At 37.1% G+C, this 60,948-nt stretch overlaps 5 protein-coding genes across 6 annotated transcripts; 1 reads left to right on the forward strand and 4 right to left on the reverse strand.

Annotated features, from left to right (window-relative positions):
- Window positions 17,579–24,597, reverse strand: LOC18787938 (ankyrin repeat-containing protein ITN1). Of its 2 annotated transcripts, XM_020556623.1 has the most exons (7): window positions 24,543–24,597; window positions 23,976–24,470; window positions 23,750–23,893; window positions 23,373–23,465; window positions 19,367–19,414; window positions 18,837–19,258; window positions 17,579–18,326 (listed from the first exon to the last, which is right to left on the reverse strand). In XM_020556623.1, the coding sequence occupies exons 1-7, from the start codon at window positions 24,589–24,591 to the stop codon at window positions 17,718–17,720; spliced, it is 1,860 nt and encodes a 619-aa protein (XP_020412212.1). In that variant the 5' UTR covers window positions 24,592–24,597; the 3' UTR covers window positions 17,579–17,717. The 2 variants fall into 2 exon arrangements, with proteins under 2 accessions (XP_020412212.1, XP_007221395.2); XM_007221333.2 differs by lacking the exon at window positions 19,367–19,414 and having other exon boundaries at window positions 18,837–18,945; window positions 23,378–23,465.
- LOC18787915 lies at window positions 32,448–39,573 on the reverse strand. The gene is made up of 7 exons (XM_007221332.2): window positions 39,066–39,573; window positions 38,514–38,996; window positions 38,284–38,427; window positions 34,543–34,635; window positions 34,025–34,072; window positions 33,492–33,913; window positions 32,448–33,203 (listed from the first exon to the last, which is right to left on the reverse strand). The coding sequence occupies exons 1-7, from the start codon at window positions 39,370–39,372 to the stop codon at window positions 32,595–32,597; spliced, it is 2,106 nt and encodes a 701-aa protein (XP_007221394.2). The 5' UTR covers window positions 39,373–39,573; the 3' UTR covers window positions 32,448–32,594.
- LOC18787929 (ankyrin repeat-containing protein ITN1) lies at window positions 43,137–44,644 on the reverse strand. Its single transcript, XM_007221337.2, has 2 exons — window positions 44,315–44,644; window positions 43,137–43,745 (listed from the first exon to the last, which is right to left on the reverse strand). Exons 1-2 carry the CDS (start codon window positions 44,642–44,644, stop codon window positions 43,137–43,139), a joined length of 939 nt encoding a protein of 312 aa, XP_007221399.2.
- Window positions 48,219–50,937, reverse strand: LOC18787934. The gene is made up of 5 exons (XM_020557287.1): window positions 50,568–50,937; window positions 49,876–50,316; window positions 49,599–49,748; window positions 49,415–49,504; window positions 48,219–48,397 (listed from the first exon to the last, which is right to left on the reverse strand). The coding sequence occupies exons 1-5, from the start codon at window positions 50,935–50,937 to the stop codon at window positions 48,219–48,221; spliced, it is 1,230 nt and encodes a 409-aa protein (XP_020412876.1).
- LOC109947343 (protein FAR1-RELATED SEQUENCE 5-like) lies at window positions 57,725–59,817 on the forward strand. Its single transcript, XM_020557288.1, has 3 exons — window positions 57,725–57,758; window positions 58,204–59,653; window positions 59,747–59,817. Exons 2-3 carry the CDS (start codon window positions 58,240–58,242, stop codon window positions 59,815–59,817), a joined length of 1,485 nt encoding a protein of 494 aa, XP_020412877.1. The 5' UTR covers window positions 57,725–57,758; window positions 58,204–58,239.

The raw sequence follows: 60,948 nt of genomic DNA on the forward strand, positions 1-60,948 counted from the left end.
ACATGGGGGTGTTTTTAAAACAAAGGAAAACGGTTGTGTTGGTTAACAGGTAAAAGCAAGGGGAAAAATTGACGCACCTCCTTCACGACACTCCTTCCCCTTCTTCTTCTTCCAAATACCTCACCTACCCTTCTCTCTAGTTCATTTTCTTTCTGTTTGGCTCAATTCTAACATAGTATCATGTTTGATTTCTCTTATTCACATGCTTAAATCTTGAGAACCTCTTCTTAGAAATCCCAAATTTATTTGATTTCTTCTATTTTCCCAAATCTGATTCACCTTTGATTCATTAAACTTCAATTATTATTTATTATGGCTTGTACTAAATCTCTAGTTGCTGCCCTTCTACTAAATCCAAATGGAGCAGATGCACACAAAGTTGCAGTCATGAACTGATGAAAACTTCCTTCTCCTCCGAAATATGTGAAAAATGGAGAAGCTGGGATGGGTTTGATTGATTTTTGGGTTTAATTGATTTTTCATGTTTGGGTTTGATGGAGCTGTGTTTGATTCTTGATGTCTTGGTTTGATTGATTTTTGATGTTTGTGTTTCTTTTAGACGGGAAGAGAGAGAGAGAGAGAGAGAGAGAGAGAGAGAGAGAGAGAGAGAGAGGGAGGGAGGGAGGGAGGGAGGGAGCTGAGGGAATGGGGGAGGGGGAGAGGTGTCGGGAAGGGAAGGAGGGGATGGGTTAGCTTTTTTTTTTTTTTTTTGCGTCATGGTATGTGCAATTGCATGGGCTTTTTACAATTATCCAATTAGTATGAGTAATTACATGTAAGTTCATAGGTATGTTTTGAAATTTTATATGCAATTGTCTAAACAATTGAAACATCGACAAAGGCGTAGTCTTTTTGAAATTCCTTCCACTATTTGGAAATTGCATGGTTGTCAATACAAATGCTAACGACACAAATTACGTTCAATTACACATTACTCATATCGCAATTGAATTTGTAACTTACATTCTAAAGTCGAATAAGTATAAGAAATCGCTATTACACTTTATAACTGAGACCCTAAAGCCTAATAAGCATATAATTTAAATTAATTAAAAAAACCCCTTAAATATCAACATACCATCCATAAGTATCACTAATAATCTTATCGCTCAAAATAAGTGACCGATTAACTGGTTCTCCATTTTTCTTCGCAAAAAAAACTGGTTCTCTTTTTTATTTGTTACATATACTATATACTCATTAAAATATTATATTTGACTAAAATAAATTAAAATATTATACAATAATGTATAGATACCCATAGAAAAGAATAATTAGACTATCTATATTATATTTAGACCAAAAAAATAAAATGGATATAACTAATGTAGGGTTTAACATTGCAATTGAGAGCCATACTGTAAATCTAAGCTATTTACTCGAGACCTGAATCCAATTTATTCATCTCACAGAGGTAAGGCCAAGGATTAAAATATCAGCCATGCAAATAATATCGGGCCTCCAATTTACGGATATTTTGGGGGATATATTGTTATCGTCTTAGGTATCGAAAAAAGAAGAAGACAGATATAGGCATTGAAACACATAATTTTAGTATAAAACTTTCATAAATGTTATGTACATTATCAATGAATGTATTGAACAAATAAAACTCAAAATTTACTAATAATAAGATATACGTATGATGAAATATAAGTGGTATGTAATGCGTGTTAATGAAAAGTTTGAAAATAAAATGTTGATTAGAATGAATAAACTATGCATAAATCCATAGTTTGTTTTAACATTGGATTACAATTTAGATAAGTGTCCATCTACATAAATGAAGAGCTCCAATGAGGTTCAAACAATGAGGAACAACCATCTAGATTCATACAATAGTCATACCAAGTCACGTAACCCGAGCAGTTTGTAAGCCATGTTAGAACATAGTGCACATAGGTCTCTCTTGAGCTCCCTACTATCTTCCCATATATGAGATAATTAAGATTAACCCAACTAGTAAGAAAGGGCGGCCCTGAAATAGTGCAAGTGGCCCCAATGCACAGGGCCCTTGATTTTTGAGGACCCCCTAAATTTTTTTATTTTACATAATTTATATTAATATTATAACAACTGTATATATACTCCAACGTGCAACAAATTGACACAAAAATTTATTTAGTGGAGTTGGTTTTTAGTGCATATCCCTTGGTACAAGGCTTACGTGAAAAATTTTAAGAACAAAATTTTAAATAGTTTTAAAAAAGAAGCACGTGAAAAATATAAAGGGAAAAATCCAATTAAATTAACAATAGTATATATCACACCCATACGCTTTTTCTTTAAAAAATAATAATAATAATTTCTTCGACTCAAAACAAAACAAAACAACATAAAAAATAAAAAATCATGGCTTCTTCTTTCTCAAGAACTCTTATTTTTTCTTACCGAACATACCAACATTTAACTTTATCAAATGAACGCAACATACTCAACGAACGCAACCCTTGCGTTCGCGTGAAAAAATAGTGCGTTTGTTTGAAAAAGAAAGTTAGTGGGGTTCATTTTCCTGAGGAACGGGCAACTTTACTCTACGAACGCACTCCTTGCGTTCGCATGAATAAATATCCCGTTTGTTTGAAAAAGTAAGTTTATTTGGCCCATTTTTCCAGGAAACAGGCAACTTTACTCAACGAACCTGAACAAATAGCCCCTTTTTTGAAAAAGTAAGTTAGTTGAGCCCATTTTTCCGAGGAATGGGCAACTTTACTCAACCAACGCAACCTCTGCGTTTACATGAACAAATAGCCCGTTTGTTTGAAAAATTAAGTTAGTTTGGCCTATTTTTTTGGGAAACGGGCAACTTTACTTAACAAACGCAACCCTTGCATTCGCGTAAATAAATAGCCCGTTTGTTTGAAAAAGTAAGTTAGTTGGACCCTTTTTTCAGGGAACAGACAACTTTACTCGACGAATGCAACCCATTGTGTTCGCGTGAACAAAAAGCCTGTTTGTTTGAAAAAGTAAGTTAGTTGGGCCAATTTTTTCGGAGAACAAACAACTTTACTCAACGAACGCAACCCCTGCGTTTACATGAACAAATAGCCCGTTTGTTTGAAAAAGTAAGTTAGTTTGGCCATTTTTTCGGGGAACGGGGAACTTTACTCAACGAACGCAACCCCTGCATTCGCGTGAACAAATAGCCTGTTTTCTTGAAAAAGTAAGTTAGTTGGGCCCATTTTTCAGGAGAACGGACAACTTTACTCAACGAACGCAACCCATTGCTTCGCGTGAACAAATAGCCCGTTTGTTTGAAAAAGTAAGTTAGTTGGGCCCATTTTTCCGGGGAACGAGCAACTTTACTCAACGAATGCAACCCCTGCATTTATGTAAACAAATAGCCCGTTTGTTTGAAAAAGTAAGTTAGTTTGGCCCATTTTTCCGGGGAACGGGCAACTTTACTCAACGAGCATAATCCCTGCGTTCGCATGAACAAATAGCCCGTTTGTTTGAAAAAGTAAGTTAGTTGGGCCCATTTTTCAAGGGAACGGACAACTTTACTCAACAAACGCAACCCCTGCGTTCGCATGAACAAATAGCTCATTTGTTTGAAAAAGTAAGTTAGTTTGGCCCATTTTTTTGGGGAACGGGCAACTTTACTCAATGAACGCAACCCCTGCGTTTACGTGAACAAATAGCCCGTTTGTTTGAAAAAGTAAGTTAGTTTGGCCCCTTTTTTAGAAGAACGAGCAACTTTACTCAATGAACGCAACCCCTGCGTTTACGTGAGCAAATAGCCCGTTTGTTTGAAAAAGTAAGCTGGTTGGGTATATTTTTTCGGCGAACAGAAAAATTTCCATAACGAACGCACCTGTTGTGTTGGTGTGAAAAAATACCCCGTTTGTTTGAAAAAATAAGGTGGTTAGGGCATGTTTTCGGCGAACGGGTAACTTTTCTCCAGGAACGCATGTATTGCGTTCGTTTGAACAAATATCCTGTTGGTTTAAAAAAGTAACTATGTTGGCCTTCTTGTTCGGTGGAACGTCGAGTATTTTTGAACGAAAGCAAACCCTTACGTTCGTTTGAACAAACTCCCCGTTTGTTTGAAAAGGTAAGTTGGTTGGGCCCATTTTACGGGGAACGGATAACTTTACTGAACGAACGCAACTCTTGCGTTCACTAGAACAAACACCTCATAAGTTTGAAAAAGTAAGTTGGTTGGATATATTTTTTCGGCGAATAGAAAACTTTCCTCAACGAATGCACCTGTTGCGTTGGTGTTCGCCCGTTTTCGTGTTTACTCCTGAGGTGGAAGGGCGAAGTTCCCCACTGGCTTGGAGACCATTTGTTGGTCGACAAGTCAGCTTTCTTTGGTGTGTGAGCGTGCCACTACTAGCAATGTAAATCCTAGCAGACTTCTTTTTAGAGTGGATAACTTGCGCCCCAAGTTACTGACTTCTAAAAACAAACGATTGTGAATTTGGGTGAGGAATATCTCCCAAGTAAGTTCTTTTCTTGCTTCAGACTGGTGAGGACTTTCATAATTTATCTCAGTATCAAATGGTTGTTCTGGCCAGAAATATTTGATAGAAGTTGGGCTTTTTTTTAGGCAGAACTGCCTTTTACAAAATAATAAATATGCATATCGACGCTAGGAAGGTTAAAAGACGGCCGGAACTCCGCTTCTGCTTGGATGGGAGGACTTTCATAATTTATCTCAGTATCAAATGGCTGTTCTGGCCAGAAAAATTTGATAGAAGTTGGGTTTTTTTTAGGTAGAACTGCCTTTTACAAAACAATAAATATTCATATCGACGCTAGGAAGGTTAAAAGACGGCCGGAACTCCGTTTCTGCTTGGATGGAAGGCTCTGGCTTGGGCTGGACTGGACACACCTGGGTCGGTCCGTACTGCTTCGTGATTTCAGATGCTAGGCTGAGCTATAAATCGATACCAAAGTTTGATTTTGGCAGAGCTTTATGTTTGCTTCACGCTTCGTGATGCTTTTGAGTGGGCAGAATTGCAGCTTCTTCAGTTTGAAGGGGCAGAAGTGGCTATTCTTGGCTTTTGCTGAACCAAATTTGTAACGAGAGAGATCTCGTTTTAGAAGACTTATTTTCTAAGTTTGAACTTTAGAATTCTGATCTAAAGCTGGTTTCTCTTGGAATCCAAGTGAGCTTTTGGTTGTTTTCTTGTTGTTTGTTTTTTTTGATTGATTGATGAATTGAGTGTCTTTCTTTTGATTGATGAATTGAGTGTTTTTTTATTTTTTTATTGATGAATTGAGTGTCCTTTCCTTCCTTGCCTACTTCTGCTTTTATAAGAGACCCTCTTGGGGAGGTGGTTTTCTTTTTAATTTTAATAATGGGCGGTAAAAAGATCTCCTATAATGTAACGTAAAAGGGATTTTTATCAATCATGGCAGATAGGCTCTCAGTAGTCACCTCCTAAAGCAGTCCCTTCCCTGGTTTCCTGGGTGGCAGCTTTCTATTTCAACCAACGCCACCGTCTGTGTGGGCTTTTTATGGCGGTTGGTTTTTCTTTTGTATTTTCTGAACAGCTCCCTGTTTCCCGTTCTAATTTAGAAAGCGTGACCCGTGAATTCCTCGGAAGATGGTGTATTGCTCTGGAGCAAAATCTCCGACTATAGATGGGTTTTGATCTTCTGCTGGCAGTGTTTCAGAGATGTCCCTCTCATATTTTAACTTAGTTGAAATTGCTGACTTTTCAAAGCTGAGGCAATCACGTGGGTGTGTTTTTAATTCCCTTGGGTTTGCAACCAACAAAATTTATGGGCTGATCCTTGAAGCCCAAATGACAGTTTGGTCTTTCTTGGGCTGGGGGCTTTGTTTTCGACATCCTGGCGTGAAGCCCAATCTATCTAGATCCTAATTTTGTTATCCTCAAGTTTTTTGGGCTGGGTAGGTAATTTCACCATAGGCCTGTCTTTTGAACTTTTGCGTGCCAAATTTAGGCCCAAACAGTTGGTGTGAAAAAATACCCCGTTTGTTTGAAAAAGTAAGGTGGTTGGGGCATGTTTTCGACGAACGGGTAACTTTTCTCAAGTAACGCACATATTGCGTTCGTGTGAATAAATACCATGTTGGTTTGAACAAGTAGGATTGTTGGCCCTCTTTTTCAGCGGAACGTCGAGTATTTCTGAACGAAAGCAAACACTTGCCTTCGATTGAACAAACTACCCGTTTGTTTGCAAAAGTAAGTTGGTTGGGCCCATTTTTCGGGGAACGGGTAACTTTACTGAACGAACGCAACCCTTGCGGTCACTAGAACAAACACCGCATTTGTTTGAAAAAGTAAGGTGGTTGGGGATATTTTATCGGCGAACGGGTAACATTTCTCAACAAACGCAATCCTTTCGTTTGTGTGAACAAAACTCTCGTTTGTTTGAAAACTTTAGTTGACTGTGTTAATTTTTCCGGGTAACCCTTGTGTTAACATTTTAAGCCCTCCATTCTATTATAAAGGGGCATTTGAGTGACTGCCTCTTTGACTCTATCCATTACAAATGCATGGCTTCCTCTTCAAACCAACCTCACGTTGTCAAAAACTCAAAACAGCAAGGTTGGGATCCAAATGATCCCAAAGTTCATGTTACGACTAACTTCTGTAACCATGTTCCGCATGATTTGCGTCCATGTGGACTTTGCAAGGATCTTTTAATATGTTCGGCTTATTGTTCCTTACCGTTTCTCATACTTTGTATTTCGATTCATTTCGCCCTTCGATTTATAGTTCAAAAAATAGGTCTAATTATGCATGTACAAAAGAATATGATCCATTTTTCCTTTTTAGGGGTTTGCGCACAGTCACTCTTGCATTGCATCATCGTCATGCAATTGCATGTGTGAAATGCAAATGCAAACTGGCTGTGTGCAAACTAAACATACCTTAAAAACACAAACCTAATTAATGTATAGCGCAAAGACAAAGAAAACCAAGCAAATACTTTATTATGACCATATGTCTGTTATTCAATATTAGGGTTAATCACATTGTGTTTTACAAAATTCGGGATCTTTTGGAAAATCATTTGTGCTACATAACAATGTCCATTACTACGTAATTTCGATAATAGGCCCATTTTTCTGATGAACGAGCAACTTTACTCAACCAACGCAATCCTTGCATTCACATGAACAAATAGCCTGTTTGTTTGAAAAAGTAAATTAGTTGGGTCTATTTTTCCGAGGAACATGCAACTTTACTCAATGAACGCAACCTCTGCGTTTGCATGAACAAATAGTCCGTTTGTTTACAAAAGTAAGTTAGTTTGGCCCATTTTTCTGAGGAACGATGAATGGGCAACTTTACTCAATGAACGCAATCCCTTTGTTCGCATGAACAAATAGCCCATTTGTTTGAAAAAGTAAGTTAGTTGGGTCCAATTTTCCGGGAAACGACCAACTTTATTCAACGAATGCACCCCCTGCGTTCAAGTGAAAAAATAGCGCGTTTGTTTGATAAAATATTTTAGTTAGTCCAATTTCTCGGGAAACGGCGAGCTTTACTCACTGAGCACTCCCCTTGCGTCTTCGAAGTAAAAGACCTTTTTTTTTTTTAATAAATCAAGGAATTCGTTGGGTAATTTGGTCAATGAACAACATTATTTACCCGACGAACTAGTCGCTTAGCATTGTTTAGGTAGGTTTGTTGAGCATAAATTACTGAATATAACTTTCATGATTTACTACTAATTTAACCCAATGAAGTATTGAGAATAAAATTGAACTTTGTTGATTATCTCCAATTATTCCTATATTGTTAATTTAAAAAAAATTCAATAAAATCAAACATATGATTGTTGTTACAAATATAAATTTAAAAGCTTTCAACAAAAATTATTACTTAATGGTCGATTGATCGAGTCACATTGAATTGACGAAAAAGAAAATTGGAATTTTTCGATTATGATCAATTCCCAATTGATAATATATGACCACGAAGTGAAGTGGAAATATGAGAAGTCTTCTTAAATCCAATCTCATTGCTTAGCCCACATAGGAATCATATTCCAAGGATTGTTGTGCTATTATGATTGTAGACTAAATAACATAGATGAAAACAACGATTTTGCCCATAAATGATGGTGAAATATCCAAAAATATCACATGTTTGGCTTTAAGGCATATATTTAATATCCTTTCATATTATTTTATTTTACATAATTCAATTATGTTTAACGTATGAAATGATCAATGTGCCCTCATATATAATGACAGATTGGACGAAATGTTAGGGAATTAAACGGCAGGGGAGACATTGGCGATAAAGAAAATTCATATCCGTAATATTATAAAAAAAAATGTCATGCGATAAATTGAAAATTGGATACAAGTTCAAGGACTAAATCAACAATTTAACCATGTTAATGGTTTTTGTGGGCATATATCGCATATTTGATAGCACGTGTGCAATTCTCAATTTACAGTATCCATATGCATATGCCTGTATGCAATCTCGTAGCATCTATGTGCAATCTCATTTTACAATATGCAATTGCATATATATACACGCAATTTCGTAACGTCTATTTGCAATTATTAGTTTACAATATGCAATTGCATTCCACCCTTCTTTTGGTTTTTAACTTTTTTTGTTCATATACTTGTATGCAATCTCGTAGCATATATGTGCAATTCTCATTTTACAATATGCAATTGCATATATATATATATATGCAATTTCGTAACATCTGTTTGCAATTCTTAGTTTACAATATGCAATTGCATTCCGCCCTTCTTTTGATTTTTAACTTCTTTCGTTTTTACTAGAAGGCTCACTGGCTCACACTCTTATAACGTATGCAAAGATCACCAAATTTCCTCTTTTTGGCTAGAGGGCCTCTTTTTTGTGTGTGTTCATTTGCATGACAATACGGATAATCTGCTACTACCTAAAAGCTATAGAAAATTATATGTGATATCATCTATTCCAAGACTACATGTCACATAAATAAGAAATAAGATCTCAAAAAAGAAACATAAACAAAGAAAACACTTCACCTAAAATATTTTGTAATACATTTAGCTCAATTTATAACTTGTAGAGTACACAAATGTTTGCCCCTAAATATTAGGCTCTCAGAAGAAGGTGAGAATCTCACCAAGTATGCATGAAAAGTCCAAGTGAGCATACCCTTTTCTGCAAATGAGAGGGAGAGGTAGAGAGAGATTATTCAAACACTGTGATGGTATCTCAAAACACATATTTCAGTGTAACAAAAATGCACTTGTCTTAACTGCTCTTTTCCTGAATCCTTAGCTAGAGCAACCAATATATAGCAGTTACGGCAATCACAACAACCAATATCAATCATGAACATCACATTTAAACCATACACTTACAGATTTAGCAATACAATCTTTGAAATGGTAATGGCAACCCAAGACACTTCACCTATAAAAAAAACAAAACAAAAATCATGTCTTCTTCTTTCTCATGAACTCTTATTTTTGCTTACTGAACATACCAACATTTAAATTTATCAAATGAACGCAACATACTCAACGAACGAAACCTCAATTGTTACTAGATTGTTAATGGGTAAATAACTCAATGACATAGCATTCAAGTCAAACGTTTCTTTAAACATCACACTATCGCTAATTGCATACAGGGGGTCAAAAATTGCATAAACTGTATGCAATTGCACAAACACTATATGCAATTGCACATAAGAAATAATATAGCCAAAACCAAAACCAGTTATGAGGTTTCTCAGTTAAAGAACTCATCTTTCTCTTTTGATGCCAACCTTAGTTCTCCATTAACAAGCCCGAAAACTCCAATTGGATTCATCATGACCAGAGTTCTTGAGTAATAAAACAAATCTCAAATTGAAAAAAAAAAAAAAAAAGTAGGAAGAAAATTCAAGAATCCAAGACTTTAAAGAAAATCAACAACCTGATTGTTCAAAATTTCATACCTTATTTTGAAGCACAAATCCATAACCTCATACATGGAAGAAAACAAATCCTCCATAAAACGAAAATTACATGGGTTTGATGGAGAAAGGATCACAGTGGGTCTGATGCTGTTGCCACACCCCGGGATCTGCTCCGCCGTAGCACGATATTGTCCGCTTTGGGCCCCCCTCTCTGCCATCACGGTTTTGTTTCTGGGAACTCACGAGCAACTTCCTAGTGGGTCACCCATCATGGGATTGCTCTAGCCCCTAACTCGCTTAACTTCGGAGTTCCTACAACTCCGAAGCCAGTGAGCTCCCAAAAAGCCTCGTGCTAGATGGATGCCGGTGTGCACATATAAGGCACATCACCCCCTCTCCGTTGGTTGATGTGAGATCTTATAATCCGCCCCCCTTAAGGCTCCGATGTCCTCGTCGGCACACTCGCACCACACGACAGAGTGGCTCTGATACCAAATTGTCACACCCCAGGATTGGCTCCGTCGTAGGACGATATTATTCGCTTTGGGCCCCCCTCTCTACCATCATGGTTTTGTTTCTGGGAACTCACAAGCAATTCCCAGTGGGTCACCCATCCTGGGATTGCTCTAGCCCCTAACTCGCTTAACTTCGGAGTTCCTACAACTCCGAAGCCAGTGAGCTCCCAAAAAGCCTCGTGCTAGATGGATGCCGGTGTGCACATATAAGGCACATCACCCCCTCTCCGTTGGTTGATGTGAGATCTTATAATCCACCCCCCTTAAGGCCCCGATGTCCTTGTCGGCACACTCGCACCACACGACAGAGTGGCTCTGATACCAAATTGTCACACCCCAGGAATGGCTCCTCTGTAGCACGATATTGTCCACTTTGGGCCCCCCTCTCTGCCCGCACGGTTTTGTTTCTGGAAACTCACGAGCAACTTTCTAGTGGGTCACCCATTCTGGGATTGCTCTAGCCCCCAACTCGCTTAACTTCGCAGTTCCTACGACTCCGAAGCCAGTGAGCTCCCAAAAGGCCTCGTGCTAGACGGATGCGGGTGTGCACATATAAGGCACATCACCCCCTCTCCGTTGGTTGATGTGGGATCTTACAGCTGTGATGAAATTAAGAGAAAATATTAAAATATTAAAATATTAAAAATTATTAAAAGAGGGAAAAAAAAAATCACCAAGATTCAGTCCAAGGTATTGAATTTTTTCTCCCATCAAAGGCTCTGCAACACAGACATCCTCACTCCAGATTCAATACTAAGTCGTTGAATTTCTACCCAAATAAAGGCCTTTCACACCACCCTCGTCGAACTCGACTGAATCACCCTACTGTCTCCTCTCCGATGGTTCTTGCATCGCGGCATCGGCAAAGAGGAGATGCTCAGATTCCGACTTGGGGACAAAGATGAGGATTGAATTTGAGTGTGTGTGTGTGTGAGAGAGAGAGAGAGAGAGAGAGAGATATTACAAAGATGAAGCAGCTCCCAGTGCACGCAACGTATTCCTCGCGTTCGTCAAAGCTTTTTCGTTTGTTTTCTCAGTCACGTGTATTTCACATGCTCTTTAATAAGAAAGGAGTGAACAAGTCATCAGGTCATTCAATCTCAACCCTTAATTTTTAAAATGAAATATGAACCCTTAGATGATTGGCTGTACCGATACAATTGAGGCACCACAGAATTTTTGATAACTTATAGGTACCCAACCCAGTTAACAGTAAACAACAAATGGGCTTGTCGAATATAGGTCCCTACAATTTCTATTTTCTAGACATATACCCATCATTCTTTAAATCTATGTGTAAAACTCAATTTCAAACTTAAATGACCAGTAGGATGTAAGAGGTCGTAGTATTCCTATGTTTTTATATCCTTGCCATCAGACTTCATATTTTATTTATAATTTATTCCAAGCATTTCATTAAGTGTCATAATTGTAATTAAACTCCCTATTAATATCAATCACCCCATTTCTTTTGTTTGCCATTCCTTCTAACATATAACCATTAAAATTGCAAATTAAAAAAAGATGTAAATTACATATCCAATAATGTACATATGAAAAATATAAATATAAATATATATGTATAAAAATATAGGTATATTATTTACCAAAAAAAATTAACAAAAATAGGTCAATTACTTTGTAATTGAAATTTTCTTACATTTTTCATAAATTAAAAATAGGTACATAATAATTTATAGAAAATAGGGACGTTCTATAATTGAAATTTATGCACATTTTTTATAAATTAAAAATAGGTACATTACTTAGAAGAAAAAAATAAGTTCATTATACTAGGTAAATTGTTTTACTAGGTATACATTATTAGAGAAAAAAGGTACATTATTTAGAGGAAAAAAATAGGTTCTTTATACCAGGTAAATTGTTTAGGGGAAAAAATAGGTACATTATTTTGAGAGAAAAAATAGGCTCATTTAAAAAAAAATTTGTTTTCATAAATAATAAATGATCAAATTATTTTTTTATAAAACAAGTAATAAAGAAAAAAAAATAGGTACATTATTTTGAGAGAAAAAATAGGCTCATTTAAAAAAAAATTGTTTTCATAAATAAAAAGATGATCAAATTATTTTTTATAAAACACGTAATAAGAGAAAAAAAAAAGGTACAATATTTGGAGAAAAAATAGGTTCATTAAAAAACAAATTTTAAAAACAAAACAATAAATAGATTATCAAATTATTTTTCAACATAATTATTAGAATGTACACTATTATTCATAAAACTATAATAAAAAAGAATACTAGTCGTATAATTCATAAAAAGAAAACAACATTAATTTCTAAATTTAATATTGAATTTAAATTATTAATACTTTAAATAGATTACTAGTCGTAATTCATAGAAGGAAAACACCATTAATTCAAAAATAGATTACTAGTCGTAAAATAGATTACTAATACTTTAATGTGAAATTTAATATTTAATTTCAAATAAGTTTCTAAATTAGTTCCTACATCCATTACAATTATTTGGAGATATTTCCAAATTCAACGGATGTCATTAGTTACACCCCCCATAACACATTAACTTATAAATAGGGGTAGTTTTGGAATCCGAAAAATACAATAAATCAGATTTTAAGTTATATTAGGTAACTTGCTTAGTTGGATCCTGGTCATTGGGTATTATTTGAAAAAATTGGGTATTTTACATAGAATATTAAAGAAAAGAGTTGTAGGTGATTTAAAATGAATTTTATGGGTCTAACCTCAATTACTAAAAACAAATTTATATATTTGTGCTAGTTCCATACACGCTCCACACTCTCTTTCACTACTACATTTTACACTTTGCGCGACGAAGTTAATTTCGTCGCGCAAAATAAATTGTGGTCGCACAAATTTCAGCGCCACAAAAACTTCGTCGCGCAGAATCCGTCGCGCAAAGATCGTGAAGAAAGCCTTTGCGCGACGAAGTTTTTTCATTGGTCGCGCAAAGTCACTTTGCGCGACGAAAAAATATTGGTCGCGCAAAGTAACTTTGCGCGACGAACACAAAGTGACTTTGCGCGACGAAAAATATTGGTAGCGCAAAGTTTTGCGCGACGAAATACATTGGTCGCGCAAAGTTTTGCGCGACGAAATACATTGGTCGCGCAACTGTTTGTGCGACGAAATACATTGGTCGCGCAAAGTCTTAAAAAAATTCCCGCGTCAAATTTTTGGTACCCGCCCAAATTTTTAGAGTTTTACGCGACAAATAGTAACGTCGCGCAAATATTTGTGCGATAAAATATTTTTTGTTTTCAATTTTTTTAATTTGAAATAAACTAATTTAATAGTTTGAGCTACCAAATATTTTTTTCTTTAGTATGAATTTATTTATATGAATTTTTTCAAATTTTTACTTTTTAAATTTAATTTAATTGTATGATTTCTTTTTAAAATTACTTTAATTTAAATTGATATTAATTTTTTCAAATTTTTACTTTTTAAATTTAATTTAATTGTAAGATTTTTCTTAATTACTTTAATTTAAATTGACATATTCAAAATAAAATTACATATGAAAAATAGTGATCAAATTATCCAATAAATATAAATATATATTCAAAATGTACATATAAATTAACAAAGTACAATAATAAAATCTTAATACAAGCGTATTGTGGTGGTAGTGGCGGAGGATATGTTTTGATAGCTTCCTAATCCTCAACTTTAGCCGTCAAAGTCTCGATGATTCCCTACAAAAAAACAAATATAGTCAAATAACAACAACAACAACAACAAAAAGAATGCACAATCTCCCCTAAAATTGTTATACCACAAATCCAACCCAAACTCCAATCTCTCCCCTTTACTCAACCCCAAACCCCACACAAACTCAAAACTAACTCCAAAAACACATATTAATGAAAAAAATTTAAAATTTGGAGAGAATATACCTTTTGGCAAGATTGAGAGTGAGTGAGAATGAGAGGGAGAAGTGAGTGTGAGAGAATTAGAAAAGATAGTGATAGAGAGATGAGAGAGTGAGAGATAGTGAAAAGATAGATGAGAGAGTGAGTGAGAGTGAGAGATAGTGAAGATAGAGATGAGAGATTAAGTGAGAGGAGTTAGTGTGAGAGAAAGGGTGGGATTTGGGGAAAGGGAAAGAGAGAGGAGAGGTAAGAGTAGAGAAAGAAATTGAGAAAATGGTGGAGGAGTTATTTCAGTTTTAAAAATCGTATCACTTTGCGCGACGAAAATATGGTTGGTCGCGCAAAGTTTTGCGCGACGAAACGTATTGGTCTCGCAAAGTTTTGGGCGACGAAAACTTTGCGCGACGAAAATATGGTTGGTCGCGCAAAGTTTTGCGCGACGAAACGTATTGGTCTCGCAAAGTTTTGCGCGACGAATAGAGGAATATTGGTCGCGCAAAGTCTAAAAAAATTATTTTTTTTAAAAAAAATTCCCGCATCCCATTTTTGGTACCCGCCAAAATTTTTAAATTTTTGCCCGACGAAAAATACTTATTGGTCGCGCAAAGTCTAAAACAATTATATATAAAAAATTCCCGCGTCCCATTTTTGGTACCCGCCCAAATTTTTGCGCGACGAACAATATATATTGGTCGCTCAAAGTTTTGCGCGACGAAACATATTGGTCTCGCAAACTTTTGCGCGACGAATATAGGAGTATTGGTCGCGCAAAGTCTAAAAAAAATTTTTTTAAAAAAAAAAAATTCCCGCATCCCATTTTTGGTACCCGCCAAAATTTTTAAATTTTTGCGCGACGAAAAATACATATTGGTCGCGCAAAGTCTAAAACAATTATATAAAAAAATTCCCGCGTCCCATTTTTGATACCCGCCCAAAATTTTTGCGCGACGAAAAATATATATTGGTCGCGCAAAGTTTTGAGCGACAAAAAATATTGGTCGCGCAAAGTCTAAAGTTTTTTTTTTAATTTTAAAAACCCGCGTCCCATTTTTGGTACTCGCCCAAATTTTTTGAGTTTTGCACGATGAACTGTTGGTCGCGCAAACTTTTGAGAGACGAAAAATTGGTTCGTAGCACAGTATTTATAAAAATAATTGTTATGAATAATAAAAAATAAAAAAAATTATTTTATGATTTAAATATATATATATACACACACCATTCAACGATCCAACCATAAGACTTGTTTGTATATACTTCAAGATCGTATACCCCAAAAATCGCAAAAAACAAACATTCAGAGATCTAGTAACGGGACAAAACTTTTCGATAGTTATAAATGAAAAATCACGATTTAACGGTTATTTTAACTCCGATTTTGATGATTTTTTTACAGCTACACTCCTTGACCCTATATGAATACAATGATTGAATTTGATCTTCAATTTAAAACATTTGCACTAGTGGATACCACAAAATCTTATGTTATATTTAACGAAAATATAAATAAACTCTTAATTGTTAGTGAATATATTATTTTGATGGCATATGCATTCTACGAAACTAGTTTCAACGATCCAACCGTCAAACTTGTTTTTTTATACTTCGAGATCATATACGCCAAAAATTGGAAAAAATAAATATTCAAAGATCAAGCAACGGGACAAAACTTTTCGACGGTTATAAATGAAAAATCATGATTTAACGGTTATTTTAACTCCGATTTTGATGATTTTTTACAGCTACACTCCTTGACCCTATGTGAATACAATGACTGAATTTGATCTTCAATTTAAAATATTTACACTAGTGGATACCACAAAATTTTATGTTATATTTAACGAAAATATAAATAAACTCTTAATTGTTAGTGAATATGTTGTTTTGATGGCATACACATTCTACGAAACTAGTTTCAACGATCCAACCTTCAAACTTGTTTGTTTATACTTCGAGATCATATATGCCAAAAATCGGAAAAAATAAACATTCATTGATCAAGTAATGGGACAAAATTTTTTGACGGTTATAAATGAAAAATCATGATTTAATGGTTATTTTAACTCCGATTTTGATGATTTTTTATAGCTACACTCCTTGACCCTATATGAATACAATGACTGAATTTGATCTTCAATTTAAAATATTTACACTAGTGGATACCACAAAATCTTATGTTATACTTACGAAAGTATAAATAAACTCCTAATTGTTAGTGAATATATTGTTAGTGAACAAAAAAAAACTAGTTTCAACGATCCAACTGTCAAACTTGTTTGTTTATACTTCGAGATCATATACGCCAAAAATCGGAAAAAATAAACATTCAGAGATCAAGTAAGGGGACAAAACTTTTCGATGGTTGTAATGAAAAATCACGATTTAATGGTTATTTTAACTCCGATTTTGATGATTTTTTACTGCTACACTCCTTGACCCGATATGAATACAATGAACTAATTCGATCGTCAATTTAAAATATATATTTTCTAACAAAAACCCAATCCGAACAACAATAATATATTTTTCTAATAAAAATCCGATCCGATCTAAAATAATAAGTTTAAAGCTACTTAATAAATATATATACCGTTTAATTTCTTAAGTGTTATGCATACAAAATAAAAAACAAAAATAAATTGGTTTAGGTGACAAAATGTTTGGATTACGTCATGCAAAGATTTTAAAAAATAATTTTTTTATTCTATTTATTTTTGTAAGGACTTTGCGCGACGAAGTTTACTTTTCGTCGCGCAAAGTCACTTTGAGCGACGAATTATTTTTCGTCGCGCAAAATTCGTCGCGCAAGACTTTGAGCGACGATGTATTGTCGTCGTGCAAAAGTTTGTCGCGCGAAGTGACTTTGCGCGACGAATTATTTTTCGTCGCGCAAAATTTGGTCGCGCAAGACTTTGAGCGACGAAGTTTCAAGTTTCGTCGCGCAAAGTAACTTTGTGCGACGAATAATTTTTCGTCGCGCAAAGTTTGGTCGCGCAAGGGGTTTTTTTACTAGTGTTTGCTTGGCACAATTATTAAAGATTCCCCATAGATAATCTTCTAGTTCTGAGATCCAGCCAAGCATTATTTTACTATTGCTACGGTACAGAGGTTTTACCATGGTGGTGCCTTTGACTTGATCTGTTCGTTGCTCGATCTAAATTTGTATGTAACGGGCAGAGCCCAAAACAAAGTCAAACAACTTCAAGACTTATCCCAAATTCTTTTCCCACACGCTTATCTTCACCGAGAATCACAACATATTATCAGGGATATGGGGAGAGAAGCAAGAGCTTATCCAATAATTATATCTTCACAAGAACAAATAAAATGGATACTGAACTTTCAGTTTTATTATAGGATGCCAGACACACACAAGCTTCTTAGAAGTTACAACTTACAGGTACCATCAAGAAGTTAAAAGTCCATGATTTCACTTTCCTATCAAATATTCCTCTTCCATGTAGAAGAATTTATGCCCTTGATTTCACTTTCTTGTCAAATATTCCTCCTCCATAAGTAGAAATGTACATCTCAACTAGAAGAGGAAATTGCATCCAAATAAATAAGGTGACTGGAACACTAGCAAGGAAAATCATTGGAATAACAATCCACGACTGTTCATGGATCATAATGAAAAGGGCAGAAGAAAAGGCAACCATCATGGTGGCAATAGAGATGAATAAGGTGGAAAGGCCTATTATCATCTTTGTTGGTAAGGATTTGAGGAAATCATCTTCCGCATAACGTGATGTGAGGATTCCTAAAAACATCAACACCGAAGTTGTAGATGAAAAGAGCGATACAGCATCTGAAACTATAAAAGCCATAAATAAATTTTTATGCAAGAATATTGGGAAGCCTGTTTCTTCGTTGTTTCCACCAGGAACTGTGAATGCTGCAGCAAACATGATGGTAATAATGAGAGCACCTACAACTGTACAAGAAGTTGCACTTTCTTTCATCCATCTTTCTCCCTCCTTCACCAATTCCTTGTGGCTTTTTGTAAACAGCTCACGCGGCGTCATACTGTCGTTATTAATAGATTCTTTAATCCGGGGTAATGCAATAGTCTCGACCTCCTACATTTTTGTTGAACAAAAATATTCATATGAGTAAAAGATTATTACTCTATTTTTCCAATAATTAGAGAGCAGAGCTAACAAGAAGACTAGCATGCTGACCATAAAGTAACTTGAACAAGACATCTTAGAGCTACTAAATATTGGAATGAATATTTTGGTATTCCAATTTTTCTTTTCATTCTGCATTTGAAGTTTCTATTAAAGGTTATAGTTTAACTCGTGCTATTTTGCTCTAGTTTTCAATATTGGAATGAATAAACGACTAAATGTAACAATTTATTTTCATCTATGTTACAATTTGTAGAAGTTGAAAAAGTATAAATTGACTCCGATTTTCTTTAATTTGAAAGCAGACCATGCCGACTAATAAATTACTATAGAGTGCGCCCACGGCCGATTCCCACAATTTACAAACAAAAAAGGGTCTTTAGAAGGGCATATATTTAGGAAAGCTGATTCATAAGAGAGAAAAAAATTGACTCTGAATTATATAGAAAATGTTCTGACCTTAAACCATTGCACTTCTCTCTGCATTTGCAAAGCTGCACCTGAGATATTATCGAGCTTTGCCAATGGGGATAGAATCCCAGCCACATGTAGCGCGCAATTTTTAGACCTGTCTGCAAAATTTCCAATCACTGTTCTTTTTCTTTTATCCAGTTTATAAATAAGGCTATAAATTTTTTCTTGGCGACATTCAATTGCAAACTGAAAGAGGGTCCTTCCTATTTCATTATTGATCCACATGATATCTGGTCTTGCTTGCAATACACTGTCAGTAAACTCAAACATCCCTCGGTTGATAGATCGAAAAATTGCTCTACGTATGTAATATTGGCCAGGTGAATGTTTTATCACTTCACACATGTGATGAAGGAGTTCAAGTGATTGAATGTGGGCCTGTTTTATTTCGCGTATGCGATTGATTCCTAGGTTGGCATTGAAAAAAACATGTCATACCACTAATTCATGAAAAAATTTATTGCTAAAACAATTAATGGAGAACAAAGGAAAGATGAAAAAAAGAAGTAGCATACCCAAAAGTTCAAGGAGATTTGATTTCAAACCTTTCAAGAAACCTACCACTGCAATGGAAATTCAAAATCTAAATATAAGATGGTGAAAGCTGTATGTATCTCTGTTAATTAGATGATGACAAAATGTGTAGAAGCAATTAACTCACTTGAAAAGTTTCATAAAATGGGTGCAAGGAATATTTAGAAACATATGGATGCGAACATGTACAGTGGGCTGGGCTGAATAACCTCTAATCCCACCGGGTGTTGCATCCGGAAAAACAAGCGGGCCACATGACGCAAAGTATGTTACCATTTTTATTTTCAGTTAGTATGAGGAACTAAACTCTAAGCCCTGGCTTTGAGGTTGAAGCATTAACATAATTTTCAAATTTTCAAATTTTCAAATTACTCCGTTTCATGCTATTATGGTTCTTGTCATGCCCATGCTCTCTTCAATGTTAATGGATTCATTTATGTTTAATCGAAGTAAACGCCATGCCAAAAATTGGTATGGTTAAGGGTAGGGAGGCCCTAACAGATGTCATTAATAAGAGCAGTATTAATAAGGGTGATTCCACTGTATGGTATAAATGGGCTGAGAGTTTCTCTTAGACCTCCTGTGTCCCTGAAAGCCTTAATGTCGGAGTTGGAAATTTCAATGATGCTAGACAAGATACTATCCTCCCTGAACATATTGGCTGACGAAGTGTGTATGGAGGATGATTGATGATGGGCTTGTCCCTGGCGTTTTTCCCCTTCCCCTAAATTTTAATGTTGCCCAAGTTTTTTATTTGGAATGTGAGAGGTTCTGGTGTTGACCAATTTTCTGGTACAATTAACTATTTGAAGAAATCGCATCATTTTGACTTCTTTGCAGTTTTAGAGCCCATAATTACTAGGGTCAGGGCGGCAAAGGTAATTGCGAAACTTCATTTTAAAGGAAAGAAGTTGTGGAGGCCAGTGGGTTCTTTGGAGGAATCTGGTTTCTCTAGAATGAATCTAAGACCAGGGTGCAGCCCATGAAGCAAGCTACTATATTGTTTTCTTAGGTGGGTCACTCAGGCTTTTCTATTGACAGTTGTGTATAGGAAACCCTTGCCCTAGGAAAAGAGATTGTTTGTGGAGGCATCTAATTGATGATGGTGCTGCCCATACTTTACCAAGGCCCATTATTGGAGATTTTAATGAGATTGTTTTGCTCAGATGAGAGGAAATGTGGAAGTGATCGATGGAAACTATGTAGTCTTCCTCATTGGATTCAGGCTCATAAACTTGTGGACCGTGGATTTATTTGCAGCCCTTTCACCTCGATTGATAAAAGGATAATGGTAAAACTATTTGGAGAAGGATTGCTAGAGGAATTTCAATACTTCTTGGAGGATTCCCTTTTTTGAGATTTTTATCAACCATCTTCCGAGAATAAAATCTGACTAGAGCCCCCTACTACTAAATCTGTTGTGAAATTGGCTCACCATTGATGCAAGAGGAAGAAGGGAATTAAGGGATTGCATGAGATGAGTAGTAAGGACTGAGAAGAAATCGCAAGACGGAGGAGCTGTGTTCAGGCAACCGGTCTTTTTGGCCATGCGACCAAGAGCTCAAGTCATGATTTCTACTCTAAGCGACCGGTCGACACGTGAACAGTGTCGCGCACTGGTTTGGCGGCGCTGGCGTGTTTTGATGTGGTTTCCTATTATTTTTGGGTTTTCTAGCCTAATTTAATAGGGTTTTAGATTCCTATTCCTAGTTAACTTGTAGCCCAAGTTCTATGAATTTTAGGGCTGGGTTAATTAGGAGAAGAGAGGAGAAAATTCAAGAGTGAGAATTTTCGAGAGAGACATAAGAGAATTCAAGAGGGCGAATTCTTGGGTGTTTTCAAGGGCATCAAATGATTTGGGCCAAGGGTAAGAGAAAAGAGAGCTATGGTTCTTGTGAAAGATAAGGGGGTTCTTGATTGTAACCAAAGTTGTTCTTACATACTAGTGAATTTTTTGGGTGTATCACCAAGAGGACATAGGCACGAGGACGAATATCTATAAATCTTTGTGTTCTTGTGTATCTCTCTTTGTGGTATGTGTGCTTATTATAAAGGGGTTTGTATGCATGTCGTCCCATAGTGCTTTATTATAAAGGGGTTTGTATGCATGTCGTCGCATAGTTCATTAATGACAAGGTCTTGGAGTGTTTTCGCACAACTCAACACCAATCATTGTACGGAGTCCACTAACTGTCCAAACTATACACTGATATTGTCCCCACCTTAACCACTAAGGAGAGTGGAGGCGAACTGGACCACTAGGTGTGTGGTTTTTAACTTAATAGGCCTCCATAAAATTAGGAGTGGACCACCTATATTTAAACTGTAGATTATTATTATATTCTCCGATGTGGGACTTACACATCATGGCTTCTATCGAGCCACCTACACCAACAATCTCCTAGCAACCCGCCTATTCACAACACCCGCACTTTTCAAGAGTAAGCCCCCCCAGGACTCCACCTCTTATGAGAAGGATTTTCTTGGGCTTCACTAGGAGTCCTTGCTCCACCTATGCCTAGGATTTTCTTGACCCTTGCTAGGAGCCCCCTAGTTAGTCACCACTATGATTTCCTTGAGCCTTTGCCTTTGCCCCACTAGCCCTTGCTCTACTAGCCTACTCACCTTTCTCCACCAGTCCAAGCATTTTTACTTAAGTCGCCTTCTTAAACATGCCAATGGCTCCACCTTGAACCAAGTGCATCTCAGTCGAACTAGGCACTCATACCAATTTTTGTACCAACAAGCTCAAAAGGAGTTTACTATCTGTCCAAATCATGCACCAATATTGTACCCACCTTAACCACCTGGGAGAGCAAAGGCCTATTTGAACTGTAGATTATTGTCGTATATTCTCCGATGTGGAACTTACACATCATGACTTACATCAAGCCACCCACACCAACAAAGTCCGGTAGTTTGCATATTTCAGATTTGCCGCTATGTGGCTTATGCATGAATGGTTGGGTTTGATGATTTTTTGAAGAATTCTTGGTCACTTGATAATAGGGGTTTATTAAAAAAAAAAAAATTCAAAATCTCACCCCCTATTTTCAGAATTTGGACCCATGAGATTTTTGGAGCATTATTCCAAAAGAAAAAACAAGCTTTGACTAGATTGGATGGTATTCAGAGCGTTGTGAAGAAGGCATAGCCTTTATCATTGGATTCCAGAAAACAAGATCACTAATGAATCAAATGATATTTTGGCTCAGGAGGAACTTTATTGCAAACAAAATTCTAGACATTTGTGGCCAAAGGAAGGTGATTAAAAAACAAAGTTTTCCCTTATCTACAATAGGTAGAAGAAGAATAAATAAACTAGAAGGGTTGGAGAATGATTCTAGTTGATGGATTGATTCCAAGGAGGAAATGAAGAAAATTGCTATTCAGTGGAAGAAATGTGGTGTGCCTGGACTCCTGGGAGTCGACTAGGATCGTGTTGATCCATATGACTTTTGGTAGAGGTTCCTTGGTAAAGTTGACCAATTTTTCTGATACAATTAACGATTTTGAAGAAATTGCATCATTTTGACTTCTTTGCAGTTTTAGAGCTTGCAAAACTTCATTTTCAAAGGAAAGAGTTTTAGACGTACCTCGTGTCTTGTGCGTGGCCACATATAGGGGCCTTGGTGGCTAGGGTTTCAGAAGAATAATTCCTCACATGGAAAGGAATTATTTTTCCCTAATTTAGAGAGATTGAACCAATTAGAGATTTGATTAGAATCAAATCCCTAATTATTGTAAGAATCCCCAATTTAATGAATTAATCCCCAAATTGATAGGATTAATTATTTAATCTAGGATCTTCAAATATTTGCTTCCACACAACCTAAATATCATAATTCTTGTCTCGACACATATTAGTACAAATTGGTTTCCTTCCATTGCCTTCACAACTATGCAATGACAGATTCTTATTTGCTCATGAACATTAGTTATTCTTTAGTATTCTTAATGCAACAACAAACCATAATCACAACATACCTGACCAAGTGATCTTCATTCGATTACATTCGTCATTTCCTTCATTTTGAACACTTACACGAATATCACTAATGGCATGCTCTATGCGTATACCTTTCAAAAAATGACAGTAATTAACCTCAATCAATATATTTTGAATTACTATTTCTATTACAATTATGGATATCTCGTCATAAATGATTTGCATATATACGTTTTGTGTTCTGAACTTTTTCCATGTCCCGTCATGTTCCCATGTTAATATTCTGTCACATGTCCTCTTAGATAACAGAGTGAAAATACCTTTAACTCTTAATTAAAAATAGAATATTACAGTCAATGTAACATCGCAAATATATAATTGTAATTGTAAGAGGAAAGAGAATGTGGATACTAACAATTATAGATCCATCGTTGCCAAAATTTGAGGCGTGTTCCACTCAGGAATGCAGAAGGCATAAATCCTTCCATCGGGAATGCCCCATCATGGCCCTTGGTTAAGACCAATTGTGGGCAATGCTGAATTAATTCCAGAGCAATACCTGTAGTAGAGAAAAACAAGTTTTTATAATTAAGGAAAAAAAGGAGTAATCAATTTCATTGTTATAAGATTAAAACTCTTACCAAATTTCATGCCAATAATAAAGCTGCGAAGAATTGTAGAGCCGTATGGTCCTTTTTCTGGCATTAGATCTTGGAGGGGAGTGGCGGAGTAAAGATAATGAACGACATCCCATTGTTCTTGGAAAGAAGCCAAGAGAATTGGAGTCATATTGTCGGTCCCATTGGGAATACTAAGTATTTTCTTGCTTTTTCTAACCATGCATTCAACCATTTTGAGATTTGCTCTTTTTGCAGCATAAGCTAGAGCTGTCCAACCCCATTTATCTGTTAGTTCCAAGTCTTCCTCTGACATCAACTGCACCAACTCTTCCACAATATGCTCGTGCTCTAGTTCTGCTGCATAGTGAAGAGCTATCTTGTTTGCAGATGTAAGTCTTGCTCTTATTGCATTGGGATGTAGTGTAAGAAACTCCTTTGCTTTATTCCAATCCCCAGTGCACACAGCATCGAACAACGGCTTACACTGATTGTAGTCATACACTCTGTCGTCATGTCCTGCCCAAAGTTTTGGATAATTAATTATTTCAAATCATATTAATACATTTTCTTGTTTTAACAACTATATACCTGGATTGGATGATGAGTTTGCATCGGCAGGAACAACAGGTTTCACCATTCTTACTATATACCTGAATATTGCTATTTTTGTTGTTTTTATATTTAGGTCTCAGATAAAAGTTTACAACTCAGAAGAGTAAAGGATCTCATCTTAAAGTAGCATTCGGGGTTGAGTGCATTGGTGTATTAAGAATCAGGCCTTTTCTTTTCAAGCATTCTTTACATTGGTGTGTTGGGGGTTACATTCCTTCTTTTTATTTTAAATATATATATATATATATATATATATCTTGAAGTACCACGTCAGTATACCAATATTCCATCTATTACTTATATACCCAAAAAAAAAATAAAAAATTAAAAGAGAAAAAGAAAATAATTCATGAAAACTTTTAAAATTAATGCACCCTTGTGTTTTGAATAATCACTATGCTAAATTTCACTTTCCGCAAAACTACATAGGCATCGGCAAATTGGAAAACCGATGCTATTAGTAATTTAGCCATTGATTTTATAATTAATAAGACTAAAAGGGTATAAAGGCATCATCACAAATTTTAGGTGCTACCTAATGATGCCGTTGATTATATTTTAGCATCGATGGTAAAATTTACTGATGCGCAAAATGTTTTTCAAGAATTTTATTTCAAGCCTAACAATTAACAACCGACGCCAAAAGCAAGTCAACCCCGCTACAGTGATTTTTTTAAAACAAAACAATTTATCTCGTTCTGGCATCCTTGTCTTTCTCTCTCGCGACTTACATCCCTCTCTCTTCTCTCTCGTGACTCTCATCCCTCAATCTCTGCCGATATCCTCTATGTCCTCCATCCATCTCTGCCACCATCTTCTCTTCCCTCAATCTCTATCAATATCTCCTAAACCTTAGAACCAACAAAACCAAAATCAGTGACAGCAAGCACGCACACGCTCAGTTCAACCAACACACTCAGACGAAATCACCTCTAAGCCGCTCAGTTCAACCCACACATGCTCACTCAGACAAAATCACCGAAAGCAGTTGATTTCATCAATCAGTCAAAGCCCCAAATTTGGGTAATTTGTTAATGGGCCTCCACCAAGACTGGCATGGCCATACCAAGCTGGATAGAGGGGAGGAGCCCTTCCCAACCAAGAACATGAGGCTCCAATTCAGCCAGAAGGCCCTGCACCAGTTTAGGCCCCCCAAAATGAGCCAGAACCTCCACCTATTCCACAATTTGTGGCCCCACGTGATCAGCCCTTGGCACTTCTACCTGGGGCACTAGCTGTGTTGCCCTACAGATTCAAAAGGATGGACCCCAATCCATTCCCTCCACTAGCAAGAGGCAGGATAGGCGGAGGAGGAAGTAACCCCTTTGCCAACAATGACAGAAACAAACCCGGGCAAACTGGAGGAATCATCCAGACTTCGAAAAAGAGGAAGAACACATTTATTGGCCATGGTTTTTGACCAATCCTCTTCCATATTGGCCATGGTGAGGATGGGGGAGAAATATGTGTGGAAGGAAGACAATGAATGGAACAATGTATCCCTCATTTATTTATTAATTTTTGCGGATTAAAATAGTTAAAAGATTGTTTTGGTAAAGTAAGGAGTATGACAAGGGTTTAAATTACAAGCTATTAGTGCCATTAGATTAATCCAATGCTTTTTATTAAAGAGTTGTTCATAGGTCCTATTTTTAGGTTCTTAGGTCAGCGGAACTGATATATACACATATGTAATATAGAGCGATCACTATTTCTGCAAACATTGGGATAGCTGAGGACCTCCCTTGTATTGTGGTTCAGTAACCGCAACTGTCTATTTCTTTAAGTGTTTCTTCTAAGATTCTTGTAAAAATGTATTCAAATTGAAACCATTTTATTATCTCTCGAACATTCAGTATTTATCGAAAATACTATGTTCGTTTTGTTTATCAGAGTTCGATGTTTATTGTTTTCCGGTTTTAGCTAGTTTTATTTTTATTTTTATGAATGATCTTTGAGTTGTAACTCAAAACAAATCATTATGAATGATAAATTACAGATAAAAAAAAAAGTTCTTTATATGGGGCCATATATAGGTAAACTAATTCATTTGAAACAAAAGAAAACTAACTCTGAATTACATGGAATATTAGGGTCTAACCTTGAACCATTGTAGTTCTCTCTACATTTGCAAAGCTGCACCTGAGATATTATCGAGCTTTGCTAATGGGGATAACATCCCTGCCACATGTAAAATGCTATTGTTAGAACTATCTGCAAAGATTCCAAATATAGTACTTTTTCTTTCATCCAGTGTATATATAAGGTTATAAACTTTTTCTTGACGACATTCAATGGCAAATTGAAAGGCGGTCCTCCTCATTTCATTATGGCTCCACACGAGATATGGACTTGCTTGGAATATACGATCAATAAACTCAAAAAATCCCCCGCTCAATAGCTCGAAAGATTGCTTGATATACAGATTGCCTTCCTTTACCATCTGAATGTTTTATCACTTCATACATGTGATCTAGGAGTTCAAGGTATTGAATATGGATCAATATCAATTCTCGTATGCAGTTGATTCCTAGGTTGACATTGAAAAAACATGTAAGCCTCAAGAAAAAAATTGACTGTTAAAACAATTAATGGAGAGCGATATTGGAAATACAAAAAAAAATGTAGCATACCCAAAAGTTCAAGGAGATTCGAGATCAGACCTTGCAAGAAACCCAGCACTGCAATGCAAATTCAAAATTCTAAACATATGATGGGCCAAAGCGACATTCTAGTAATTAGATGTTATATGATATGAAAAAAATGTCACAAAGGAAAAGAAAAAAAAACAAATAATGTTTTTTTTTTTTTTTTTAAGGATCTTTCCTATTAAGATGGACAATAGTATACTAAACTCACACACACTACACGGATGCTAGAACTGAAATACATAACTTTTTCTGGGGGAGCAATTACTCAAAACCACTACACTAAAATTTCATAATATAGTCACCTCTATGGACTTCTCGAGAACATCTCCAAAATGTACATAACTTTTTGACCTGCAGTGGCCCAATATGGTTCCTCTTTACTTGCATTCTTTCATTGTAATTGCACCAAAGCTTTGATTATTGGCATGGCAATTAGACATACTAGATAGCTAGATAGTTTGTGTTAGGTTAGCTTTCGTGGAGGAATCTTCGCAAGCTCAATCCACTCATTTGCCTCATAGGCAGGGCAACCAAGTAGGTCGACCTCTGCGAGTCAACGAGGACGTCAACCATTCCAGCCCGAATTATGAAGGATACCAACGTGATCGGCAAGCCATGAGCTCAGAAGAGAAGCTCATAAATGACTGACTTCGAGGCTTAAAGATTGGCGGAGATTTCGAAGATGCTCTACGCATGGAGGTGGACCAAGCAAACTCTACGCCTTTCATCGCCGAAATCGAGCTGGCTGCTCCGCCAAAGCGATTCTCAAAGCCTTCGTTCACGCATTTCAGAGCCATCTAAAACACTTCAAAAGTGTCATGATCCTCTACAAAGCCGATGACGGGCTAATGAACAAGGTGTTTGCAATGACCTTGCAAGGAGCAGCCCAAGGCTGGTTCCACACTCTACCATCCGGATCAATAAGCAGCTTCAAAGAGTTAGCTTACGTCTTCACCAAGGAATACACTTCTTACTGGACGATTAAGAAGAATCCTAGCTACCTGTTCAACCTACGCAAGAAGTCCGATGAATCCCTTTGATATTACATTAAGAGATTCAAATCAGAAAAGGCTAACATTGTAGGGTGCGATGACCAAATCTCGTCCTCTTCTTTCAAGAAAGGTCTTCCAATTGAGGACGACTTATATCGCGAGCTGACTATTACTCCCAGCCAGACTCTGGAAGAGGTCTTCGCGACTGCGGAATGCTATGCTCTATGGGATGACGATCGAATCACCGCGAAGAAGTCTACCAAGTAGAAAGATCAGCCAACCAAGCAAACGATCCACTCTCATCGACAGTCTCCAGACGTAGGGCAAACGGGTCACAATCATTGACACATCTCTGAACGTAGGCTAAACGGGTCACACTCATCGATACGTGTTTGGACGTAGGCCAAACGGGTCATAATCATTGACACGTCTCCAGACGTAGGGCAAACGAGTCACACTCATCGACACGCCTCCGGACGTAAGCCAAACGGGTCACACTCATTGTCACGTCTCCAGACGTAGGCCAAACAGGACGTCTCCGGACATAGGCAAAACCGGACGTCTCTAGATGTAGGCCAAGCGGACCACACTCATCGACATGTCTCCGGACGTTGGCCAAACAGGCCACTCTCATCGACAAGTCTCAAGACATAAGCCAAACGGGCGACACTCATCGACACGTCTCCGGACATAGGCCAAACGGGCCACTTTCATCGACACGTCTCGAGACGTTAGCCAAACGGGCCACTCTCATCGTGCTACACTTATCAACACGTCTCTGGACGTAGGCTAAACGGGCCACACTCATCGATAAGTCTCCGGACATAGGTCAAACTGGCCACTCTCATCGACACTTCTCCGGACATAGGCCAAACACGTAGCAACTTGAGCAAAAACATCCTACGGGATATGCAGAACATGCCTGGAGTCCCTCAAGGGGGATTTTGGCACTTGTCAAGTTTCCTAAGGGAAAACATCCTATGGGATATGCAGAATATCACTGGAGTCCCTCAAGGGGGACCCTGGTACTCATAAATTTCCTAAAGGAGACACACAATCAAGATATTGGCTTGTTACTCAAGCAGTTCACAAGTCGATATGCAAATTGAAGTTGAAAAAATAACTAAATTTTCATAGCAAGCTGACCAACTGGTCAAGTTCAACAAAAAAATGGTCAAGCAAGACCAATTATTCTAAACAAGAAAGCAAACTACAAAAACTAAAAAGGAATAGAGGATTCTTCATCTACTCCAGAACGCCGACAGAAGATCCCTGATCTACAGCCTCTTCGGCATGCGCCTGATCAGCCATGCTCTCAGTAGTTCCACCTGTCTGATTAACAACATCTGCCGACATCTCATCAGCTTCCAATGGCATAGAAGGGAGCAAACCCATTTTGCATTCCAAACATCCCAGCTTGTACACATCCATGATAGCTTCGAACTTGGATTCTTCAGCAGACTTGTGATAAGCACAAAATCTAGTCAGGCGCTTGTCATAGCTAAGAGAGATGTCAAATTCTTGCGCTGAAGATGAAAGTATGCATTTTTTCGACTAACCAAGTCAGTAGCAGAAGAGGGGGCAATAACAGACGAGTTCCGGATAGTTTCAGCAGCAAAAGCTACTCCTTTTTGGAGCAGATGAAATGTTGCTTCCTTTTGCTTTTCCAAGGAACGACTTGAGAAAGTACCAAAATCGCCTGCCTGATGGATTTGATCAACCAGCTCAGCACAAGTGGATGGACTTGACAAAAAGTTCGTCTTAAGCAGTTCAGACACACCTGCATCTCCTGCAGGGCTAGACTTGTCCATTTTGGGATCAGCCACTGACGTTGCAGAAGAGCTCTTCGTCCAGACAGATGACTCTCTCGTCTTCTTAGCCGCCGCCATCCATACTTCCAATAAAGTCAATGATGCTGAATCAACTCCATGCTTGACTGCTCGTGACTCAACAACTAGACCCTGATGGTTGGACGGATAAGTGGACCTCCAAGTTTGATCTCTATCCTTTCACTGGTGCATACAACTCAAACCACGAAGAGGAATATCAGCATCTCTTTGCCTCTCAGCAGGTGAACTAGTTCATGAGCGAACCACTTCATGGAGCAAATCATGGTCTCCAAGCTTGTCTGCATGAGCCTTAAGTGGAACATCCCTAATATTGCCCCTACTGCCAACCTTCTGGCTATCTGCACTAACGAGATGTTTAACCCTAGTTGATGATGGGGAACAGCTCCTACTTGAGTCTTCTCAGCAGAAGGAATCCTTGGCTTCTTTCTCAGTGGAGACACATCCTTTGCCCTTGAAGTTGTAGCTTCATTTCTTGAAGACTTGATGTCAGCCTTCCTTTTTTAAGGGTGTCCAACAGAACACTCCTCTTGCCCATCCAGCAGTTCATTAGAGTCTGAACCATTCTACTTCCATCTTTCAACATCCTAGGCATAGGGGCAGACCACCAACTTCGTCCGAATACTCACTCAGCAGCCACTGCCTCTTCGACTGTCCTTAACTGCCAGTCACGACGACAACCAGCCTAGTTCCACCCAGCTAGCCCTCATCGCGAAAAAGAGAAGACGAAGAAAAAATATACGTGCTCGACTTACCTTGGGATGCAGGAAAACTCCTCTCTTCAATAAGCAGTACAAATTCTCCAAGATCTCTCTCAAGCTAGGCAGTAGAGAAGTTAAGTTTGCAATGTGAAGAAGAGCGAAGAGAAGCCCTTCATTTATACAGGTTGGGCATCCTAGGTCTAGAAGGAATCACAAGCCCATTCCTACTAGGAACCCAACTCCAAGAAAAGTCAAAAGCCCATTCCAACTAGGTGTTCAGAAAATTAGCAAGTCAAAAACCTCCTCCGAGCAAGATCCCAAATCCAAGAAGGAAGCCCAGTTACAGCTGGACAGCCCAACAAGCAATCCACATCTCCTACATGCCACCACGCGCCATGCAGAAGCTGGGGGGCATTTGTTAGAACCGAATTTTAGCCCAACCCTGGGTCAAATATTTCCTTCCATTTGGGGATTATTTGGCCTAATTGGCAGTTATTTGATTCAATTGGCAATTATTCGATTCTTACCCTAATTAGGGATTTGATTTAAATCAAATCCCTAATTACGTTAATCTCTCCAAATTGGAGAAGAATAATTTCTTTCCATCTGTGGAATTATTCTTCCGAAACCCTAGCCTCTGAGGCTCCTATAAATACATGGCTACACCAAGGCTTGAGGTAATTCTAAACCTACATCTAAATTCCTCTCTGAAACTCTGTAGAAATTATCTTTCACAAACCCTAGCTGCCATACTCTTTCTCTCTCTCACATAAGGCTCCAGTCACCACACACGGCTCCGAGCGCCCGGTTCACACCATACACACAACTTCGTACCCTTTCCATTAGCTATTGTTTTCCTACAAACACTTGAACTAACTTAGGCATCGGAGGGCCTTTGGCCAACACCCCCTAGGTGTGATCCTCTTATTCCGATTTATTTTGCAGGGAGAAAGAGACGACGAAGGGAAAGACGGAATCTTAGACAAATATTCTCGTGGGACAAAAATCGCTCCCACACATATGCCTTTGAATATTTTGGAGGTTTAATCCTCTCAATATGTGTAAATTATCATCAAATTATAACATTACAAGATTTCTAATGTAATAAATTATTGGGAAATGGAAAGGAATAAATATATTTAGTGAAAATTATAATTATTTTGTTAGATCATGTTCCTCTCTTTGCGTGGCACAGTTTCCTCCTGGAAACGTGGGGAATGTGAATGGAAAGATCATGTTTCAACTTACACAATTATTCAAGATTCCCCATCTCCGGAGCCTCATTTTGCAAGACCAAGACTTTAAGATAATCTTCTAGTTCTGAGATCCAATCAAGCATTTTTTTACTATTGCTAGGGTACAGAGGTTTTACCATGGTGGTGCCTTTGACTTGATCAGTTCGTTGCTCGAACTTTGTATGTAATGGGTTGAGCCCAAAACAGAGTCAAACAACTTCAAAATTTATCCCAAATTCTTTTCTCACACACTTATCTTCACCAAGAATCACAACATATTATCAGGGAAATGGGGAAGGAAGCAAAAGCTTATCCAACAATTATATCTTCACAAGAACAAATAAAATAGATATTGAACTTTAAGGGAGGGAAGCAAAAGCTTATCCAACAATTATATCTTCACAAGAACAAATAAAATAGATATTGAACTTTCAGTTTTATTATAGGATGCCAAACACATACATGGCATGGATAATGAGTACAAGCTTCTTAGAAGTTTACAACATTATGAAAGTTATACATTACCACTTACACGTACCATCAAGAAGTTAAGTCCATGATTTCACTTTCGTATCAAATATTCCACTCCCAAATAGAAGAATTTATGCCCTTGATTTCACTTTCCTGTCAAATATTCCTCGTCCATAAGTAGAAATGTACATCTCAACTAGAAGAGGAAATTGCATCCCAATAAATAAGGTGACAGGAACACTAGCAAGGAAAATCATTGGAATAACAATCCACGACTGTTCATGGATCATAATAAAAAGGGCGGAAGAAAAGGCGACCATCACGGTGGCAATAGAGATGAATAAGGTAGAAAGGCCTATTATCATCTTTTTTGGTAAGGATTTGAGGAAATCATCTTCCGCATAACGTGATGTAAGGATTCCCAAAAACATCAACACCGAAGTTGTAGAAGAAAAGAGCGATATAGAATCTGAAACTATAAAAGCCATAAATAAATTTTTATGCAAGAATATTGGGAAGCCTGTTTCTCCGTTGTTTCCACCAGGTACTGTGAATGCTGCAGCAAACATGATGGTAATAATTAGAGTACCTACAACTGTACAAGAAGTTGCAGTTTCTTTCATCCATCTTTCTCCTTCCTTCACCAATTGCTTGTGGCTCTTTGTAAACAGCTGACGCGGCGTCATACGATTGTCATTCATATGTTCTTTAAGCCGGGGTAATACTATAGTCTCGACCTCCTACATTTTTGTTATACAAAAAGAAACATGAGTAAAAGATTATTACTCTATTTTTCCAAAAATCAACCCTTGAATCTTTGAAATTTGAGAAGCCATACAAATCCAAACCATTAGAGAGCAGAGGTAACAAGAAGATTAGCGTGCTAACTGTAAAGTAAGTTGAATAAGACATCTTAATTAGGGCCGACCTTTATTCCAAATTTTCTTTTCATTCTGCATTTGAAGTTTCTATTAAAGGTTGTACTTTAACTTGTGCTATTTGGCTCTAGTTTTCGAATAAGTTCTGACCTTAAACCATTGCAGCTCTCTCTGCATTTGCAAAGCTGCACCTGGGATATTATCGAACTTTGCCAATGGGGATAGCATTCCGGCCACATGTAGCACGCAATTGTTAGACATATCTGCCAAATTTCCAATCGATGTTCTTTTTCTGTTATCGAATCTATAAATAAGGCTATAAATTTTTTCTTGGCGACATTCAACTGCAAACATAAAGGGGTCCCTTCCCATTTTATTAGATCTCCACACGATATCTGGTCTGGCTTGCAATACACTGTCAGCAAACTCAAACATCCCTCGCTCGATAGCTGTGAACATTGCTCCGAGTACATAATCACAGCTATGTGAATGTTTTATCATTTCACACATGCGATGTAGGAGTTCAAGTGATTGAATGTGGGCCTGTTTTATTTCGCGTATGCGGTTGATTCCTAGGTTGGCATTGAAAAAAACATGTCATACCACTACTTCATGAAAAAATTTATTGCTAAAACAATTAATTGAGAACAAAGGAAATATGAAAAAAAAATAATGTAGCATACCCAAAAGTTCAAGGAGATTTGATTTCAAAGCTTGCAAGAAACCTACCGCTGCAAGGGAAATTCAAAATCTAAATATAAGATGCTGAAAGCTGTATGTATCTCTGTTAATTAGATGATGACAAAATGTGTATGTAGAAACAGATTCTTTTCATATCTGAATAAACATTATTTTTTCCTAATTTAGAGAGATTCTTTTCATATCTGAATAAACAGACAAAATGTGATTAGAATCAAATCCCTAATTATTGCAAGAATCCCCAATTTAATCAATTAATCTCCAAATTGATAGGACTAATTATTTGACCCAGTATCTTCAAATATTTGCTACCACACACCTAAATATCATAATTCTTGTGTCATGATCAGATTTTTATTTGCTCATGATCATGAACATTAGTTATTCTTCAGTATTCTTAACGCAAAAACAAACAAACGTAGTATTACAAAGTGCAAAGAGTTCGATAACATAAGAAGAAATTATTTAAATTGTACCACATAAAACCATAATCGCAACATACCTGACCAAGTGATCTTCATTCGATTACATTCTTCATTTCCTTCATTTTGAACACTTACACGAATATCACTGATGGCACGCTCTATGTGTATACCTTTCAAAAAATGACAGTAATTAACCTCAATCAATATATTTCCAATTACTATTTCTATTACAATTATGGATATCTCGTCATAATTGGTTTGCATATATATGTTTCGTGTTGTCAACTTTTTCCACGTCCCCTCATGTTCCTATGTTAATATTCTGTCACATGTCCTCTTAGATAACAGAGTGAAAATACCTTTAACTCTTAATTAAAAATAGAATATTAAAATTAAAAAACAGTTCTGATCCCTCATCTTCTTCCTTTGTCTTCCCAAACCTCGCAGCCAACAGACCCACCGATCAACCCCTTCCAATTATTTGAGATGACAAGTTAAAACAATAATTAAAAAAACCAAATCAGCTTGTTTTGGGGTTTGAACCCCCCTTTTTACCAACCAAAAAAACAAAAAAAACCAAATCAGCATTTCCACATCTCTTATCTGGGTGTTCCATTTCGTTCTTTGTCTGATGTTTTGAACCCCTCCCTTCGATATGATAACCAGTCAAGTATTAACAGAGGAAACAAAGAAGAAAACTAAAAAAAAAGGTTCTGGATTTCTTTTATTGATTCTCTCTTTTAATCCCATACAATATTAGCTGACTCAATATTTATAGAGTTTTGGGTTTTGCAGAATACATGAGCTGTTAAAGACTTAAGCTCTAAGCTAATAACAAGCTCACTTAACTAACTGACAGCTGGCACACCATCTTCAGACTACTTGGCTAATCTTAATATAACTCTAACATCCCCCCTCAAGCTAAGCTAGCGGGCCCAGCTTTAGATTGGAGCAGTGTTGCAAAAAGACTGGACTGTGAAGCCCCTTGGTGAGCACATCAGCCACCTGTTCTTGTGTAGGCACATATTGAACATGAATGTCCCCACGCTGAACCCTTTCACGAACAAAATGAAAATCGGTGTCTAAATGTTTGATCCTGGAATATGAAAAACAGGATTTGAACTTAAGGCAAGAGCAGACAAATTATCAGAATGCAAGAGAGGAGAGGCTGCAAGAAAGAAATGCATATCCTTAAGAATATGTCGTATCCACGAAACCTCAAAGGCAGAATGAGCCAAAGCCTTATACTCAGCTTCTGTAGAACTTCTCGAAACAGAAGCTTGCTTTTTAGATTGCCTTGAGATGGGATTGTTCCCAAGATAAACCACATAACCAGTGGTTGAGTGACTGGTATTAGGATCTCTGCACAATCCGAATCACCATAGTCCAGCAGTTGCATATCACTTGAAGTGTAAGTGATACCTTAATGAGAGGTACCCTTGAGATATTGGAGAATACGTTTGACTGCCCCAAAATGAATATATGTAGGAGCTGTCATAAACTGGCATACAGAATTGACAGCATAGGCGATATCAGGCCTAGTGAAAGTGAGATACTGAAGAGCCCCCATGAGACTTCGATAGGTGGTAGGATCTTGGAGAGAAACACCTTTAAGAAACTGCTGATAAGGTTTGGCTGGTGTTGAACATGGTTTACACTCAACCATGGTTGCCTTCTTGAGGAGATCCCGAAGATACTTAGCCTAGTTGACAAAAATATCACCATTCGAAAGTTATGAAATCTCCAATCCAAGAAAATAAGTAAGTTTGCCCATGTCTTTCATATCAAAAGCTTCACCCAGATCTGTAATAATAGATTGAACTAATGTAGAGGAGGAACCAGTGACGACAATGTCATCCACATAAAGAAGGAGAAGAACTATGTCAGTGCCTGTATGCTTAACAAATAGACTCGGATCAGAATGGGATAGAGTGAAACCCAAAGTAGGAAGATAACTGGTGAACTTAGCATTCCAAGCTCGAGGAGCTTGTTTAAGACCATACAAGGACTTGAGTAACTTGCAGACATGAGAAGGATGTATAGCATCTTCAAAGCCTTGAGGCTGCTTCATACATACTTCTTCTTGAAGATCACCAGGTAAAAAAGCATTTTTGACGTCTAATTGACACACCTCCCAATGATTTGTTGCAGCAAGAGCTAACACCAATCTGACTGTGGTATGGCGAACCATAGGACTGAAAGTCTCATCGTAATCCAACCCTTGTTCCGGACTAAAACCCTGAGCAACCAACCGTGCTTTATATCTAGACACAGACCCATCTGGATTTTTTCTTGACTTTGTAAATCCACTTATTACCAACAATATTTCTATTTGGTGGAGGAGGCACTAAAACCCAAGTGCCTTGAACTGTAAGAGCATCAAATTCCTCTTGCATAGCTTGCTGCTAGCGAGGTTGAGAAGCAGCCAATCTAGGAGACTTAAGAGAGCCTTATCAGTCTGAGTCCAACTCTTATAAGCATTAGTGACCTCATTAGTGACACCAAGCTCAGTATGACAAACTTTGGTGGACAAATTGAGGAGCCATCAAAGTGGTCAAAAAGATCATAACCTTGCAAAACTGATTGAAATTGAAAGGACCACTTAACAAAATTATCATCATTCAAACGAATGGTAAGTATCCCCGGCAAACCCTCAATTTTGGGCGAAATCACCGTCATGACCAGAGTCCAAGAATTACACACAGAAAAATACAATGTGGCAAAAACAAACACAATCAATGCAAGAAATCACACTAGTAAAAAAATACCCTTGCGCGACGAAAAACTATTCGTCACTCAATGTCACTTTGCGCGACGAAACTAAAAAATTCGTTGCGCAAACCTTGCCCGACCAATATTGTTTCGTCGCACAAAACTTTGCGCGACCAATAAGGTTTTGTCGCGCAAAGTTTTGCTCAACCAATATTTTCGTCGCTCAAGGTAGATTTGCGCGACGTTAAAGTTCGTTGTGCAAACCCTTTCTTCACAAGTTTTGCGCAACGAAATTTTCGTCGCACAAGTTTTGCGCTACGAAATTGTACTTTGCTCAACAAATTTATTTCGTCGCGCAAAGTGTTTTTTTGTAGTAGTGTCACTACAAGGCTTCGTGCTTGAACAAGAATGCTTCACACAAGGCTTCGTGCCAAAAAATCACAGTAATTCCAGAGAAAGAAGGCTTCGTGCCATGAAATCAACAAAATTAATCTCAGTACGGCTTCGTGCCAGATATCAATCACCAAGAATCAAGAGAAATTGAAGAATAAGCAACAAATTCCATATCAATTTCACCAAATTCTGCAAAATCACTTCAAGGAGACACAATCACCATTCTTGAAGATAAACAATGAACCGAGATTTGAGAGAAAGAATCAGAGACTTGAGAACGACGAGCGAAGCAAGCAAGAAATCACTTCAAGAGGCACAACGATCGACTGAGGCTCTCGATACCATCATAACCACTCAAGTATGAACAGAGGAAACGAAGAAGAAAACTATAAAAAAAAAAAGTTTCCGGATTCCTTTTATTGATTCTCTCTATTAATCCCATACAATATTAGCTGACTAACAAGCTCACGTAACTAACTGACAGCTAGCACACCAGCTTCAGACTACTTGGCTAAACTTAATATAACTCTAACACGATAAAGTCACTGAAGTTGTCATTTCTTAGCCATTAAGATCAGTAAGTATTATTTTGAAGTTTCAAGGCTCAAATTCAAAAGCGCAGACAATTTTGAAGTCTTAGGTTCATTACCTTCAATGTAACATTGAAAATATATAATTGTAATTGTAAGAGGAAAGAAAATGTGGATACTAACAATTATAGATCCATCGTTGCCAGAATTTGAGGCGTATTCCACTCGGGAATGCAGAAGGCATAAATCCTCCCATCGGGAATACCCCATTGAGGCCCTTGGTAAAAACCAATTGTGGGCAACGCTGAATTAATTCCCAAGCAATACCTGTACGTAGTAGAGAAAACCAAGCTTTTATAATTAAGGAAAAAAAGGAGTAATCAATTTCATTGTTATAAGATTAAAACTCTTACCAAATTTCATGCCAATAATAAAGTCGTGAAGAAGTGCAGCGCCGTATGGTCCTTTCTCTGGTATTAGATCTTGGAGGGGAGTGACGGAGTAAAGATAATGAACGACATCCCATTGTTCACTGACAGAAGCGCAGAGAATTGGAGTCTTGTCGCTGTCAGTGGGAATACTAAGTAGTTTCTTGCTCTTTCTAACCATGCATTCAACCATTTTTACATTTCCCGTATCTGCAGCAAGAGCAAGAGCTGTCCAACCATTATTATCTGTTATTTCCAAGTCTTCCTCTGACATCAACTGCACCAACTCTTCCACAATATGCTCGTGCTCTAGTTCTGTTGCTACGTGAAGAGCTGTGTCGTTTGTAGAAGGAATTGTTGCTCTTATTGCATTGGGATGTAAGGTAAGAAACTCCTTTGCTTTATTCCAGTCGCCACTCCACACAGCATCGAACAACGGCTTATACTGATTGTACTCATTGTAATATCCTGCGCAAAGTTTGTTTCAGATAACATAATCCATTTATATATATATATATATTTGAACTGGGGACTTACTTGGTTTTGGCTTGAACTCTTCTGCCAAAGTATCCCAAGCGCGTTTGGCTGAAGTGGTGTTCCTAATGAGGGAAAAAGCTTCCTGCCCGCACGAAATTTGGATGGTATGTAAAGCCGTGGCATTCTTCTTCCTCCAAGCTTTGAACTTATCATCAGCTTCTTCTTCTTCTTCTTCGTCTTCTTCCACTACATCCCAAAGGTCTTGAGCCAACAAGTAAGTTTTAACCAATACACTCCAATCCACATAGTTACGGCCATTAAGAACCTCCACAACAGCTGCATCTGCGGAGACGGCCTTTGTTGCCATTCTTAGATGGATCTGACCAAGGGCTTACTTAGGAGAGGCTTAGCAATTTCTGTTTTATTTACTATACCCAATCGCGTGAACAATCACTTGTTAAAGCAATGGGTTCCGCAAAGGGTGAGAATTATGTTATTTTCTATTGTTGAAGATAATAGAAACGGAGAATTTCACTTAGACCCTCTGAAGCTAACTCCACTTAGGACACTTTTTCTCTCTTTTTTTCTTTATCTCTTCTTTCCGTCTCTTTGACATGTGTCCTCTCTTTTATTATTATTATTTTACTATACAAGTTAATCACTTATTAAGCAATGGGGTCCGCGAAGGGTGAGGAATTATGTAATTTACCATTTCCATTCGTTGACGTAATTAAACAAATTCAACAAAGAGTCATTTACACCCTTGAGGTTTTTAGGGTTTTTATTTATAACTCCTTCAGATCATGATAATTACACAAACACCTTTTCAAGGTTTCAACACTCCATGAACAGCCAAAACACTCTTATGCAAATAGTAATATACCCTTGGTATTAGAATATGTTTGAATACCATCTCAATTCTTACACATTATTGCCAAACGGGTCAAGCCGAGTGAGTTGCCAAAGAAAAAAAAAAAAAAAAAAAAAAAAGCTTATTCTAGTGGAAAATGACTTTATTTGTTGACTAATAATCTACGGTTCAAACTCCCTTGACATCTTGGTAGTGTGTGGGTTATATGCCGAAAAACACTATGAACTATCACGCTTGTCGAAATCTCCACCATAAACTTGTTTTCCTACCAATTCACCCCTCATACTAAATTTTCTTGCCAATTTACTCCCCACCGTACGTTAGTTTTTGGCAATTTTCATCCAAATCTCTGTTAAAAAAGGTCACATTTTAAGCACGTGCTTCACTATTAAATTAAAAATGGATTTTTTTTCTGTGCTTCTTCAAAGAGCTCGAACGTCTTGTTTTCAACCATTCTTACAGCTATTCACAACCAGATAAATGTTTACAACTCAGTTATAAGAGTAAAGGATTTCATCGTAAAGTAGTGTGGTTGGAGTGCATTGGTGAATTAAGAATCAGGCTTTTTCTTTTCAGCCTTTCTTTAAGTACACTAATTACATTACTTCTTTTTCTTTCTCTTTTATATATCTGAAGAGTATCACGAGTATACTAATATTCCATCTCTTACGTATACCCAAAGAAATTAAAAGAGAAAACGAAAAAGTCCAAAGGAATCAGCATAACGAAAGAAATCATGAAAACTTGGAGGACTAATGATTATTGCTCCATAAACCTCTGATATTATCATGTGTTAGTAACTAAAGTCGTGCTTATAAATTCCAGACTATATATCTATATTCATATCTAAGGAGGACAACGACATGCATTAAGAAAAACGGAGTTTCCAGAGAATTTTGAATCTAAATCCCCTGTATGAATTGTTAAATTTAATACACACTTGAAGAATATAAAAAAATCTAGAAGAAATTAGAAAGCTCAAGAAAGTTCACTAATTTTGACAAAGTCAAGTTTTAAGAGATGATTATTGTAAACTCTAGAAAAATCTTAATAAAAATCTTGTAATAAAGTAGTGAGGAGAAGAAGCCAAGTCCACCGACTTGGACAATGGCGGCAGCTTTAGTGCATAAATAGATGTTGTTGTCTCTTGAACAAAGCCAAGAGAGAGAGAGAAAAGGCCAAATAGCCAGCAAAAAGAGAGAAGAGGCCAATAAGCCTAGCAAATAGTTTCTAGTTGTTGAAGGCCAATAAGCCCCTACTCCTCTATAAAGCCTTGTACCTATCTTTTGTTGAATAAATAAAATCACTCTTTTGTTCTCTAAAAACCCAACATTAATGAATATGATCAGCAACGTGGGTGGACTGTTAACTATATCACGTTTACAAGCCGAAAATCATAGAAAACGATCAAGTGGTTGAAGTCTACCAAGAAATGATAAAATAACAAACAAAACATTGTCTTTCAATTAGATAAGTTTCTTATGATGTGGGGGATTGCGTCCATCGAATTATGTGGTTTCCTATTGGATGGTGTTAGATTTTGTTTAGCTAATGTCTTTAGCTTTTCTTGACAAACTTGTAATCTTGTATGTAATCACTGAAGCTCAAGGAATTTGTATGTAATCACTCAAGCTCAAGAAATTTAGGGTAGTTTAAGTCTGCATTCAAGACGAGATTACAGAAGCTGAGATCAACCTTTGTCCTCCCAGCTCAATAGTCAGTCTACTCGTCTTCCACTTGCAACCGCCTCACCCACCAACCCGTGCACTCGGCCTAATTCCAAACCACATGTTCAATCTGGCCATTCCCCACTCCCTGAACCTGTTTAGCCCACTCTTCGTCTACCAATGTGATCCAAATCGCCATATCTTTCCCTTTCCTCTCCCATCACCCTCATCTACGGCACCTGTTTCTCAAAGTTCCTCCAGACACTCACCTTCTCCTGCTGTGCCTCAGGTCAGGGACCCTCCTGCTCACCCTGCTATTTCTTTATCTTTTACTTATGATATTGTTGAGCCTACATGTTTTTACTTAGGCCAATAAAGTTAGGGAATGGCGGTTAGCTATGGCTGATGAATTTAATTCCCTTAAGCGGGCTGGTACCTGGGTTCTAATGCCTCTCACATCGTCTATGAATGTTTTGCCCAATAAGTGGGTTTTCCATTTAAATCGGAACTCAGATGATCGATTCAACGTTATAAAGCCCGACTTGTTGGGGACTTTCTCAGCCACAATTCGCACACATACATGGAGGCCTGCGGTGGATGCAGTGGTGCCGCCGCCTCTAGCTCACCATAAAAAGCCATCGAAAACCACCACCAAAGCCCACAAAATCTACAAGGAGATACAAATAGACCTACACACCCTGTTTCAAGGGACAAAATCTCACAAGATTTAATTATTAAGATTATATATATTTTTTTTCATTTTTTAATCCAACATTTAAGTTTTATTTATTTATCAATTTGAATGTAAGCAAATTTATGAGTTTGCTCATGACACTGAGAAATTAGAGGGGAGATAAGCAGTAAACTTTTTTTTTTAATACCAAGAAAAGAACTTCATCCAACTAGAAAATAGCAAAACTTTCAAACCATAATATTGGCTATCTAGAAAACTGGACATGAGATGCTTAAATGTGGCCTTACTAAAATGTTGCCATAAAAACCTCATGAAGAGTTTCTGGTCAAGGATATGCACGGAAATGTACGATCTCTAAATGCAAAGGCATGTAATCCATAGTAGCATATTAAATACATTAACATTATGTGATTTCCTAATTTCATGAAATTAGATTAATATTTCACAGTATTTGTGATTAACAGGCGTATCTTACCTATTCTTAGTTGTACCATCCTTTTGTATGTAAGGGGCAGAGCCCAAAGCAAAGTAAATAATTTCCAGGCTCGATGGAAGGGGTTTGTAGCTCTACTGTTTAAGAGCAATTACCCTTGCATTCAAGGTTCTGTATTCAAATAACCCTTCCTCAATATCGGTTGTATAAAAAAACTTCAAGACTCTTCTTTCTAAGATGATTAATTTCTTCACAAAGAATGAAATTATACTAGGAGGAACATGGGGTGGGGAGGGGAGAGGGGCCAAGCAAAAGGTTCACGAATTCAATTATATTTTCTCAAGAACAAATAAAATAGATATTGAAAATTTTGTTTTTAATATAGTGTGTACAATACATACAAGCATCTAAGAAGTGACATCATTACGAAAAATATACAATATTAGACATTCGTACCGCCAATAATTTATGTCCACTGTTTCACTTTCCTATCGAATATTCCACTTCCATAAGTAGAAATGAACATCTCAACAAGAAGAGGAAACTGCATCCAAATAAATAAGGTGATTGGAACAGTAGCAAGGAATATGATTGGAACAACAATCCATGATTGTTGATGGATCATAATGAACAGGGCAGAAGAAAAGGCAACCATCATGGCGGCAATAGAGAAGAATAGTGTGGAAAGCCCTATTATCATCTTTGTTGGTAAGGATTTGAGGAAATCATCTTCTGCATAACGTGATGTAAGAATTCCCAAGAACTTCAACACTGAAGTTGTGGAAGAAAAGAGCGATATGGCATCTGAAACTATAAAAACCATAAATATCTTCTTATTCAAGAATATGGGAATGCCTGTCCGTTCATTGTTTCCACCAGGAACTGTGAATGCTGAAGCAAACATGATGGTAAAAATGAGAGCACCTACAAATGTACAAGAAGTTGCAGTTTCTTTCATCCACCTTTCTCCTTCCTTCACCAATTCCTTGTGGTTCTTGGTAAAGACATCACGTGGTGCCAAAAACTCTGCATTTAAAGCTTCTTTGCTCCTGGGAAATGTAATAGTCTCCACCTCCTACATTTTGGTGAACAAAAGATTCATGTGAAACTGCCTTAAATCCTTGAATTTTGAAAGGCCAGATAAACTCAAACCATTAAGGGAAGAGGTACAAGAAGACTTGCATGATGACCATATGAATATTTATTAACATTGGAAACCGTTTAAACCATTTTAATATTTACGAAAAACAATATGTCCGATTTAGGTTTTTTTTTCTTCCTTGCGCTAATACCTAAGATCATCTATAATCATGCTCCCTATCTTTCAGTTCAAGTTAGCTAAAAACACACAATGTTTTAGGAGTCCTTTCTCTCTCCTCAAATTTAGGAGCTCCTAGAGGTCTCCTTATTTTAGGAGGTGGATAGGGAGTGTGGTTTGGAGTTGTATTTTTCTAATTTCTCCCTAAAATTTGTATAAATAGGTCGTTTAGAGAGCCCACTGTGAATGGTCTCATGGTAATTGAAGTAGAACATTGTGATTCTCACTTTTTACATAAAAGAAAAGGTCTTTAGAAGGAGCCCCACATATAATTCATAAGAAAATGAAATGATAGTTGTCAATTATATGGAATGATATATTCTGACCTTAAACCATTGCAATTCTCTCTGCATTTGCAAAGCTGCACCTGAGATATTATCCAACTTTGCTAACGGGGATAACATCCCTGCCACATGTAGCATGCCATTCTTAGAAGTATCTACAAGATTTGCAATCGAACTTCTTTTTCTTTTATCAAGTTTATAAATCAGGGTATAAACTTTTTCTTGACGACATTCAATGGCAAATTGAAATGCGTTCCTTCTCATTCGATTATAGCTCCACACGAGATTTGGACTTGCTTGGAATATACGATCAATAAACTCAAAAATCCCTCGTTCAACAGCTCGGAAAATTGCTTCATGTACATCTTCCATTTCTTTACCATCTAAATGTGTCATCACTTCACACATGTGGTCTAGAATTTGAAGGGATTGAATATGGATCAATTTCATTTCACGTATGCGGTTGATTCCTAGGTTGGCATTGTAAAGAAAATTGTGAGATAACTACTTCAAAAAAAACAAAAAAGGAAAAAAATGGCAACACGAAAAGGATGTGGCATACCCAAAAGTTTAAGGAGATTCGAGATCAGTCCTTGCAACAAACCAAGCACTGCAATGAAAATTCAAAATCCAAATATGATGGGAAAGCTATTTACCTGTTAAAAATTATGTATGATATAGCAATGTAAAAGAGAACAAAAGTTGCACGTGTTTACATATAATGTTAAGAGTATTAATTAATTCATGAAAAGTTTCATAAGGAATATTTTCAAACTTAAACAAATGCGAACATCAATTAGTTAATGGCCAAGGATATGATTAATCGATTCCTATTCTAATATCTAATTACTAAGGAGCAGCTCATCCTCAAATCAAATAGAATTTTGATACTTGGCAAATTCCAAAACAAAGAAAGTTAAATAAAGTTAACAAGTGTCAAAATCCCATTCGTTCTAAGGAGGAGCTCTGCCTCAATTTTAACGAGCCAAATTTTCTGGTTAATTTATGGAGACTGTGATAACATCTCCAAGATCTACATAACCTTTCGTCTGGCATTAAAGCAACATGACACTTCCATCATTTTTGACACTATTGATTATTGTATGGTAATAATGACCCTTTATAACTTCAACTTTAGAACTTAAAACGTAAGGGATTAACACAAAGTTTTGAAAAATTTACAGTTTGGTTGAGAGTGGGATACTATATGTTGAACTTGGCTCTCCCTAATAGATAGAAGATTGTAGAGCAAGCAAGGGGCAGGTCGGGTTCGGCAAGGATTCCTAGTGGCTGCAGGGTTTTTAACTTATTTTTAATATGGATGTTTCTTTTCTGTTACTTGTTTTACCCAAAGCCTATTAGTATAAATAGGACTTTTGGGGTCTAGGTCAATTTGAGAAAGATTACAAGGGCATCAAATTGAATTGGAGCAAGAGTGTGAGAGAAATTAAGACCCAGGGTACTTAAGAATGAAGGGGGTTTTCTTGTAAACCAAAGGTGTTCTTATTACTAATTAAATTTCTCAGGGTGATCACTAAACAGGACATAGGCACAATACCGAATCTTTATAAATATTCCTTGTGTCCTTTGTTTGTTTGCTTTATAGTTTTGGTGTGTGTGCGTGTGTTGAGTGTTTGTTTGCATTATCGTTTGATAATAAGGTCTTCAGTGTTTCCCACAACAAGTGGTATCATCGCATCATTAGTAGTGGGTGTTTGTCTATGCCCAAGTGCTCTTATAGCTTTCAAAGTGCTAGCGTGTTTGAGATGGCAGTCCACAAGCATGTTGAAGAGAAGAAGTAGAAACAACCACAGACGACTAACATGAAGATTGAGTTGAAGTCGTTCACTGGCAAAGAGAACTTCACACTATGGCAAAGAAGGATGAAATACGCCCTAGCCCAGTAGGATCTCAATGTTGTCTTTGTAGGCGAGAACAAGCTGAAAACCATGACCTCGGAGGAGTGGGAAATGCTTAACGAGTTGGCTAGGGGGCCCATCGAGAAGTATATCGCTGACAAGGTGATGTTCAGTGTGATGGAGGACATCGCAAAGAAAACATGGGAAAAGCTCGAGCAGATGTTTGCAAGAAAGTCACTATCAAACACACTCTTCTTGAAGCAAGAACTCCTAAATATTCGAATAGAGGAAATCTTATGAAGCATCTTAGTACCTTTAATATGTGTATTATGGCCTCGCAGAGGATTAAAGTTATATAGAGTACGGAGGATAAGGCTTATGTTGCTGACATCCTTATCTCCATCATATAGACACTTTCGAACAATGCTTATGTTCTGCAAGAGTACTCTCAAGTTTGAGGAGGTGGTACAAGGCATTCTCAACCACCATTGGATGTCTCAACATGTTAGCCAGAGCTTTCAAGGTGAAGTTCTAGTTGCGAAGACCGAAGAGAAGGGCTGTTCAAACAACCGTAATGGCAACAAGGGCAATAGGGGAATATCAAAATCCAAAGCCAAAGATGGTTGTTTTGAGTGTTGGTCAAAGTGAAGAAGATAGCGGACACAGTTGGGGTCACTACAGAAAGTGACAATGAGCTTTTATATGTTGATAGCGAAGCTCATTATGATTTACTTCCTATTTCTTTTTTAAGATTCTGAATTTGGATTACATGTGCTCATACTGTATGTGTTCAAACATGGTGTGGTCGAATACATATGAGAAAGAAGAAGACGACGAAGTTGTGATGGGGGTGGCTTGATTCGTTAAGTTGAGGGCACTTGTACAGTCAAGGTAAAGATGTATGATGGCATTGTTAGGACATTGGGGATGGTAAGATATATTCCAAGTTTGCGCAAGAAGCTAATTTTCATTGGTACTTTTGATAAGAATTGGTACATTTACAAAGCCATGAGAGGGAAACTCATAGTTTCAAAGGGTTGACTTATGATGATGAATGGAGAGATTCAACCTAATTGCCTATATAGACTATATAGACTTTGTGGTACAATAGCAACAGGTGGAGCATCTATAACTACCAATAAGGACTCAGAAGATGACACCCAACGTTGGCATTTGAGGCAAGGACACTTGACTTCTGCAAGTATTGTACCATGGGAAAGCAGTAAAGGTTGGTATTCAAGCGGCCAAAATATAAAAAAAAAAAAAAAGAATAAGAACACGTGTGCTAAATTATATTCACTCAGATGTATAAAGGCCATCACCGGTTAAATTCAAGGATGGAGCTCGCTATTTCGTCAAATTCATGGACGATTTCTTTCAAAAGGTTTGGGTCTACTTCAAAAAGGAGAAATTTGAGATCTTCACTAAATTTGTAAAGTGGAAGGCGGAGGCTAAGGAGTGATAATGGAGATGAATATAAACATAACAAGTTCCTTAGTTTTGCAAGAGTGAGGGTATCAAAAGGCACTTTACTGTCAAGAAGACTCCCTAATATAATGGAATTGGAGAGAGGATGAATAGGTTTCTCATGTAGCATAAGAGGTATATGAGGATTCATACAGGGTTGCTCGAGTTATTTTGACCATAGGCGGTTAACTACACTTCATATTTGGTTATGGTCTAATTATTCAATTGATTATTCTAATTTACGAGTATTTGGATGAAGTGCATATGCTGTTATTCCTACTGATGAGGCGTCCAAGTTGAAGCCTAAGCCTCTTGAATGCATACTCCTCGACTTTCAGAGAGGTGTTAAGGGGTACAATATTTGGGATCCGGTGAACATGAAGAAAAAACTCTGTACGGATGTACTGTTTGATGAGAAGACAATGCCTATGAATACTATCAAGAAGTCTTAGGCGAGTGAGAATATTGTTGGAAAGAAAGAGAATCATCAAAGTACCACTGAGGGAGTGATGAAAGAAACTTCACAAGAGCAGCCAACTGAAGATGTTCAAAAGGAGGTGGAGTCTAACACTGAGTTGGAGAGCCGACATCTATAGCACAATCGAGGCCCAAGAGAACCATTAAACCTCCTCAACCATTTGGAAGGGAAAAGGATGCAGTCCACTATGCCTTAAACATAAGTGAAGAATATCCAACCACTTCCAAGAATCAATTGAGGGCAAGGAGGGGGAAAGTTGGATGGGTGCTATGATGGAAGAGATGAAATCTCTACACAAGAACTCTGTGTGGGAGTTGGTTCCTAAACCAAAAGATTAAAAAAGTTATCGTCTGAATCAATCTCCAAGGTAGTGGTACAAGCGCTTTGATTCCTACAAGCTGAAAATTGGGCATGGAATATGTGAATCAGATTGTTGTGTGTACACTTATGTACTCAAAGATGGGGAGATCATCTTGTTGCTACTTTATGTAGATGATATCCTTATCGTGTGTCAAGAATTCAAGATTTGAATACGATGCTTGGAAGGGAATTTGGCATGAAGGATCTTGGTATGCACAGAAGATCCTATGTATGTATATATGGAGAGATAGAGAAACAGGAAGATTGTGGGTGTCACAAGGTAAGCACATATTTAAAGTAATTGCAAAATCCAATATGTTGGATTCTAAGACTGTGTCTACTCCTTTGATGAAGCACTTTAAATTGAGGGCACAACTGTGCCTTTCTACCAATGAAGAGAAGGATGAGATGAGTAAAATTCCATATGCAAGAGCATTAGGGTGTCTTATGTATGCTATGGTTTGAACTCGTCCTGACTTGGCCGAAGAAGTTAGTTTAGTGTCAATATACATGGCGAATCCAAATAAACAACATTGGAATACAATGAAGTGGATTCTCTGGTATTTGAAGGGCACCAAGAAATTTGAGATTTTGTTTGAAAGACAACAAAGAAAGGCATGTGTGTCGAGTTATGTGGATTCAGATTATGCAAAGGACTTTTATCTTTTTGGTGTGTGCGTTTGATTCTTCTTATGGTTTGTGAGTGCTCATCGTATAGTCCATCAATAACAAGCTCTTGAGGCTTCTATACGACACTATACACACCTAGTTGCCTTAATTCTAGTCTCTACACAATTTTATTGCAAAATTGTTTCCTTGGATTGTTTTCTCCTCGAAACTATGCAATGATCTATTCACATTTGCTCTTGAATACTAGTTATTAACCACTATTCTTAATTGAAAAATGATTTAAAAAAAAATAAAATTGGATGTATTAGTAAATGAGAAGAGTCCAATAACGTTTGAGTCGCAGCATACCTGACCAAGTGATATCCATTCGATTGCCTTCTTCATTTTCAACACTTACATGAATGTCACTCATGGCATGAGTAGGTTCTATGTGTATACCTTCCAAGAAAAGAAAACCATAATTAATACTTTAGAAGTACTACTAACAATTATATATCCGTTGTCAAAATTTGAGAAAACAGTATATACTAACAATTATAGATCCATTGTTGCCAAAATTTGAGCCGTGTTCCACTTGGGAATATAGAAGGCAAAAATGCCAATGCATGCATCGGGGATATCCCAAAGGGATCTTTCGTAAGGACCAATTTTGGGCAACGATTAATTAATTCCTGTGCAATATCTGTAGTAGAGAAAAGAAATTTTATAATTCAATAAAAAGATTAATTAAATTCGTTGTTATAAGTAAAAGCTTATACCAAATTTTTTGACACCGATAGAATGGCAAACAAGTCCAGCGCCATAGGGACCTTTATCAGGCATTAGATCTTCGAGTGGAGTGACGGAGTATAGATAACGGACAACATCCCAATGCTCACTGATACAGGCCAAGAGAATTGGAGTCATATTGTTGTTCTCAGTGGCAATGCTAAGTATTTTCTTGCTCTTTCTAACCATGCATTCAACTATTTTGATATTTCCTCTATCTGCAGCAACAGCAAGAGCTGTCCAACCAGAAGATTTTATTTCCAAGTCTTCCTCTAGCATCAATTGCACCAACTCTTCCACAATATGCTCGTGTTCTAATTCTGTTGCTATGTAAAGAGCTGTCTTGTTTGAGTACGGAATTTTTGCTCTTGCTGCATTGGGATGTAGGGTAAGAAGCTCCTTTGCTTTATTCCAATCCCCACTCCTGACAGCCTTGAAGAACGGCTGATACTGACGGAAGTCACACACACTCTCGTCATATCCTGCGATGAGTTTTGGTTAATTAGTTATTTCTGATAAATAACATAATCCAGTTATTTCTATTGTTTGCATGAATTGTACCCATGCATGATATATGTATGCAGCTTTTCTGTTTTTTTTTGGTGTCAGATCCAGAATATGTTGCTAGAACGCGTAAAGGAATTATATATGGAGTGGACAAAAGCATGTATATGTAAAAAACAAAGTTCTTCTTCACATATTTATTCGTGCAGAAAGAGAACCAAGTATATACCTGGGTTGTTTGATGAGGTTGCAGATTCAACAGGCAAATCACTTGGAAGTAATGCTTGTGTCTTGAAGTTTGCTGCCAAAGCATCCCAAGCAAATTTGGCTGAATTGCTGTCCCTAATAAGCGCAAAAGCTTCCGGCCCGCACGAAATTTGGATTGTATGTAAAGCCATGGCATTCTTCTTCCTCCAAGCCTTGAACGGACCATCAGCTTCTTTTTCTTCATCTTCAGGAGGTTCATCTGTAGCCTTCACTGCATCCCAAAGGTCTTGAGCCAACAAGTAATTTCTAAGATAAACACTCCAATCCACGTAGTTACGGTTGTTAAGGACTTCCAAGACAATTGTACCTGCGGAGACGGCACTTGTTGCCATTCTTACTCAGTCAAGCTATCACACATGCATGAGCAAATAGAGAGACTGCTGCTATATATGGCCGAGGATGCTTTGCTATTTGTGTTTTATTTGCTACACAGTAGAGTAAAGAGTGAATTGTTCAAGTAGTGGGGAGGGTAACAGAGTTCTAGTTATGTAATATACCATTTGCATTAGTGACGCAGTTGGCGATGTGCACATATAACTCAAACAAATACTTTAATTAGTATTTTTATGTTCTTAATTTATCAATTTATCTTCATTGACAATTAGCAATTAAAGAAAGGCTTAGCAGCCAAATAAGAAAATTCATACTGCAGTTGCAACTTGCCAGTTGCACATACAATTTCAAATACGTACTATAAATATTTAAAATTCGCAAACGGACTCCAGTTGCTATACTGTTATAAATAAAAAATAAATAAAACAATAAAGTGTTGACTACTTCAACCACTCGCAATTAAAATGTTCATTTCAAATCCATATACTCGATTTTTGAATATAGTACAAACTCATACACAAACTCACGGAAACCCTACATTTATGGCCTTCCATACCAAGTTTAAGTTTGGGTTGTCAATTAGCTATATCTACGTAAACAAAAAATTTCAGTAATTGAAATGAAGGCAAATTAAATTCATGAATTGGTAATCTTACTTGCAACTGATATGGAAGCTTTCTAGTTTTGTGTCACCAATTTCAAGATTTCAGGATAGCTCAGCAGTGGTAGACAGGAAATTACAGGGAGAGATTATTTAAGGACTCTTTTTTTCTTTTTCTTTTTTTTTTCAAAAACTTTTGTTGTTGCTTCTCTGCCTTCTAGCTTTAATATCTTTAATAGTACAACTTTTACATTTGAGTTTAAAAATACTGCTTCCAACTATCAATGCCAAGTACTTTTTTAATGTGTTCGAGTACATGTAATAGAATTTGAAATACTTTGTTGACAAGATCAAGCTTTTGGGAACATATAGTGAAAGCTCGTCATAATAATTAGAGCTTTAGCTATCGAAAGTCAACTGTTAGAAGCATATGAAGAGAGCTATGTCCGTCCACAAATGAATGTAATTTAATTATATAATTACGATAAAGAAACTTAAGTTCTTGAGAAAAAGATAAATTGATGGTACTTTTTTGTTCCAATTTTTAAGAAACTATATAGTTCGAGCAATTGGATTATTATATAATTGTTTGTATCATATTTGAAAAATGGACCGAAGTTTATTTATTTTTTTAAATATTAAAATTACATTGAATCCAAGCCCACTTTCATTTTTTCAAAACCAACAAAAAGGGCTTTGGTTTTTGTTTTTGGGCCATTATGTGGTTTAAATTCACTCAAAGGCCCATAACACTAAAGTCAAAAAATGGGTAGCCGTTACTAAGTTGACTCACGTGACCTGTTGAAAATGGGTTTTCACCATTAAGAGCGACTTGACTGCAATCTCTCTCAACAAAGAAGCAAGCTGGTTGATTGACACCAAAACCAAGAGGAGCTGTCTTATGACTGATTTTCCAGCTCCAAAAGGATAGCAAATCAAAGGAACATCCCTTGAAACTAGTATTTTCATCTAAGATACTTTTTCTCCTGCTTGTGGATCAACTCACGAGGGCATGTCTGCAGCAGACATGGGACAACACTCAAGTTTTATCCTCCACCCATCACCGTCATCATTGGAATTTTTTGCCTCGAAATATAGAGGCTCAACAGCAACACTCAAGGACTCTCTCTCCAAAATCAGACGCAACGTCTCTTAAACACTTAAACAAACTTCAAGCTTTTCAAACAGCCAACCTGCTACCCAGATAACTAGTTGACAACTCATGCACTTATCTTTTACTGCCATCTTCTTGGTATGATCTTTGTTAAATAATTAGGCTAGCTTCCTTCTAAACAGCTAAAACTTGTATGGATTGGATAGAGAAATCTCCAATCTCTTCATTATTGTAAGTTGTTCTTCAAAACATCTAAATGGAGAAATCTTTAGCTTTTGTCTTAACTTGTTATCATGCATGGGATGGATAGAGAAATCTTCAGTTTCTGGAACTTTATTTCCTCTACAATTTCCTTTACTCGTACATTACATTCCTGCCATTTATCTTTCTCGCACTTTACTTTCCAGTACTTTACTTTCCCGCACTTTATATTTGAATCTTTACCTTTCAGAATAATATAACTATTCATTGTTGAACATGCCCAAAACAAGGGTTTTCTTTGCTAGAAAACAAGGGTTTATTTAGGCCCGAATCATACTATTGAGCCCGAATTAACTAAGTCTTAACCTACTCCAGGGTTATATTAGGCCCGAATTAGGTTTTTGAACCCAATCAAGGAAACATTGACCACAACATTGGTTTTTCTGTCTGGCTAGGCATCGTTTGTACCTTCCAAACTATAGACGCACAATTGAAAGAATATTGAAGTCCTCTTAATTGAGGCATCCGAGTCAGTACCACCCTTTGAGCACAATGGCTTTCATCAGAGGTCCAGAACAATCGCAAATCTATCGAATAAAAGATTCTACGTCACATATACCACATCTATTAGGCTGGTCTCATCCCTAATAGTGACATGCCTACACAAACTACAAATTAGGCTAGAAAAAGCAAGTTGCCAGGGCTAGGCTCGTGCTCTCCTGCCATTTTCAGCATGATTCAACTTTCAATTTTGTTCAAAATTGAACAATCCTCTCACGAGCCAGAGACCCAATCAAGGCATTGGTGTTGACTCAGCCTCCTCTCTTTTCCTGCTCCATTCTCAAGAAGGAGCAGAGATACTCAAAAAGGCATCAACAATAATGAGGATCTTCGGACCCTTAGTTATACGTACACGATTGAAGAAGCACTTATATTTTTTAGATCAAGTATATATCTTTGATCATCCCTTATATTTTGTAGATCCAGTATATATCTTTGATCTCTTTTGTGATGATAAAAGTTAAAACAATATCACAAGTGATATGTTGAAGTAATAAACTTGTAAGATATATATAACGATCACTACCAAAAAAAAGATTATTTACTCATATAGTCCTCAAACTTATACCTGAGTTGCATTTTTGTCCTTTAATTAAATTATTCGTTCAAATGGTCCACTAACTCTATATTAATCGGCAAATTGGTCCAAGAACACTGCAAAAATAACCAAACAAAACAAACACACAAATAGACCTAGATCCAAACATATCTAGGCTAAAACCCCAGATCCAAGTAGATATGGAGAGAGGAAGGGGAGAAGAAGGGAGAAGAAGGGCAGAGGCTAAGAGGAGGAGTGGCCACCTCCCCCCTCATAAAGTGTTATGTTTTAGTGTTCTTATTCATCAAGGGGCAACATGTTGGGATTTTTCCACAAACTATACTTGAATAACCTGCAATAAAAGAAAGATCAAAGAAATGATTGAGTTCTGGGAACGCTGGTGTGGTGTTAGTCTAAGACGGTGTAGTCAATTAGAATTTTAGAGGATCTTGAAAGACGTACTTCTAAAAATAATTAAAAATTAGATTTGTAAATTGAAGCTTTGGGTTGTGTCTTTTGGTATCTTGTCTTTGTGTTTTTGGGTTTGTTTTTACCTTTCATTGTATCGCTATCTGTATACATGACTTGAAGCAAACTTTCATCCTATATATCGCAACCATAAACTATACTGAAAATATCCAACATCATCAACACCTTGAACTTGGATTTTTGTTCAGAAACTTCCTAATCGATTTGATGGTCCTTTTTTCTCTGACAATGAGAGAAAAGACGTTGGAAACTAATCTATCAAGTACGTGGATGTACATACCCAAAATTGATCAAAGCTATATTTTTGTGGTCAGAAATTGAATAAGAAAGGGAAGGTAACACTTATATTTTAATTGGTTTAAAAGCTGGCCCATGTGAACTTTTCGTTAGATCAGGATGTAATGAGGATGATCCAAGTCAGTTGGCTTAAGCAGTAGGTCAACAAAAACACTCTGACCTCCTTCCTCCAACGGCTTTTAGAAAGAAGAAAAAAATTATAGCCTGATCATGTGAAAAAATTTCAGGCTCCGTCCTTGTATGCAATCAATGTAGAACTTTAATAAAATTTGGCATATATTATTTCCAGAGCTAAACATTTGCTTCTAGAGCAATATACAATCACCTCTCGTAAGCATGTAACTCTCTAAAGGCAACAATTTTAGCTTTGACATTAGCATTTTCGTATTTATACACGTTGAACTACTTTAATACTTTTGATGCATTATTTGCACAGTATTATTACTTGTTCAGCGAGCCACCAGAGCCGGACTTTGTTTCGGAAATTCAGCCTTACTTCCCGATCCAAATGCCGGTTGTTTCTCGCTGCAATTGCGACCGTGACTTCCCTGATCCGCCTCTTCCTCGATGGTTTCCAATCTTTTTCCAAAGCTTGGCCTGCGCTCCACACGAACAAGACGTGGTGGCGCTGCTTCTGAGCTCTGCAAAGTGATGAGACTTGATGACCTTGACATGCCTCTCCCTTCTCTTCAATATCTATGCAGAAGTACTTGCTATCTTTTAGTATGTTGTTGTATTGGGGAAAAACCAGAGCATGCACACACTTAATTATAGGGCCAGAAAGCATCCATTATTTGGACGCGTCATATATTCTCCACAAATTTATTAAATTCATCCTTTTATGCATGTCTTTGCTTTTATCAGGAAGGGAATCCATATTGAAATATTTTATTAATAGTTGATTCCCTTTGAGAATCATTTGTGCAGAAATGCATTTATGTAGATACGTATTTTACACGGCAATATGCCAAATTTTGTACATACAAGTGGAGATATAAAGGGTCCGAAACTACAAAATATCAACATTAACTCATACTAAAATTTGGGGTGAAATGTACTAGAATAAATTATCGCAAAAACATATTATTTCTATTAGAATGTGATATTCATTCCAAAATCAATTGGTAATGAGTTGAGAAATTTACGTAGTAGGATATGTTCCACCTCTTTAGCTAAACTTCCATCATTCGACATGGGACGTCACTCTTATTACATCTAATTAATAGAGGCACATATATATTCCTTAAAAAAAAAGTAGCACAAAATTCGACATGATCTAATTAATATAGGTACATATATATTCATAAAAGAAAAGAACTGAACAAAGTTTTCCATATTAGCGATGTTGAGTACCATGCGAATAGAACTGAACATGAAATACATATGATTTTGAACTGGTTATTACAAATATTGTATGATTTTGAAACAGTTCGTTTAATTCTTCAACTTACCCCACTTCAGAAGTGTTATTCAGGAATAAATATCTTCTCGAAGTACTGAATTCCTATATACGGTTGCTCAACTAGCTCAAATTGGGTGATTAAAAATTATAAAATATAAAACTAGCTCAAATTGGGAGGTTGTAGTTTTTGATGCCACGCATTATTAATGTTACACAATTTCGCCAATGCATTAAAATACTGGCCATTGGATGTTCAATCAGATCAACAATATTCTCACTGATCATCAAGTGAGAACAATAATGCACCGTCATTATTTATGATACATGCATTTTCAAAGAATCCATACGGTCAATAGTATTCTCAGTGGCAGTTAGATGGATAACAAGGAATTGAATCTATTCTTTCTCCTTTTCATTGATTTTCTTTCATGGGGTGTTTGAATCAAATCTGAGAGAGAGATGAATATTTAGTAGGACCGCCAATACACAATACCTTACGTATACGTTGGGCCAAATGACTTTTTTAGTGTTTGCAGTATGGCTGGTTTTTCACTTTGATTCTTATATATCATTTCAGTTTTATCAATTTTAGTCTTCTTGTTTGTTGGAAGTTTGAATGAAATTCAAGAATATTTGTCCCGCATTGGTAGAAAGTAGAAAATGTGGAAGTCCCACACTTAGTAAATGGAAGTGGGCCAAGTGGAAGTCAATTGGGCTTCAAAAATAATTTGAATTTTGAATATTATATAAAACTATATAATATTTAATGGTAAAAAAGATGGCTGTTGGGCATCTTTGGATATGTTCCATTCTTGGCAAGTAGTAGCTATTGGCGTCAACTTTGGACTTGTAGGTGTGGATCTGGTCTAGACCTTGGAAACATACATTCTGGGTCTTCTTTAGCTTTGGATGGACTTGGAACCATGCTTCTCTAGAAATCGAAAAGGAAATGGCCGAACACTATTGGGCCATGGGCCATTTGACCCTTCTCTTGAACCTTGGGCTTAACTAGCTATTTAGCCGGATAATACAAAAAGCATAAAATTAAGGGAGCTTCTATAGTGAGTGGGAAGTTATAAGGGGTGTTTTTGAGGGGTATGTAAGAGCCATTGGATTTCATCCAACGGTGAGTTTTTAAAAGAGGGTGCATGTAGAATCGGGTTGAAATCTAACCCGTTAGAAACTCAACTTCAGTTGTTCCCCTCTTTCCCTCTCTGTGAAAAACTGAAGAACACAATCCTTTCTTTTTGAATGTAAAGCAAACCCACAATTAGAAGGATCCAAATCTCCCAAACCTTATAGTCACTCCACTGTCATTAGCTCGTTGGGAGGCCTGCGATCTATGGTATCCTGGGTATTACGAAGAATGGCTCTTACCTAGCTGTTGCCCTGTTTTGATTCTATGGCTCAAGTGAAAACCCCTTCTCTTTTTCATTCAGCTGACAAGATTCCAGATGAAAGCAAAGTAGCATATCTGTTTTTGTAGCTAGAAGCCGCAGCAGCAGTTGTTCCTCGATTTTGGTAGAGATGGAGTCTCAAATACCAAAGAGTCTTCTCTAATGTCCACCACATTCTTTTAAGCTGACTGACTTCAGAGCTCCCGATTGATTTTGAGAGGTAAGTTCACTTGCTGGATTGATTTTATTGGGTTAGGTTTATTTTTTGTGAGGGTGGGAAATTCGTCATTTGTGGCATCAATAATGTGTCATTTCCTTGTGAATATTCAATATACTTAGTTCATTGTTGTTGGTCGGGGTGGAAAATTATGAAATGTAGGTAAAAGAACCTAAACTTAGGCTTAATGACATTAGGAGTAAGCAGTTGGAGAGGATATTGGGTGAAGTTCTGTAATTGGTGGTTTGAATTACATTTGTGTTCTTAGTTGAACATGTTGGTTCTAATGTTATTTTGACCAGATTATTTCACAAGAGATGACGTAACTTTTATGAAATTTTGCTTGTGTTTTGTGTAATCGGAAGTTAGGCTATGCGTATTTTGTGTCAATTTGGGCAATGTTGTGATGCAGTAATGACTGATTAATGAATGAATAATTGCTATGCAGTAATATAGAAGTGGATCAATAATATACGTAGATAAAATGTCTGGGGGCTCAGAGAGTGATGAATGTGCAACAGCTAATGGGAGGGTTTATATTCCTGAAGTAAGAAATGAGGAAACACCAGCAGTTGGGATGAAGTTTGACTCGCTTGACCTCGTTTACAATTTCTATAATAGATATGCATTCTTGGCTGGCTTTGGTATTCGACTTCATTCTAGCTTTTGGGGGAAAAATAAGAAAGAGATTTTGAGGAAAGAATTTGTATGTTGCAAACAAGGTGCATACAGGAAGGATGAAACTCGGGAGAGAAAAAGACAACGGGGAATAAGTAGATGCAATTGCAAAGCAAAGATTGTGGTTGTGAAGACAAATGGGAGCAAGAAGTATACCATTTCTCTTTTTGCAGAGGGACACAATCATAAGATGACACCCTCAGAAAGAATGCATTTATTGAGATCACACCGTCATATTTCAGATTCTACAAAAGTACTCACAAAACAGTTGGGTTCAGTTAATATTCCCATTCATCAGAAGGTAAGTATTTTCGAGGTGCAATCCGGAGGAATGGATAAAATCGGTTTTATCAAAAAAGATATCTACAATCTTGAATGTAGTGTGAATGGGAAGCTGAGGAACCACGATGTTGAACTAGTGACCGAGTATTTTATGGCTGAACAGAAAAAAAATGAGGCTTTTTATTTCAAGATTGAGGGAGATGGGCATGACAGGTTTAGTCGATGTTTTTGGGCAGATGCAACTTCTAGACGGGCGTATGGGTTTTATGGAGATGTTGTTGTATTCGATACCACATTCAACACGAATCGATACGACTTGACATTTGCACCAATGTTGGGAGTTAATAACCATGGTCAGACAATTGTGTTAGCATGCGCATTTTTGAGCAAGGAAACGACTGAGTCGTTTGTTTGGATGTTTGAGGAGTTTAAGAAAGCCATGCCAGGTGGGGAACCTAAAACGATCATTACAGATCAAGATGCGGCAATGGCCATAGCGATTTCAATAGCCTTCCCGAGTACATTTCATCGACTTTGCATATGGCACATCACATCAAAGTTCTCTGTTAAGTTACCACGTGACGCTTATAAGGAGTATTGGCCTGAATTTCAGAAAGCCATATGGGATACTGACAATAAGGATGAGTTTGATGCAAAATGGAATATTGTGGTTACAAAGGCTGGTTTGACTGACCATCCATGGCTAAGTTCAATGTTTGATTTAAGGGAATCTTGGGTTCCAGCCTACGCACGACAATTTTTTGCCGCTGGAATGTCAAGCAGCCAAAGAGCGGAATGTTCTCATGGTTTTTTCAAGCAATACATATCGAGGAGAAATTCGTTGATGGATTTCATAATACGATTTGAGAGGGCACTTTCTCATCAACGTGAAAAAGAGTTAGTTGCTGATCACGTAGATGCATTTGAAGTGGCTCAATGTCTTCTACCGATGCCAATGAACAAACAAATGGCTACCTTGTACACAAGGACAATGTTTCAAAAGTTTGAGCAAGAACTAATACAAAGTACAGCATGTTTCCTAGAGCTCAAAACAGAGGATGCTTGTAAAGTTGTGTTCAACGTGAGCGAAAGGAAAAATTGAGAAACAAGAGTGGCAGAAGTCGTATATGTCAAAGATTCTGACCACGCATCGTGTAGCTGCAAAAGATTTGAATTTGTTGGAATTATTTGCAAGCACATCCTAGCATTGTTCAGAAGGGACCAGATTGAATATATGCCCGATAAATATATTTTGAAGAGGTGGAAGAAAACTGCGAAATGTGGATTGGTGTCAGATGCAAATGGCAACGAAATTAAAGACTGTGCAGATCCTGGCCTTCTAATAAAGCGGAGTACAATGTCTCGACTTGCTTCAGATGTGGTTGAGGATGCATTATTGAGTGAAGAAGGATGTGAGCTACTGTCAGAGACTCTAAAAAGTTTGCAGGTGAAGTTGAAGTTGCTGAAGGATGGACCAAGTAATAACGAAGTTGGAGGGTCCAGCTCTCAAACACAATATATGAAAGACCCTAAGAGAGTGAGGTGCAAAGGAAGGTCGAAAGGAGTAACGGGAGCAAAGGAAAAGGCAATGAAGCGAGGGATTAGACACTGTCGGGAGTGTGGACACATTGGTCATGATAGAAGACAATGCCCAGCCTTGAACACACCGTAAGATGCTAACACTATTTGTAATAACATCTAAAATATGAAAAGGTAAAATTTTTATGTGCTTGTGTTTGATGTTTATGCAGGACATCACCGTCGAACAATGACGAATCAACTCCAATACATCGTAGTGACCCATTATTCGACGATTTTGACAGGATGCACGGACCAACTGAATGATTTATATTTGTATTAGACGAAATGTGGTTGTTATGAAGATTAATGATGAAGTGAAGTTTTATAGATTCAGTTTTTGAATGTTATTGTGTTTTTGTTCATGTCCACCGATGAGCTCTTACTATGTCCATTGGTAATTGAAATGAAAATTTGCTTGGTTTCATTCTTCCATGAAATTTGGAGACATGTTAATTTTACGTCTTCTCCCTATTTATAAATTTTCATAGACATTTGATCAAGTATGAAATTTGTAGTTATGTGAAGAAGCAATGACTTTTACCATGTAAAATGGGCAGTTTAGGGTGAAATTTGTTTTAACAGAGATTCATTTTTCAAATCCTCACGGTAATGCAGCAATTACAGCAGCCAGCTGTCGTTTCCATTACCAGTA

The sequence above is a fragment of the Prunus persica genome, chromosome G2 (genome assembly GCF_000346465.2).
Source record: "Prunus persica cultivar Lovell chromosome G2, Prunus_persica_NCBIv2, whole genome shotgun sequence".
NCBI classification, from domain to species: Eukaryota; Viridiplantae; Streptophyta; class Magnoliopsida; order Rosales; family Rosaceae; genus Prunus; species Prunus persica.

What these genes read in the sequence shown, in the direction of transcription:
- LOC18787938 (XM_020556623.1), bottom strand. Translation starts at nt 24,591, where the DNA reads ATGGTGAAACCTGTTGTTCCTGCCGATGCAAACTCATCATCCAATCCA. An exon ending in TATTATTGGCATGAAATTTG is followed by an intron (nt 23,894 to 23,975) that starts GTAAGAGTTTTA and finishes TCTCTACTACAG; the next exon opens with GTATTGCTCTGGAATTAATT. An exon ending in GCAACGATGGATCTATAATT is followed by an intron (nt 23,466 to 23,749) that starts GTTAGTATCCAC and finishes ATTTTTTGAAAG; the next exon opens with GTATACGCATAGAGCATGCC.
- LOC18787915 (XM_007221332.2), bottom strand. Translation starts at nt 39,372, where the DNA reads ATGGCAACAAAGGCCGTCTCCGCAGATGCAGCTGTTGTGGAGGTTCTT. An exon ending in TATTATTGGCATGAAATTTG is followed by an intron (nt 38,428 to 38,513) that starts GTAAGAGTTTTA and finishes TACTACGTACAG; the next exon opens with GTATTGCTTGGGAATTAATT. An exon ending in GAGAGCTGCAATGGTTTAAG is followed by an intron (nt 33,204 to 33,491) that starts GTCAGAACTTAT and finishes ACAAAAATGTAG; the next exon opens with GAGGTCGAGACTATAGTATT.
- LOC18787929 (XM_007221337.2), bottom strand. Translation starts at nt 44,644, where the DNA reads ATGGAAGATGTACATGAAGCAATTTTCCGAGCTGTTGAACGAGGGATT. An exon ending in GAGAATTGCAATGGTTTAAG is followed by an intron (nt 43,746 to 44,314) that starts GTCAGAATATAT and finishes ACCAAAATGTAG; the next exon opens with GAGGTGGAGACTATTACATT.
- LOC18787934 (XM_020557287.1), bottom strand. Translation starts at nt 50,937, where the DNA reads ATGGCAACAAGTGCCGTCTCCGCAGGTACAATTGTCTTGGAAGTCCTT. An exon ending in AACCTCATCAAACAACCCAG is followed by an intron (nt 50,317 to 50,567) that starts GTATATACTTGG and finishes AACTCATCGCAG; the next exon opens with GATATGACGAGAGTGTGTGT. An exon ending in AATGGATATCACTTGGTCAG is followed by an intron (nt 48,398 to 49,414) that starts GTATGCTGCGAC and finishes CTTTTGGTTTAG; the next exon opens with GAACCAACTCCCACACAGAG.
- LOC109947343 (XM_020557288.1), top strand. Translation starts at nt 58,240, where the DNA reads ATGTCTGGGGGCTCAGAGAGTGATGAATGTGCAACAGCTAATGGGAGG. An exon ending in TGCATTTGAAGTGGCTCAAT is followed by an intron (nt 59,654 to 59,746) that starts GTCTTCTACCGA and finishes TACAAAGTACAG; the next exon opens with CATGTTTCCTAGAGCTCAAA.